This window comes from Rattus norvegicus, chromosome 4, assembly GCF_036323735.1.
Source record: "Rattus norvegicus strain BN/NHsdMcwi chromosome 4, GRCr8, whole genome shotgun sequence".
NCBI lineage: Eukaryota > Metazoa > Chordata > Mammalia > Rodentia > Muridae > Rattus > Rattus norvegicus.
In genome coordinates, this window is record NC_086022.1 from 65,114,923 (window position 1) to 65,187,011 (window position 72,089).

The 72,089-nt window shown below is 40.0% G+C and overlaps 1 protein-coding gene across 1 annotated transcript; it reads right to left on the reverse strand.

Moving 5' to 3' along the window:
- Positions 1–11,467: 11,467 nt before the first annotated feature.
- Positions 11,468–38,881, reverse strand: Mtpn (myotrophin). The gene is made up of 4 exons (NM_024374.4): positions 38,691–38,881; positions 22,584–22,697; positions 21,786–21,869; positions 11,468–12,392 (listed from the first exon to the last, which is right to left on the reverse strand). Exons 1-4 carry the CDS (start codon positions 38,760–38,762, stop codon positions 12,306–12,308), a joined length of 357 nt encoding a protein of 118 aa, NP_077350.1. The 5' UTR covers positions 38,763–38,881; the 3' UTR covers positions 11,468–12,305.
- Between the last annotated feature and the right edge of the window lie 33,208 nt (positions 38,882–72,089).

Consider the following 72,089-nt stretch of genomic DNA (forward strand, 5'->3'; position numbering starts at 1 on the left):
TCTTGCTTTGTTGTGAGACTCACAGATCTTAACCCAGACCAACTGTGTGGCAATAGGTTTAGAACTATTTATTAGAGTCTGGTGGGCTCCCAATTTGACAAGTAACTGAAGACTGTTCCTTGCCCAGGATCTATCACTAGTTGACCAGAGGAAGAGTCCCATGAACACGTCGCTGGCTACGGTTGGTGATTGGTTGTTGACAGGTTCAACCTTACGCTGGCCCTGTATAAGCCACTACAGCTGCTGTGACGTTAACAATGGCTGTATCATGCCCTAAAGACAGCATTTCACAGCCTTTCTCCCGTCTGCTAGTTCTTCTGTTCTTTCATCTTCTGCAGGGCTCTCTGATCCTTAAGGGGGGGGTGGTGTACAAAGGTCCTTTTCAGAACTGCACATTTATTCACCTGTCACTCTCAGCATCACCGAACAGCCCCGAGTTTCTGTATTCACTTGCATGCACTGAAAAGAGAGGCTTCTCTGATTAAGGCTGAATGTTATCTATGGGCACAAACATAATCAGAAAGCAGTTTAGTGCCACGTCAATTTAGCTAATCAACAATAATGAGTTTCCCTCTATGGCCTGCAAATTCCCCAGCTATGGATTTTGACCACATTTACAGTACCAAGTGTGCATCCCCTCCTGTGGAGTGACCTTAAATCCAATCAGAGTGGTTAACCTCATAACACTTGTGTGATGATTGCACCATTGTCTGCCATGGTGAAGGCTGTAGGCTCTCCACGAGCAACATTCCAGCTACCTCAGAGATAGGCTGTTAGGTCTGGAAGATTATGTAGCTCCTTGTTAAAAGTCTTCTTTAGATTATATGATTTAACATTACCCAACAGCGAGTTATCCATGACAGGGGTTCAGAATGGCCACAGCTAGCAGCCATGACCCAGAGGCCAAAAAGGACTTTGGAGAGGAAGCAGGTGGTCATCAGCAGCTGGTTTTTTTTTTAATTACTCATTTTATTTGTTTACATTTCAAATGATATCCGCCTTCCAAGTTACCCTTCTACCCCCCCACATCCCATCTGCCCTCTCTCCCCTCCCCTTTGCCTCTATGAGGGTGCTCCTCCATCCACTCACCCACTCCTGCCTCATCGCTCTAGTATCCCTCTATGATGGGACATCAAGACTCTACAGGACAAAGGGCCTCTCCTCCCATTGATGCCAGATAAGGCCATCCTCTGATACACATGTATCTGGAGTCCACGGATCCCTCCATGTATATTCTTTGGTTGGTGGTTTAGACTCTGGGAGCTCTGGGTGGTCTGGTTAGTTGATATTGTTCTCCCTATGGAGTTGCAATCCCCTTCAGTTCCTTCAATCCTTTCATTGGGGTCCTCAGGCTCAGTCTGATGGTTGGCTGTATCTGCATCTGTATTGGTCCAGTGCTGGTAGAAACTCTCAGAGAACAGCTGTATCAGGCTCCTGACAGCAAGGGCTTCTTGGCATCAGCAAGGTGTCTGCAGATGGGATGGATCCCTAGGTAGAGTGGTCTCTGAATGGCCTTTCCTTCAGTCTGTTCCATTTTTGGACAGGAACATTTCTGGGTTAAAAATTTTGAGATGGGTGAGTGGCCCCATCCCACAACTGGGGGCCATGCCTATCTACATGAGGAGGTCTCTACAGGTTCTATCTCCCTTGTTGCATGTTTCAGCTAAAGTCATCCCTGTTGGGTCCTGGGAGTCTCTCGCTTCCCTGGCATCGGGGACTTTCTAGCTGCTCCAGCTCCTCATCCCCTACTGCTACATTTTTAGTCGATTTCCAGACCCTCTGTCCTTCTCTCCTGTCCCTTCCAATACCTGAATGTCCCCCCACAGGTCCCTCCCTCCTTCTACCTACTGCGATTATGTTCCCCCTTCTATATAGGATTGAAGTATCCACACTTTGGCCTTCCTTCTTCTTAAGCTCTTATATGGTTTGTGGGTTGTATTGTGGGTTTTCTGAATTTTTTGGCTAATATCCACTTATCAGTGAGTACATACCATGTATGGTGTGTGTGTGTTTGTGTTACCTCACTCATTTACCTGTGAATTTCGTTAAGTCGTTGTTTTTATTATCTGAGTAGTACTCCAATTTGTAAATGTACCACATTTTCTGTATCCATTCTTCTGTTGAGGGACATCTGTGTTGTTTCCAGCTTTTGACTATTATAAATAAGGCTGCTATAAATATAGTGGTGCGTGCATCCTTGTTGTAGGTTGGAGCATCTTTTGGATATATGCCCAGGAGTGGTATAGTTGGGTTTTCAGGTAGCACCTCAAGAACCGCCAGATTGATTTCCAAAGTGGTTTAAAGATTACACATTTCCTTAAGGCTGAGCCCATCTTTCATCCCTTCCTTTTACATTCTCAAGCACACTCTTTTGCCTTTTCTTTTGGGATGGTGAAGAGTGTTGAGTATTTTGGATCAGACAGAATATTGGAAAATAAAATCTTGGCTACCCTTGAGAGTTTTGAGCCTCCATAGACCTCAAAAATCACTTAAAAAATGTGCTTCTCTGCAAAACTGATACAGATTTGGCCTACTCCTATGACTTGTGCCATTAATTGATCCCTACTGTACTTCTCCCTTGTTTTAATCATTTATTTGTTCCTTCCTCCCCCATGTGCATCTGTGTATGTACACACCCATGGCAGCACACATGTGGTCAGAGGGTAACTTAAGGATTCAGAACTCTTCTATCCATGGGTCCAGGGGATCAAACTCAGGCTTGGTGCCATGCGCCTTTAACTGCAACACCAACTTACTGGCCTTGATTGACTATACTCTCTTTTGACAATACATATTACACTTTTAAAAAATTTAAACACTTGCTTTAGTGTGTGTGAGTCTTTGTGTATTTCTATGTTAAGTGCATATGTGAGAATGTGCTGAGATCTGAGGATTACTTGTGGGTGTTGGTTCTCTCCTTCAATTAGTTAGGTCCCTGGAATTGAACTGGGACCTTTACTTTAGCCTTGTTGTTATGTTGCCGCCCACTGAGACGTCTTGTCTTCTTTCCTTTTGCTTTTAGCTTCAAGGCTAGACTTTCCTATACTATACCTCTTTCCCCCATCTCCTCTATTCAGTAAGGGTTGTCTCTTCATTGTTAAGGCAAAAGAAATATCCCAGTGGGAGAAAGGCAGGAAGAGGGGTGGGGAAAAACGGTTTTGGAAGTAGTTGGAAGAGCAGCCATCTTCTGGCCTGTTACCTGACTTTGATATATGAGTGGGTGCTAGAATCATGGAGGACAGACTTAACTGATAAGCTAAAGTCCTCTGCCCTGCTAAGAAACTTTGAAAAACAACCTGAATGGCCGTCATATTTGAAGACTTGTCCTGTTTGGTGGTTCTCTGAATCACTAAGCATCTCTGCGAATGGGACAGGGCTCTGTTAGTTGGTTTTTGCAGTAGCAAATCCTGTCTAGAAGGCTGTGAGAATTCTCAGCACAGACAACCTCCTAGGGTAATGAGACCAGCTGACCATCTTTTATTTATGCCTTCAAAGGACTCTGCAAGCCCAGGTAACAATGGGTGGAAGAACAAGCCTGTCATGTATTAATAAACAGGAAGGCTGATCATGGGAGGTGGGTTCTCTTCCGAGAGGGATCACCAAGGACTAATGGGCTCCCTGGAGCTTCAGGCCAGGCTTCTTTCTTCTAATGACTTATTAGTTGAGGTTACCAGGAAAGAAAATTGTATTTCCCCCTCTTTTGCCTGGAGAAACTAAAGTCATTTTATCAGTAAATTCTTTAAAGAAGGCAGGGCTACATCTACCTGGGACGCACCCAGCACACACACTAGGGTCCTGGATTTTTTTTTTTTTTTCGGAGCTGGGGACCGAACCCAGGGCCTTGCGCTTCCTAGGTAAGCTCTCTACCACTGAGCTAAATCCCCAGCCCCGGGTCCTGGATTTTTAAATCAACTATTGGGCACTTATGAAATGCCAGACACCATGCTAGGCCTGGGGCCACAAAAATGGGGACAGTGGTGGTCCCTGAAGTGTGTAGTTCAGTCTGTAGCCCAGGGAGAGTTTGAAGACTACTACTAGATCAACTTGCTTACAAGGACTTTTAGAGAATTTGTGTGCTCCCTGGAGACAAGTCTCCAGGTGGGTTATGGGCAGGCAGAAATCAAACAGCGCAGCAAAGACAGTGGCAGGAGGATGTAATGCAAGATCCTGCGGGGGTTTGATCCCGTGGGAATTCGCCCCCTAGTGCTAAAGGATGGGATGTAGAAGTCAGGGTATTGGCAGGGCTGGGTTCCCTCTGAGACTCCGGCCTAGAATCCTTCCCCTTCTTCCTCACTTCTAGTGGTGGCTGTCAATCCTTCGCTTTGACAGACAGTTGTGTCACTTACGTCTGCCTCCACCTTTACTTGGTTAGAGTGTTTCCATGCCTTCGTGTTGTCTTATAATAAGGACCCCAGCTGTTTACAAATAGAGTAATATTTTGAGGTCCATGAAACAGGGACTTCAATTTTTTTTTTCAGATCCTGTTAGGGGTTGCTAAATTCTGAACCCCAAGATCTGGTCCCCCACTCCCACCCCTCCCCTTGCCCCTTCCAGACAAGTGCATCCTTGTATACACTGGCCTTTATTGTGTAAACTTTGCTATACAATTCAAGGCTATTGGTAAAAAAAAAGGATATAGGCTGCGATTGGGTGATAAAGGCGGGACCTGAGAATTCAGTCAGACATCCTGAAAGGGACAACAGGGATGGGGGGGAGAGAAGATGAAGAGAGGAAGAGTGGAGGAGGCTGCCATGAGACTGGACGGATCATGAGTATGTGGCCAGGAGAGGTGTACCCCGAGGACAGGCTGATGGAGCAGAAACAGTCCAGATGACTCAGACAGCAAGTAATAAAGGGGTATATAGTTTGGATAATAGCATATTACCTAGGTTTCCAATGTAGGCTTTCTGCTGGGAGCTGGGGCAGTATCACATCTTGCACCAGGGGTAGCAATATGAACGAGACAGTGGTAGCTTTTTGAGGGAGTCAAGATGAAACACAGGTTTTAAATTTAGTTGATTACAAGAATAGTGAACATAAGTTAAGCTTAATAAGCAACTTGGAAGACATGGTTAGTGTGGGTGGCTAGGTGCTGAGTGCCCAGACACACACGGCAGTTGGGGTAAGGGCCCAGAACCTGGCCGAGAAGTGATCTGGAGCACTGTCCCTAGAAATGATGTACCTTTGCAGCCAGCCAGATGGCCTAGCATCCTTGTTTCTGGGACACTGTTCCCATTTCCACACTTTTAGATCCCCCACTTAAGGCTTGAAAGCAAAACGCTCTTAGGTTTCTGAGAATCTACAACTGCCTTCTCAAAACCGATCACTGTAAACAGCCTCAACACCATTTCCTGTTCTGTACTCCAAACTTGTGAGATCAAGGTTCTCGGATCTTTCTTCTGGCTCAAGGACATTTATCACTTTTTGATCCCCTTAATATAGCTGAAGCTGGAGTCACTGGGAGTAGGGCTGAGCAGAGAGAATCTTTAACTTTCCGTGGATGCTTTACGGACACCAGAAACTCGGTCACTGCTGCCAGGATTTCCTCTGCGTCCGATAACAGGAAGGGCTGCTCTCAGGTTGTGGGCTGAGTTTGAAGGCACGTGGTCCACAATCCTGTATTTGGAATCTGCTTCCACAGCTCCCTGACGTGATTAGTCCAGAGGCTTATTAAGAAAACCCATATCCTCTTTCATGAGTAGACAATTTCAAAGAGAAAGAGTGGAGCCAAAACATGAATGCAGTTTTTAGAAAAAAATCCTAAGGGTTGATTCACAGCATGATAAAACGTTGATATCAAGAAACACCAGGCAAACCCTTAACCGCATAGCTCTGTGAAGAAAAAAACTAGCAACTACGGTTAGTTTCCTTTTGTTCAATATTATCCTAGCAGGCATGTAAGGATATACCTTTAGTTCACTAATAAAGTGGGCATCTTGAGAGAAGAACATGTACTCCAGATGAGGATTAGATAAAAAACTGTTTAACCAGCTAGACTTCCTCTTAAGTCACGTTAAAGGCAATGTTTTATTTAAAAAGACCTTTCATATCTACTTATTTATATCTTCATGCTTTTCTTTCTTTGAACCGTTGGGTGTTCTGAGAATCGTTTAAATGTTTAAGATAATCTGCTTCCATCAGGACTAGTTGTCCGGGGAGGAATTCCTTGTTTCTCTCTGCAGTACTGAAGTTACACCACCACCCTGTTCTGTTGCCTGCGCTAACTGGCCATATTTCCATTGGGGCTTTTATTGATTATTGTCACTAAGGGAAGTGACATGGGACATTTAAAGTTAGAGAAGATGAGATGAATTTATTGAATTTATTGAAAAGTACAGTCACAGGAGGGAGAGAAAAAAGATGAAAACCAATTCTTCATGCCTTCTTTTGTTTTGGGGAGGACATACTAGAAAACACTGTCTTCTTGGTGTTTCTATTTGGAGAGCAAGGATGGCCCTGTCCGTGAGTCTAAAGGCATATTAGGCCCCTTGAGTGTTACGCTTCTGTCTGACCCCATCAGGACAATGTACCAGTGCTCAGAGCAGAGCTCAGCAGGTGCCTTGCCAGGCTGGGGCTGGTGAGTAGCCACGTGGCCTATGTCCCATTCTTAGTAGACTGATCTGAGTACTACTCTCAAGTGCACTGAAGCCTGAGCAGCAAGTCCGAAGCCAGTGCGCACAGGCGTGGCGGCTTGCTGTGGGGATGAATGCTGAGCACTACCAGATACCAGGAAGAGGACAAGGACATGCAATATGTAATACCTCTTGAGACTTGCCAGTTCAAACACTTGGAAATTCTTTTGAAAATGTCGTTCCCTAGTGACATTCTCAAAACCACCATGTACTAACTAGAACTTGTCTATGTATGATTTTCCTTGGTACAAGATGCTGGTGCTATGACTATGCTAATGTAGAACTGTATAAACAGACTGTCCTGCTGTCCCTGCAGCAGCAGCTGGGCCTGTAGAAGCTCTTAGGGTGGGTGTATGGGCCCACTGTTCTGCTGTGTCAGTGACAGCTGTGCTTTCCCATATCCCACAATGGCAGAGCGGCCTGCATCTGACCCGGTAGTCAGCATTTCCATGAAACAGTGTGACTGTTACCAGTCTATTTCCGTCTCACCCATTTCGGGTTTGCACTAGTTTTATTTAGGGGCTCCTTGGTCAGGAGGTCAGGACCACTGACTGTCAGGTAACCTCACAATTCAAACAGCCTGCCTTTCTCTTCAGCAGTACTCAGTGAATCAAAACTCTCATGTGCACTCAGAACAGGGTTTCTTCTTTATCAGCAACTGTATTTCTATGAAGTAAAAAAAAGCCTGGAAGAAAGCCGAAGTGTGCTGATCTTGCTCTTACCTGGGAAAGATCACTGGGGGTGGTGGTGGTGGTGGGTAGTGATGCCATCAAGTAAGGAGGAAAAGACCATTCTGCAGTGTGGGTGAAGGAAGACATTGCATCCTGGAGCCCTGGCCACAAGGGCTTGCTGAGCTAGTGGCAGTGCACCCACAGTAGAGGACTCCACTGAATACACTGCAGGGCAGAACTCAGCCTCAGAGCTCTCCTGCTGGATACAGGTTTGCCGCTAGAGCAACCCCGCCTGCACCCGAGGACAGGAAGCATGGCGCCGGCTCATGATCCCCAAGCACTCCTGGGTATTCCCTTATGGGGACTGGGAGATTTAAAAAAAGGGAGGGGGAGCTTGGGTAAGGCATAGGTCTCAGGAATTCAGCTGTAGAGATTATAACTCTAGGCTTATGAACTAAAAATATTGTCCAGACAACTAGTATGACATATATTATTACTAAAAGAAAACAAAGAATCCTTCACAGCGGTATATATTCTTAGGTTCATAGTTGACCTTTCAACCAAAGGATAATCCTTAAGCTCATTTTATAATCTTCTTGGGTGTCCAGAACTTCATTTTCCACTGGGCATCTATTCCCTAACCCCAGGGAAACGATGCCTGAAGAATATCCTATTTGATGATTTCTCTCCTTATGATTATTTTCAGGGTTCTTTCTCTTCAGTGAGCACCAAAATCCCCCAGAAGTCCAGCCCCAAAGTTGACTCAATAGCTCTCAGCTAGGATTTCACAAATTTGCATTTATATCATAACCTTTTAAGTTATGGCAACGTGGCTGGCTAGGCACGACATTCAGAGACCATGGATCCTGAAGACAGGTGGAGAAGTCAGAAGTATGCTATACTGTGCAGTGGGAAAGTTCTGAATAGCTGCTCTCTAAAGACAAAAGAAATCACGTGTTACATTCACTCTTCTTTGCAGGTATGCCTTCCACCCACATCTACCAGTTTGCTCTTTCAGTGTTATATAAAGGGGCTCCATTCCCTTTATATATAGTATATCTACTCAGACTAAAGTCTCTTCTTACAGATTTTGATTAAAATGAAAATTTTATCTGAAAAAATTTCTGTGAATACATTTCCCTAAAGCCATATATCAGCTGTTTATACTTTAGTCAACAATAGGGCTTGATATATCTTAGCCCTGACAAGCTTTTGTTTCTTGATTTTGACTAATGAATACCTTTAAAAAGTTTTCTGGTATCCAGAAGACTTCAACAGAATCAAACAAATTTCATCTATAATCAGCTTCAGTTTTGAGATTCAAAGAGATCATTCACCCAGAAAAGCGCACTTTGAAGTGTAGCTCTCCAAGAAACGAGCGGAACCTGAGCAATGAAAGGCCATAAACACAGCCCATGGTCCTATTTTCAACATGGATCAAAACTCTGATGCTCTGTTGGCCACGTCTTGCTCCAGTTAATTAGGAGCTTTCCTGGACCTATCTACAGCAACAATGTGTATCAGAAAACTCACATTGAAGTTAAAAAAAAAAAAAAAAGCCTCTCTCTATGAGCAGCACAATCTATTCCTGTTAGATCTTTAATATTTGGTTTCTTTTTCCACTTCTTTCTTCTAGAAGTAGGATAAAATTGTATTAAAATCTCAAGTTGTCAGGGTTTTCATAGAGTTAAGAAAGTCTGGGAAGGGAGGCAACAGTGACTGGGGATAAATATGTTGCTAACATGTTCTCTATAGCACAATTCAAGTTTATTCCATTTGTTCTTGCAACACGAAACTTAAACACAGTATTAGTTAGCATTCGGATGTACATGAACTAGGATACTTATGAGAAACCCAACCGTGTCAAAGGGAATGACATTGTGGAAACATTAACTCAAATATACCAAAAATGCACAAAGCACTAGTCTTCCTCCATACTGCTTAGAAAGATTGTTTCTCCATTTACAAAATAGAATCAGGACAATTTAAATTTTTAAAATTTTGCATGCAAAACACTGCAATTGCTTATTTATGAAGGAGGGCACTCTTACCAGCTTCTTCTATACACAACCAAGTATACAATATTACATGAAGAAAACAGCAGCTCAGCTGAAGTTAATAAAAATCAAGTACACATATATTGAAGCTCCTTTTACCTGGGGAAAGAAAGAACTGAATAGAAGGCTACTTGTTTGAGCTTTCACATGCTGCAGTTACTGCCTTTCTTCTGCGCCCAGCTGGTTCTGCAAAGGTGAGCTTGTGCACAGAACTACATGGGATGCAAGTGCTGTGTTAGAACTCAAATCTACATATGCTGGCATGAAGCTGGGGTGGGTGAGGTGGGTGGGTAGATCTGTTAGTACACTAACCACCGACAGGCAAATTACCTGTTTTTTACTTGATACAGTGCATATGAAATGATGGATTTAATATAAAACTATAGAACATGCAGGTTTTTTTCTGAGATGTTAAATAGTACTTCAGTGGAAAACAAAACTTAACCCTTTATTAATGCGTGTAGTACCAAAAGCAGACATTTTAGCTTCATTTATTCAAAAATATTAACATTAAGTGTCATGAATTTCTCTGCCAAGTGGTTCAGAAATACATTATAAATAACCTAGGTTTTTTTTTTTTGTTTATTTTTCATTTATTATTTTTTAAAGAAACTGTAAACCATCCTGGTCAGTCTATGCTAGTTATGTTTATATGCTATTTTCTCAAGCAATCACTTCATAGCTATGAGTTTACAAAATGGCCAACAACGGGGGGAAAGGCAAAATAGCCTCTACTGCATTACAAGGAACACCGGGATAACCTGTACAAAGTATCATATGGTTTGGGTACCATAATGACGGTAGAAAGCAGACCCAAGTTCAGGAATGATAAAACAATACACACTCTGCAATAGCCAACTATAACAGAACACTTTGAAAGAAAACTTGAAAACCGTGTCAGGGGTGAGACTCAGGCCTTTACAGTAGTAGCCAAGAGGTGACAGCAAAGCCCTCCAAACACCCTGCTGCACCACCCGGACTCAGAGTCTGACCGCGTGCGTGCCTTCCACTCCCCATCACAATGTCCAACTCTGTAGCTTCTTGGCCTTCCTTTTAGCTAAGATCAGGTGTAGGATGTCCAACTCTAGTAGGCTGCACTAAGACAGCAGAGTTAGCCAAATATATGAAAATATTTAAACTACTGTTTTGTGATTGTTTTCTTGGACATAGAAAAACTACAGGGGCAGGCTAGTTGAAAGTGAAAAAGCCACAGGATAAAAAAGAGTTCATGGGAGAATACACACACACACACACACGCACACACACACACACACACACACACACATGCACACACACACACACACACACACACACACGCACACGCACACGCACACATGCCCCAACCAATTATCAACTGATTATTAGTTATTAGCCAGGCTGACTGTTCTTGGTAATAGTTTAACCCTGCTATATAATGCTACAATGCCTTAAAAAAAAAAATCATTGTTAGGTTTATTATTATTATTATTCCTAATGTGAATATAAGTCCCTATTCCATCACCTGCCCTTTAAAAATTTGAGGTACATTCAATTATTGCATGATTGGCTAAGGAAAAATTCTAGTTGTTTTTGTAAGCCTGTGTAGATGGCAAATTAAAAGCCAAAGACATCTTAATAACTTTAAATGTCGGCCATCAAATTTAAGGTTGTACATTTTAATTTATTTTATTGTTCATGAAAGAAAAATTTAGAGATAAGTCTCTCTTATCTGCAGATCCTAGAACACCGTTTTAGGGCACTGTATTATAAGAACACAGAATGCATTTTGAAGTTGTCACATGTATGCAATGAATGATTGTTAAGATAAAAACACCATGCAGGTGCGGTGGTATTGGCCCAGCTAGAGTCTATTACCAGCTCAGGGAAACCTGGTAACAAGAATGTTTTTGAAGGGATGAGATTCCATCTGTCCAAATAGAGTACATCTCACCCCAGTGATACCTTTGGTGCACTACAAAATCAGCATCCACGGTGGGTCTTAGAGAGGCATTCCAAAGAATATTCTTCATTCTCCAAACACAACTAAGGCTGGTTCACTCAAATAACAAATGAAGAAAATCCATAGGTACTAAGACAACTGTTCTCTCTTTATAGGATACTAACACGCTTATGGCTATGATTTTATTTTTAAATCTCCTTTACTACCAGAAGGAGTCTCAAAGTGTTTCAATGTTATATAAATGTCTGAGTCTAAAGGAGAAAAAAGAAATCAGCCTACTGGAATGGTTCCTCCTTTAGGCTCCTAGAATTTAACATTTTATAAATAAAACTAGTCAGTTTTATCTAAAAGAGACATGAAATTGATGTGAAAGGGGAGAGAAAATCCAAAGTTTAGTCATCCAGCAATTGAGGAGTGCGCTGCTCCTAACCTTATCTAAGCTCTTACATAAAGACTAAAGTCATTCGAGAGAGGTTTTGGTCACTAACTGCAGGCAGCGCTCTTAACCAGCCAGGAGCCCCCAGGAGAGTGCATTCTTAAGGCAGAAGGAAGGCTGGAGCTAATTGCTTATCTCAGCACCCTAAGTTGACAGAACAGCAGCCACTACTGCTCACAGCTAGGGCCACCAAATAGGAAGAGTTGGCCTTGTGTGGCCAGACCTTCAGTACACTAATTAAGAAATCACTAGGGAGCTGAGAAGGTCCAAGGATTCCAGCAGACGGTATTTCTGCTCTCCCTTGGGTATAAGCTGTATATTTTACTGGAAATGAAAAACAGGCTGGTTTGTTCAGGAATCCCAGTAAAAGTCTCATCACATTCCCCACTGCTCCTCCAAAACATGTTTAATTCCCCCCTGGCAGTCTGATTTGTTATGAATTTCTCTCTCCCTTCACCCTCTTAAAGTATTTAGCTGAAGAAGCTGGCAGATAGAAAGTGACAGACAGACAGGCAGCAGTGTGAGGCCACAGGAGAGTCATTCTTCCCAAGTTATCAGTCCATCCATCCATCACTGGAGAAGAGCTTTGATTGCCTGGTTGTCAGTGGCTTCAAGGGCGGTCAGTCCATCTGGGCCTTTCACAGTCTTATCAGCACCCTGAAAAAGAGAGGAGAGAGCTTTCCTTAGCTGAGCTCGCACTAGGGAACAGCGAGTGCCAGAGGTGGCCATGTGGCATAGGCCTTTGTTTACTCTGATCCTGGAGTTCATGGTGGAAGGTCTGAACCAACTCTGGACAGTTGTCCTCTGTCCTTCACACTGAGCTATGACATGTACATGCCCACATTTACATACATACAATAAGATAAAAAAGAACATTTAAATGTAGTATTACTTTTTAGGTGTTAGAAATTGTAAGAAACAAAACAACTGCCTTAATTACTCTTCTATTGCTGAGAAGAAACACCATGACCAAGGCAATTTTTAGAAGAAAGTATTTAATTGGGGGCTTGCTTAAAGTTTTGGAGTTAGTCAATGAACATTTTGGAGGGAAGCAACAACAGCAGGCATGACACTACAGCAGTAGCTAAGAGCTTACATTTGATCCACAATCCAAAGTAGAGAGCAAGGGACTGGGAATAGTGTAGACTTTGGAAATCCCAAAGTCCAATTGCAGTGACATATCTCCTCCAAGGCCACACATCTAATCCTTCTTCCACCAAACAGGGACCAAGCATCAAATATGAGCCTATGGGGGACATTGTCATTTAAACCCCCAACAACTCAGCATCAGCACTGAAAAACAGTGGCTTAGTTTTACTTATATTTTGGAAGGTCAGTTACTTTCTAGTAGATGGACACACACACACACACACACACACACACACACACACACACACACAGAGCATGGGGAAGAGTTATTGGGAACAGTGGGGGTGACCACAGAGAGTTGGAGCTCACTTAACGATGGCTTCACCTAGATCAAACAACTGAAAGATTCCGGCTCCTTAAAGTTCCAGCTATCCAGCTTCCACTTCTCAGGCTCTCAATTCTCTCAACAGACCAACAGCTTTTCAAAAAGTTTATATTAGAGCAAATTTCTATTGTCCCAACATTTAGCTGACAAAATAAAAATACTTTTAATGCTATAGGCTAGATATAACAAATATTAGTATTTTACATGACACTAAAAGTCAATCGTATAAGAACAAAAAACAATGAACCCATTTCAACATGGGTGAGAATATTAAGGAAAGTAGTTTTTGAGACTAATAAAGTTACCGAGAATTTGGGTATATCTGGCCCCATTCCTTTCTTGAGAAAGCAAGTTGTTCTTGTGAATTCATTTTTAGTTATGTGATCATTTCCATAGCTTTAGATAATATATTCCTGTTACTATTTGAGTTACTAGCTTTGATTTCCTGCTACAGATGAATCTTAGCTTACCAACACCCTCTTCCTCAGACTCCTACTTTCATATACTTAGTGCATCATTTTCTTTGCAAATTTAAATAGTTATTTGAATCTAGGCTTCTTCATACATTTTCATGACATATCATTTCCCATAAAGTACTATCATTAGATACTTTCCTGGCTTTGCCTGTCATTCTCCCTGGAGATCTTTTAGCTTGACAAATTTTGTGTACTTTAGGATTAACTATTATATACTTGTCTGTAAAAACCGGATGTGGACTCTCCAAGTTAAAATGTACTGACAATGTTTAACTACTTGAGGCGAGTACTGCTTACTGTGGCACTGAGGAACCACTAACCTTAGCTACGTTTCTATTATTCCAATACTGCTACTCTGTGCAGCCCTTACAAACGGAGGGAGTTGTACACAGTGCAGTGCAGTGATATACCTTGGCTGACAGCCTAAGCCTCTCAGTCTTATTCATTCATCTGCAAAGAAACTCTTAAACCTCTTCATTACTGTTAGGGTAAACTGGTAAAATAGAATGGAGGCAGATTTGTCTCAGAAGGCTATCTAAGGACATAGGTTATTTTGTTTGTTGTCCTCCCATGGGTACTTTTTTGTCCCTTTGATGGAAAGGTGGTATACATCTATCTACCTCCAACTTAAGGGATTAGGCATGATGGCAGCTGGGGCAGGGTGGCTGGTTGGCAGCTGGGGTGGGTAGCTGCACAGCTGGCCTACTTCAGGTGATAATTTGTAAAAGCATACACTGTCTGTGCCCATGTCACTAGCCCAAATTAAAAGGATATTCAGCTGTAGTCTCTGAAAGACAAATGAAATATGAGGACTGGTCGGGTTGCTACAAATAGGGACTAAGATCTGAGATCCTTTTCCTTTAAAAATAAAAAAGAGGAAAAATTAATCCAGCATGCAACTGGCAACTGACCCAAGTTGCTCTAAAATTACTTTGAAATATAGTAGTAATGTTCTCTCAATGCTGAGTTCCCTGGGTAACTTCCTAACTTAATACACCATCCTCAACTCAAGCCAGGATCTCTGCTCTGCTGGTCGCCAGCCCTTCCTTCCCTTTTCTAAGCCCGCCACTCTCTGGCTGTGCTGTGTATTATACCCGTTCTATATGGATCGCAGCGACACTTGCTCAGATGCTTTCCATGATCGATCTCAAGTATCTCCAACCTTTAGTTCCATGCTGGAGAACTTACCTAAACCAAGTCTGTCACCTTTCTCTACAGGCATATTCCTTTTCCGTGTTCTCTCATGGTGAAGAACTCACAAAGAAATGTAAACACACTAAAGCTTTTCTTGTTGACTTTCTACATAAGCACTCCCTACCTCTGCACTGTCTTAACATTTCCCACCCATCCTTGCATCTCCATTGCAATCATTACTTTCAGGATCTGCACTGAGATGCAACCGTTTCCTATCTGGTTTTATTCTTAATCATGCCATCCAGACTACTCATATCCATCTGGGCAATCGTTCTCAAACACAATGCAGACAATCTTCCCTTTCCTAAGAGCCTTCCACTTATGGCAAGAGCCAGAGAGACAGAAAGCAGTGTCTTTCCATAGTCTCTGCTACAGTTCCTGCTCTTGAGTCTGCCCTGACACCTCTCAATGATGTACAATGATCTGGAAGTGTAAACTGTAAAATTTTTCCTTCCCTAGGTTGATTTTGGTCATGGTGTTTATCACAGTAACAGAAAGCAAACTATAATATTACCTGTTGTTCTTGGTACATGTAGCTTCTAAAACCCTATTGTACCTCTTGGTGTCTCCATCTTGTACCTGCAACTTCTTTTGTTTAAGCTTCTGCCATGAATGACAATTCCCTTTTACACTTTTAAGAAGACACTCTAAGTTTCTGAGCTCCTGTTGACTGACTTACAAGTTCTGTTGTGGTACATGGTATTTTAATGCTACCCTTTACTGAACATAGTTCCCTGGACTCCAAGAGAATACTTGACTTCTTTTTTCAGTTCCCTCCTTTCTTACATATTAACTCTTGCCTAAGAAGAATCAATCAAGAATTTCCGTCTTTATCCTTACCCCAAATAACCTACCTTAACATTTTAAGCCTCACTCTCCCTCCCTCCCTATCTGCTTTGGAATTTATCTCCATCAAATCTCACAATATCTCCTAAAATAAGCTGACATCTTGCCTTAAAACTTGCTCCTTCGCCCTGTACATACACTGCAGCAGGAGCCAATCCTATTAGCCTCTGCATTCTCATGGCCTAGCAAAAAGTCCCAACAGGATGATATTGATGATAAATCTTCAAAGAAATATTTAATTATGCTACGTTTATTTTGCTTAAGAAAAACATATATAATACCCTCAAAAAGTTTTCTACTCTAATAATGAAAACTTTTAAAAAACATTATAAAGGCATTTTCCATTTTCTCTTTCTGAAGTACTTGTTACTATCTGAAATGAAGGTTTTAGAAAATGAGGTCTCTGAAATCTGAGGATGCATTTCACTTTGTTCTATATATTCCTGATGTTTAAACTAAAACAGTGCATTTTCTTTTATTTGATATTAAATATTCCACCAACTAGAAAATGCAGAGGAGCAAAAACTAATTTGTTCTTCCCTTTAATGGGCTTCTACTCAGTTGTTATGTCTGTGGAGTCTGTCTGGGAGCTGGCTCTTGCTTCTGCTGTCCGTCACGTATTGTTTATCATATGGTAGCATGTATATTGTGCTGAACACTGCAGGTTGGCTCTCTTGGAGACCAAACTTCTTTATTTCTATTTTTCCTTCACACAGAGGTAAAAAAGAAATGGAATTCCAAGCCTCCCTTCAAGCTAGAGGTAGCCATCTGGTATAATTTCAGTTTCTCTTATGCCTTTCTATTTTTTTTTTTTTCTTCAGTAAAAGCCCAGAAGAACATTCTTAATCCCTTTCCCCATCTTTCTTTTCAAAAACAGATAATCCCTGCAGGTGTAACATTCACTCTAGAACCATAAGGACCACTGGGTTGACAGGGTATGGATGGTGGGCTGATGACTGTGTGTGTGTGTGTGTGTGTGTGTGTGTGTGTGTGTGTGTATGTATGTGTGTGTACATATCACAGAGCTAGTGGCTCAGCCTTGAACTGTAACCACTAGGCATCTTATCTTGAGACAGTGTTGCTTAGAGTCTGTTAACAAGGGTGTGGTGGTGGTGGTGGTGGGCATGGATTTTGTTACAACTGAGCTCCACTCTTTTTATTCCTCACTGGAGGTAACAGACAACTTTATAGACCCAGGCTGCATTCCATTATGACAGAGTCTTTACTGTAGTCATTTTTATAACATGACACCTTGGACAGTACCTCAAATTCACTAATGCTCATGACATATTTGTTTAATGAAAAAAACAGTATGCCTGTCTCATGGTGCAACTACATATTTAGGAACAACTACACCCTCGCACTATAGTACATGTTACTATGCCGTAGGACACTGAAGAGAGAGGGAGAGAGAGATGATTTCTCCTAGTTCACAGTCTAGCTGGCACAGAAAAGGATCACATGTACAAATATATCAGGGAGGCAAATACCATATTAAAAACAGAATGATCACTATACTACATTCTCTGATCCTCAGAGTGTTCAGAGCATGAAGACTATCAACTGGGTTCATGTGTTCATTGATTTACTGGTTTTATGCTATTGATCCAGATCTTCAATGTATGTCTCTGAACTTTAAGGCTAAGAGTCTCCATTTGTACTACCCTCCCTGTAACGATATACTCACTGTGGAATGGAGAAATGACACACATTAATTACAGTACTGGCTGAAAGGTCACTTTGACCTGGTGGGCTAAGTGTTGCTGCTATTGTCTCAGCTGTTCTTTGTCTTCCTACACAATCATCTCTAACAAACTCTAACCCTTTAAAGTTTGGTATGTGCATGCCGAATATGTTTACATGTACTGTGTAGATGCCAGAGGTCCATAAGGACCTCTGCTGTCAATGCTGTATGTTTTCCTTAGCTGTTCTACTTTCTTTTTGGAGACAGGATCTCTCACTAACCCTGGAACTCACCAAATGGCTAGTCTGACTGGCTAACGAGTTCTCCCCAGTGACTGAGATTACACTTGAGCACTGCTATGCCCACCTTTTACGTGGGTACTAGGGATCTGAACTCAGGTTGTCCTTAGCTTTGCACAGCAGGTACTTTACGAATGTCTTCTTCCAGCTCCAACTTCATTTAGCTTTTAAGAGTCAAGAACTTCAAAAGCTTACCAAGTAGCTACTTATGCCTGTAAGACCCCCACCCCCAAGACACCATTCATAAGAGCAATGTTGCACAATCTTATATTTCATTTTATTTATAATCGACAGAGTGACTATCGTCAATTTACAGTTACAGATATAATGATGTGCATTAATTCTGTTACTTCTTGTGAACTGAGATGTTACTGTCTCTAATGTAAACTTTTTTGTTAGGAAGAATAAAAAAATTAGAAGGTTTCACATAACTTTTTTTTTTTTCATGAAAATAGAATGGGATAAGTACAAATGCATCTCTCAGTTGTTTTCTCCAAGGACATTCAGTATTGAGCTCTTTCAGTAGTCTAAGCTCTAGAGAAAATTGTGTTAATCCTTGAAACAAAGTCCTTTCATGTAGTATGCTTCAGGAACCCTCACTCCTGAGAGCAGCAAGTCTTCCCAATTCTGAAAAGTCTATCAATTCCCACTAGTCTTAGTATTTACTGTCAACTCATAGTGCTAGGCACTGCAGCACATAGCTTATATACATGGCATACTGATTAGGCTAACATGTAGTAGAGAGGAGAACTGGAGGCAAACTGGCCTGGTTTAAATGCCTGGCCCTGTGATGGTTAGTCTTGTTTATCAACTTGATAAAGGATGATGGAGCACAGTGGCTCTTGAAAGTTACTAGTACCATATGCTTATACTTCCCAGCCTTCAAAGCCAACAGTCAACTGAATTCCTATTCATTATAAACAAGTTCTGCCATTTTGTTTTAAAACCAGCAGAAAATGAACTAACACACCTTCTTACCAGCTGTGTGAATGTGGGCAAGTTTCCTCACTTCTCTGCCATTTTCTCAACAAAAATATGCGCTCTTTCCATCATTTTTAGTTTGAGGGATGGTTGGAATAAATTAGGTGACCTGATGTATTTTAAACACTCAAAACAGTATTTGCACATTGCGAATGTTATTTAGCTGTGAATTATTTTCTCCTCTTATGGGCTGCATGTGATGAGTACTGGGCCTATGCTACAAAAGACAAGACAAAGAGCTGCTAAGGAATTTTCTTTTCTTTTCTTTTTTTTTTTTTTTCAGAGCTGGGGACCGAACCCAGGGCCACTGAGCTAAAGCCCCAACACCCCCCATAGGAATTTTCTTAAAGCCAATCTACTGAGAAATAGAACTGAGAATAGGTGTTACAACACGCAGTACATGTTACCAGCAGAAACCATCTAGAAGAATGATGTACTCCAGCTTGAAAGAGCTAAATGGATGAAAGTAATACATTTATCATGACACATTTGTGTATGAGATTTATAAAGATATCATAATAGTTCTTTAGTTATTACAGGGTAAATTCTGAAACTAAAGCATGTTACTAGTCTCTTTATGGTGCAACCTCTCCTTAAAATAGGGCAACTGAGAAAGGCATGGTAAGATTGAGAGTCAGTGGTCCTAAAAATTATTTGAAACTAAACATATCTACTGGGTTTGAGTTAGTGAATAATTTGAATAAAAATGGTCCTCCCTTTGGGCTCATCATATATTTGTTTGTGCTATAAGGGTAGATTTCCAGCCCATTCTTATATTGTATATTATCTATTTCTCAGTTCAAGTACCAAAATATACCAGATACTTTCCTGATGATTCAACTATACAGGGACTTGAAATGAACCTAAGTTTCATGCTAAAAAAAACCCCAAAAAACAAAAAACAAAAAAACCAAAAACCTAAAGGAGCACTACTGATTGAGAAAGAGAGAAACTACAGCATTTAAAAAGCTCTTACAATAATAAAAGCAAAGTAATTAATTTTGAGAAAGCAGAACTAAAATTTTCTCAATTGCTTTACAAAAAAATTCTTTTTTAAAAAAATATTTATTCATTTATTTTATGTACAATGAGTGCACGGTCTTCAGATGCACCAGAAGAGGGCATCGGATTCCATTACAGATGGTTTGGAGCCACCACGCGGTTGCTGGGAATTGAACTCAGGATCTCTGGAAGAGCAGCCAGTGCTGTTAACCGCTGAGCCATCTCTCCAGCCCCACAAAAAAATTCTTAAGACAACCAGCTCCACACAATTGTAACTAACCCGCCAATAGAGACTTCTCCAAAGTCATTTGACAATGAAACAAGGAATACAAAAGAATATAAAATAGCTAGTCAAGATAATTCAGTAACTTGGCACATACTTATAAACATTTATTAGGACACCAAGGTGTGGCCTAATAAGTGTGTGAATCAAATTTATCTTTTTTTAAGAATTCCCTGTTGTAGAACATTCTTTATCAGCAGAAACTTACAAACATACATCTGAGTTGAAGAAGTATATTTGAAATGAAAGAATATGGACCAGAGACTGGCTCCTCTCTAGATAACTATATCTTGCTTTGTTTTCCTATAAAGAAAAACAAGTGTATGGGAAAGAAATTCCCATATTCACCTATTCAAGAAATGGCTAAGAGGAAAGAAAGAACATACTGAGTTTAATAAACAATCTTATCTAAAAGGATCCCAGAGGTTTTTCTTTTCAGAGAACAAAACACCCACTTTCTTTAGCTATTTTACTTAGCCAGAAGACCAGAGTAAGCCATGGACAGTCGATGCTGAGGAAGAAAACATGCTTTGTGGTGTCAGTCCAGGACTGAACTTTGCTCAATTGTACAGTTACACAAGCCAGTAATACTTTCCTGAATTTTACCTAAACTGGGTTTAAGTCCCTTCACTATAAACAGTTTAATTACTATTAGAATAAATCTTTCATGAACCTTGATTTGGTATTTGTATCCTTTAGTAGTAAGTCTTTGAAACAGTAAGGAAAAAAACCCCAGGGATGAAACTAGACAATGATAGTGGATGAGCCCACACATTATTATTGATACTAGATTCATTATAATGGCATAAGGAATACCAATTTTATTTATTTTGGTTTTTGAAGGTCTGAGTTATTCATAGCAAAATATGGTTAAATATTAAAGTATTTAATAGACATACAGAGTACAAAAGGATGAAAACCACACAATTACAGATACCTAGTTTTTGTTTGATATGGAACTAATGTTACAAGTCACACTGCAGAGCTCTAAGGAGGTAGTCAGTGTTAAGATAAAAGTACTTTATCATCCCTAATTCTCTGTTATATTAAAACTCTAGCAACAAAAATGTAAAGCTCACCCTCCGCCTAGTTATTAATAAAAATTACTCTTTACTAATAATGTAGATATTTTGTGTCAGGAAATTGGCAAACCTTTATATGCACTTACCAACCTATTTCCTCTTTTTCCTTGCCGCTTTCTTTCGGCAGGCAGTAATATAAGGTCCCATGTATAGTCATGAAATGTAAGCTCGGTAACTTATTCTATAGATATTTCTTCCCTTACAGCATATAACACAGCTAGAGGTTGCTACTAATTAGTTACTCCTAAGCCTGGATCCTATATCACAGTCTATATTAACAGAGATGAGAATATCAGAAAGCTCCTAGACTCATCACCATCTCAATCATGTCAACTAGGTGTATAGAGAACACCTCTGATATCTTTTATAGTGTAGACTACAGAAAATAAAGTGTAAAATCTCAAACCCATGTTACTCAAAGTGGGGTCTATAACCCTGTGTCAGTGTGCAATTGCATTCTTCCACAATGATGGCATTTTTTACATTACTTACTTTAGCTGACTTCTTTGGCCTAGCAAGATTTTCCTATGAAGGAAACTAGTCCAAGCTCCTTAGCCATCACAAACTGGAAGCCGACAGTCTGTAGCCAGTTAGTGTAACTAACACTATTCTAGATCTCAATTTTGTATACTGGCTTTAGCTTTCTATCCCTGCAGCCACATTTAGCTTAAATAGTTACAAAGTAGCGAGGGTTTTAAAATAAGCCATAAAAATGAACATTGACCTTACCTTTGACAGAAGCAATTTCACACAGGAAACATGACCCTCATAGACAGCAGACAGAAGAGGGGTGATATGATGTTTATCTGGAGCCTACAGAATATCAAAGAGATAATTTTACCTACTTTTTCTTTTTTTAAGTCTCTGGTTCCTTAAAAAATGATCAAGAAGCCAAAGTATACAAGCAATGCCTTTTCTCAGGAGTCAGGATGGAGTAGAAATCTGACCTAATCTCAATTCTTTTATCTGTCACTGATGTGACAATTAGTTTCTCTGAAACTATCTTTCCCACTATTGTAGAAATGCCAGTGTGATCCAGAGAGGAAGAAGAGGGGTCAAAATGCCAATGAGGAGTCAGAGAAGAATGCCAAATTGGGCCCAATCACCTGATGTGGTGAAAAGTCATCTCTTTGACTATCATGATTACCAAAACAATGTCCTAAATCCTTAAATTACAGAGGGCTCAGGCAGGAGATGATTGCTCCTGCTTGATAACTTTCTCACACTTGCCCCATAGAGCAGGCCAATGTAGTCTAAGACTTCAGGGTCCTATGATTTAGTACACGACAGCGTCTACTACCTACAGTGTTAACTTGGCAAGCTTTAGAACTTGAAAAGCAACAGCTAAGGGGGAGAGAGCAAATTGTTCATTAGCTTAAAAAAAACGAAATAGTTTGTATAGGACTATAGTATTAAAAGTAACCATTTTACAAGCCTACAGCAAACAATTTCCAAGAGCATAGGACGAATGTTTCCTAGAATGGCATACATTGTATATATTAAGTATAATGTACGTTTGGTACATACATTAATATCTGCTCCTTTCAGCAGCAGAAATTCCAGGATTTCAAGCTGTCCACAATCTGCAGCATAGTGAAGAGGCTTCCTCCCACCCTCTAGTGTCCGGTTGACATCTTCTCCCTTTTAACAAAAAAGACATTTATAGGAAAATGTTGAGGCATCTGATATTTTTTAACTTCTTAAAAACTTCAAAAAGTTTCAAGAAAACTGCATTTTTTGCAAAGTGAAATGAAAACATAAAGAAGTCACATCCTGCACAATAACATATGGCACTCAAGTCATTAGACAAGCTGAAAACAATGCTAAATGCAATGAACTATAATGAACTACTGTTTGTGTTCCAACACTTCTAATAACGACAGTCAGAATACTGTCACCATGTAACCAAACAAGACTATAAGTATAAGTACTGAGATTCTGTAATTTTTTATGACCTGTTTCATTATCAGAAATAATACTTATAAAGAATGAATTCACTTCATTCTTTCAGTATTTACTACAGTGGTGTAGTAAGTAGGCACTGGGTAAACAATGATGAACAAAACCAGGCATGGCTTCCAATGCATGTAGCTTACCATGCAGTGTGTGGAGATGACCTAATTTGAAAATAATAGTTTTTGTAAACAAAAACAAACTCATGGTCACACTGTTACCAGAGACTATGGCTTACCCTTGATAATAGGGGACATAATGTCAAAAAATTAGTGTTCTAGTGACCAACATGAATTTGTGGTATCAAGGTATATATATAATTTATTTCTAATCTTCAAACTACCCTAGGATAAGGGGTTCTTTACACACCAAATGTGAAGCTAAAACAATTATTTTAAAATGTGGTTCAATTAGTAACAAATTATCGATCGAATGCCACTCTTTTTCTAGAGATGCTTCCAATTCAAATTTGTTTCCTTCTGAAGGGAGATTTCAGGTTTTACATAATAACAAAATGCCTAAAGTTAGCTTTCTCAACAAACACACTTTTCACAGTTCAGTCAATTCACCAAACCCAAGTCAGGATAAAGATGTCAAAGCCTTAACATTTCATAGCCATTACAATCTGTGCTTTAAGCCCTCAATTCCCATCCTTTCACTTAGTCCTTTTTGTCCTTCTCAATATATATACTATGGATTCCATCCAAACTCAAGATCTCTCTTAGCATCATCATTTACAGGTATAGTAAGCTTTCCCTCCCGCAAAACCACGGCAGTCATTTAGGTATAGAGTGCTTTTGCCGCTTTTTACATGTATATGCCTTCTTTCTCAATAGGATGAAAATTCTGGGAGCAGAGACCACATTTTTCTTTTTTACCTCTTCCTAGTATGAACTATGAGTTAAAAATATGCATTTTATCAACACTAAACACTAGGCAAGTTACTTGTGTTCTTATGTATGAGTTTTCATAATTTAAGGTGGAGATCTAAGTACCTAGCTTTCACAGCACTTGTTGTGGGGGCGAAACTGGATAAGCCAACCAAAGCGCTTAACTCCACATAAAAATTTCAAATATACTGTTGCTAAAGAAGCCTGAGTTTCATCAGAAATTAATTTCCTCTTCTGAGTTAATGGATGATAAAATAACCTTTGTAAGTTAAGACTACAGTTGGAAGCAGTGACTTCTAACAGGGTGTTCTTAAAGTCAATACAGCCAAACAGTTTTGTGATGAGGACATTCCCTGAAAGATGTGTGATTTAAATGCTTTGTAGTTGGATGATTTTGTTGTTGAGCTCACATCAAAGAATATACTTTAAAAATATAAAAAGTATACTTAAAAATCTGGACAGCTACCAACCTCACTGGTGTTTTGTTACAGAACCACCATGTATATATAATCTGTTTTCCAATGGAGCATGTGACACCTAATGTGACACCTGTTAAAATAGGGACTTAAAATATACACATATAAAGATATGTATATAGTATTTTACCCCTGGAGGAGAATGGGTAGTGTTCCAACCTTTCCATGTTATGAGAGCAGAGACTACTCACTTCCTAAGTGAGTACTCCTCAATGATAAGATAGAATTAAGACTGTCTGTACAGCCAACAATGTTTAAATTCAACTATGATAATAAATAAAGAATATGTTGCATAGTGCTTAATAGAGCAAAACATTTAGTAAAGGTTAAGTATCATTTTTATGGACCACTGGTGTTGGTTTAACCCATCTGTCTGTCTGTCCACCTGCTTTTCTATCCTATCCATTGAGACAGGGCTTCATGTAGTTCCAACTGACCTTGAACTCACTATACAGCTAAGGATGGTGGGACCACAGGTACGTACATACCTGGTTTTATGTGGAAATGAGGACAAAACCTAGGACTTTGTGTATGCAGTGTAAGCACTCTACTAACAAATCTAGGTATTAGTGTATATTTGAACTAAGACTATCCAAAACTGGGTTAAAGCTAGTTTCCACAGAACAGCTTGAAAATACAAACACACGCACACAGCTTAACCTAATACATATTGTTTAGAGACAAATTTAAGTAATAAAGGTGATTTGCTGTCCATCTCACATTTCAGTCTACTTACAAATGCAGAAATACAAGTCAACAAGGGATACTGATAAGATCAATCACTGATAAAAGTTTTTTTTTCCATTATTATCTTTCCCTTTTCATATCAGTATTATATGTATGGACTCTTGTAATGAAATATAGTAAATGACCTTATTAAGTACCCAGTAAGGTGCTTTTGTTAAGAAGATACTCATCTGAATCACAATGTTGTATTCTTATTACAAGACTGCATAGTACCTATGAAATAAAGCAGTGTTTTTAAACTTTCTCCTTTATCCCTTCATACTTGTATTACAATTCTTACTTTAGCTGACAAGTAATATCACTGTATGAGTAAACAAAAAGAAAGTCTCTAGATAGACTCTCTGCAAAGCAACACTGAAAAGACATTTATAGCATTAAATGTATTAGAAAGGTGAAAGGCTTTAAGAAAATGCCTTTTCTACATTCACCAAAATAATTAGAAAAAAAGCAACTTAAAGTAAATACGACAAAAGAATAAAGGTCAGAGTAGAAATCAAATAAATTGAAAACAAGATACCATGGAGAGAAATCAAAAGTTTATTCAGGAAGATCAACACACCTGATCACACACTATGAAACATTAACAAGAAAAGGGTAAAGGCACAAATGCCAGTACCAGACTCTACAGATGATCTCACATGGAAACTTCCTGCCCTGTGATAGACTCACTGCTCAATGTGACCATATACTTAAGGGAAGTCTTCATACCTGTTCTACACAATTCTGGAAAACAGAAGGGATGAGACGACTTACCAACTAATTCTGGCATTAGCCATCAGTCTTCCAAAGCAAGACAAAAATACATTATAAGAAAAGAGCCTGCTTTGAGAATCACACTCTCTGAGAAGTTAGGAACCTTCACTATTTAAATCTTACATTTTCATTATCTGCTTACTTCCTATTTTCTGTGAAGAGAGGGTGGAAAAGAGCTCTGGTCAGAAGCTTCAGGTTTCTAGTTAGGCATGTGTTGCTACCTACCACATGGGTACCAATAAGCTTGTGGGGTCTTAGTTGGAGGCTGCACTGATACTCAAGTCATCCACAGCTACCTTTACATTGGTCTACAACTTCGCTGTTTTCTCACTTCCTAGAGCAGGAAAGGTTTTTCTGCACTCATGGCTATGAAAACGGTTCTGGAAAGACAAAGCCCTACGGATAGCCATATCCTTACTTACCACCTGATATACTGTTCAACAAAACATTTAACACAACACTAAATAAAGTAAGGAGAAAAGGAATTACTTTCAAAGTAAGAATGTTGTTTAAAAATGTAGTTATTCTATATTTTACTTATAAAAGTAGGCAAAGGTTAGAAAAGATGAAACTTGGCATCAGAAAGAGACATACTATCTTACTTGATTTAACTAAACAAATATTTATGGTAAGAAAGGTACAATTTTACCTCCTTAAGATGAAACAAAGTTCCGACTGGGACAAAGAACTAGCTGCCTTCCAGGAAAAGCAAGCATGTAAGAGGAGTGCCATTAGTTTTGTCCTACGAAGAGCATAACTTGTAGGGACTGGGTCAAGAGTGATCAAAAACTTACCTCCCTGGCAGTTTACCTTTCACTGTGCCTTATCTTGTTAGATTTTTTTTTTTTTCCGGAGCTGGGGACCGAACCCAGGGCCTTGCGCTCGCTAGGCAAGTGTTCTATCGCTGAGCTAAATCCCCCACCCCTCTTGTTAGATTTTTAAAGGCTCACAGGGATCACAGACTACAACTTCTACTTCTACATTGTGAGTCATGTTACTTTCAAGCCTCAACCAGAGTTTATTATGGCTTTGATTATGATAGCATATATTTTAAGGCATATTTAACTACAAAACTAAGACTATTAATAAATGATAAAGGAGAATTCAAAGCAAAAAAGCAGAAACATTAACTTTAAACTTTAAAAATGCTTAGTTATGTATCTTTATGTGGACAAGCAAGAAAACTCAGGGAAAAAACACTGTAACGAGAAGTGAGTGAGCACACCGTTCTCCAGCAGATGAAGGCAGAGATGCCATTAAAGGATGGCAATATTTACTAGGTCTACTTTCTCAGTCTTCTTCAATCTCTGCCTCTACTATTTCCCTAACTCATCTTATGAAATATAAACATGACTAGAAATCTGTGGCATGTGTGTGTAAAAACTAGTCTAACACAAATGGAAACATCCTACGGTTTAAAGACTCCACTTGTCTTATGTGGCATACGTTTAAGTGCCACAGATTTTCTCCTAAGTCTCAGATCTTGTATGGATCTTAAACTGCCCTAGGTTAGGTTCATGTGAATAATAGAATCACAGACAGGAACACATTCTAAATTAAATGGCCACCTGATTTCTGCTGATAACTTTCTCTAGGTCATTCTTCAGATGAAAAGAAATAAATAATTCTCTTCCTTTGATTCCCAAATGTGCACATTTTGTGAAACCAAGATCTAAGGGGTAAGTTCATAGTGTACTATCACAAGAGACTAAATTAAAGCTACTAAAAAGCAGGCTATGTGTGACTATTTTGTAGGACAGTGTGTAAGTTAACACTGGACACCTGACTGAGTAGAAACCTAGCAGCAAGTGGATTAAATTTACCGCAGCTGAGCCAATGTTCGTAGTCATTCAGTTAGTGTTAAGTATTTCCTGTCCTATTTAGAATACCTTAACATTGGAGTGTTTAATGTTTTTTTAAACAGATCCTTTTGAGAAGGATATTCTGGCCCATCATTTCCTACCCTTTTCCTGTGTGTGCCTCATTCTCCTACTCCATCTACCTTACTAGCTAAAACTTTTACCTTAGGATATAATTTTGCAAAGAATCATATCACTGTACCAGTGATGTTAGCATGCAGTGCAGAGCAGTTCCAGAATTATAAATTTCAGCATAGCAATGGGATCCAATCTACTTTTGACGGTAAAGCAGTCAAAAGAGGTGAGAAAAGCTTTGATACTTTATGTGGACTTTCTAATATAGAAAAGGTAGCAACAGAAAGTAAAAAAGGTATGATATAGATCTCCTATATTCCTATTCCTTGTTTGGAAGAAGTAAATTGATTTATAAATAAGTGTGAATCTTAACTCATTTAAAGTAACAAATAGTAATTCTTACAACTATAAATTACTTAATAGGCACAAACTCAATTAATAGAATATATAATAATGTAGCCTCTTAAAATACTTCAAATATTTTTAAGGATAGTTTCTTATTACTAGTTATAATCATAACCACAGTGATCACTTTCTATAGTTGAATAACCCATGAAGTCAAGACCCTTATTGTATCTCCTACTTATGCATTTACTTCAACTTAGGGTGGCTTTTGTTAAAAATAACCAATTAGGTTGGGGATTTAGCTCAGTGGTAGAACACTTGCCTAGCAAGTGTAAGGCCCTGGGTTTGGTCCCCAGCTCCAAAAAAAAAGAAGAAGAAGAAGAAGAAAAAAAAACCAATTAAATAATTCAAATTATGAAAGATTCTTAAATTTTTATATAGCCAGTTTATTTGCTAAACTGTTAAAATTTCTTCTTTAGATGGTAGGTCTAAAAGTAATTAGTCAAACATACATTTTGTAAATAAAATAGTAATTTGCTTTTAAAAAAATTTTTTACTTGTGGTATAAAACTAAGAATTCAATAGCCAAGGGGGTGGGAGTCTGCGTGTGCATGCACACGCGCACGCGCGCGCGCGCACACACACACACGTGCGCGCACACACACACACACACACACACACACACACACACACACACACACACACCAAGCAAGCCTTATTAAAGTAAAAGTAAAACACTCAAAATCTCAAAATTCTGTGGTCCTCAGTTTGAAAAAGGAAGTAAAAATGCAGCTTCACTTACAAAAATGAAGGTTCTGCAGCCTGGAAAGTATCTGCTGTTCTGTTTAATGGGTTACAGATCCAAGGTTCTATTTGTAAATAAACCCACAACAAGGGAGGGAAACAAATGGAAAGGAGGAAGAAGACTGCACCCTACCCTCACCATTTGTAGTTCTCAAATGTAGAATACACGGTGGTGGGGAAGAAACAGGAAAGCTCTTTTGGAGTGACTAAATCTGAGCTGAAACCCTCCTGTGAGAGCTAGGGAAAGTTACTCAGTTCCCACTTCTCTGACTATAAGATGAGGGTAAGCCTTACCTACATAGTTAAATGATACGAAAACCTCTATGCACACTGTGTTCACTATTTACATACAACAGGGCACACAAAGAAAATATATTCTTTTCTCATAACTGAAATTCTAATTTGAATCTGCTATTTTACAGTTTTGATTTTTCTATTGGAACCAAATATTAATTTATCATGGATTTTATACATCTATTTTTTAGAGTTGTATTTTATTAATAAAATGTAGAGCTATTACTTAAGTTTTATCTATATTTCATATATTTAAGAAAAACAGTTTATCTAGAACCCATATAATCATTATATTTGCTGTTTTTCTTGCATATGCAAATAAAACCCCCAAAGAAGCATTCACTTTTGTTGTGTTCATGTTTACCTAATACAATGGCTGGCACTGTAGGTGCTCAACTGGCATTTGCTGACTTAATTATGAATGAACCAGTGAAATTGTGCTAACTAGCCTTCTCTTTCACTGGGGGAGTTAGAAACCAAACCAGGTCATGGGACTGGCACCAAAGCTGGGGAGAGAATTCTAGAATACTTTCCTATTTTAACAGCAGAAAAGATTCTCTAGAAATTCTGTTCAGTTTAAAAGCTTATGTTAATCTGTTTGCGCATTTATAAAGATTTCTAATGCTCACTTCATAGAATAAACCCACATCTCTTGCCTAAGGTTCACATTTACTAGAGATTATGCTTTTTAGTTTAGATAATTTTAGTTTAATTTCTATCTCTACCCACACATGGTTTTCTATGCTTCAGTTTTCATTACAGTTCAATATCTTTAACCATAAGGATTTCTGAAATGGATTTTTGAAAACATCCTCAAAGTAAAATTTCTATTTTTATCGTACCTTATTTATTTTAGATGTCAAAATCTTGAAGATAAAGGAGAAATTTAGTCTATATATATGGATTCATTTTTCTGACTTCAGTCTTATGTAAAGGTAAACAATCTATGGCTAATAGGTCAAATCAAGCCTGCTGCCTATTTCTGGTAAGTAAAGTTTTACTGGAACACAAACAGCACATTCGACTGTTTAGTTGTTTACATGCTATCTATGCCGTCACTGCACAACAGCAGGGATAGAGACATCTGGCTGACAAGTCCTACAATATGGACAAACTGGTCGTTTATGAAAATAAAGGCAAGTTTGCCAGCCTCTTGCCTCAGCCCCCTTTAAGCATCCCCTTAGTAAATAATCTACCCAGACAACACAAATAGCAAGCCTTACTGCTGCAATGTGTAGATGCTGCTCTGTTTAGACACATACACTGTCTCTTTAAAAACTGCATGAAACATGTGAGTTGACTTCATCATGATTCTGTTCCAGATGAGAATGCTGAGGCTTGAATGGGTGCATTTTAAAAGATCTATTTGAGCCACCATGTGGTTGCTAGAAATTGAACTCAGGCCCTCTGGAAGAGCAGTCAGTGCTCTTAACCGCTGAGCCACCTCTCCAGCCCAGAACAGGAGCTTTTATGTTACTATTAAAAAAGAAACAAAACAAAACAAAACAAAAAACCCCAAACAAACACTGATGATTCTTATTTTTCATGAAAAATCAAGTGAAAAACTTTACTTCCAAGTTAGGTGGGTGGTTCTGAAAACACTAAATTAAAATTTCAAAATGATGGTTACAAGGCAAAGTCAAAATTTGTCAACTATTGTCACTAAAATCATGGGGAACTGCATAAAGTTTAACGAGTTTAAAACAACCAAGATTTGAAGACTAAGGGCTATTCCTAGGAAAAGAAAGCTATCATTTACATGAAGAAGAGGTACAGATAGTAAATCAACTTTGAGAAAAAAAGGAAGGAAAAAAGGGATAGTTTCTTCAGATACCAATCCAATCCAAATTTAACTAGACTGTATAATAGATAAGAGAAATGTGACAATAACTGGAAATACAAAGATACTTTCCTCCTTTTTTAAATAAAGATAATGTCTATCTTCAGAAAAGTCAGTAAAACAGGAAGAGATAGCAACTAAAAATGAGCAACAGAACTCCATTCAGACTGACTAACAAGTGGAACACACTAAACAAGACATTCATGTATTCTTGGGGCTGTGGAGAAGTGCATAAGATATAAGGCTTACAGTCAAGAAATAAAAATTAAAATCTGTCAGAAGAACAACATGGACAACAGATGGCCACTACTGTGGTTTTTCTAAACTGAGTGTTTCCTTGTGGCTACTACATCTTTTACTGCCCTTCACTGTGCTTAACCTTTATATTCCGCTCTAGCCAGAAGCATCCAATTAGTCATATTTGGGTTTTGAGTTCATTTCCTATGTGGGCAGGAGATCAAGATTCACATCATACAGCAGGGAACTCCAGAAGACTGGACAGGGGCTCCGCTTGCTGGCAAGCCTGGCCCCATTCCTCCCCACGAGACCAATGCTTCACTAGACATGGAAGGGCTCTCTCACATCAAGACTGCCGACTGCTTCTGGTGAAGGAGAGCTGTCTAGTTCTTGGAAGCACTATTTAGATCTATAAATAGTTCTGACTACTCTACATCTACAAATGCACCTTTTGAGTTTCTTTTTTTTAAGCATCCATTAAGGTAAAACTTGAACTCTCATTTTCTCTTCTACTTCCCCTTTCTCTGTCTACTGTCTACTAGGATTTATTTTACAAAATTAGAATTTATATGTAAACTCTGGCTCCCAAAAGTTAAAAAACAACCAAAACAAAAAACCAAAACCAACCAACCAAACAAAAACCCAACTCCATAGTACAAATACAGCAAACAAACAAACAAAAATAAAATAAAAAAAAAACCACACCTCTGTATGAGACAGTACAAGATGTTGAAATGCCACAGTGGTATAACTGTACAAGTCATGAGATTCATTTAACAAAACACATAAATAAAATCTTGAATATAAACAGTGATAGGAGCTTGGTTCTCAATATTGTAGTGTGAGAGTTGATGACATTTTAGCTATGTGTATGGTTGCTACTATAAGGCTAGTTGCTGCCCCTGGGAAGGGATTTAGGTAGTTCTCAGAGAGGACCACTATTAAAGCCTGAGTCTCACCTCTTTCAGCTCTTTAGCCTAAGGTATCTGTTATGTGGCTGGTTTGTCACCCCTCCTCCACTCTCAATCTTGCCATGCACTAAGATGTGGCACGGCCAACAGGGACTAAACTACATCTGAGTCAGTGCCAGCTCCATGCTTTTGAACCTTCAGGACTGTGAACTAACTTACTAATTAAGCTTCATTCTTAATACTAAGTTAGATACTTTATGTAGTTCATTCTAGCAAAGTTAATAAAAAATGATTGAAAAAGCATAACGTTACCAAGCAGAGTAGGACAAAAACAGCCCTAACATTACCATGGGAGTAGCTAGTATAAAGTACTCAGTTAGAAAACACAATAGTTGATGAAAGAACACACTCAATTCAGATTGAGGAAAACTGAATAAAGTCCCAATTCTACTAGCAAGACCCTGGGTAAGGCCTTTAATGTCCAAGTTTTCCTTATGTAAGAGTTGAACTAGATGACACCTTTTGCTTTTGCTCTTATTTTAGAGCAATTTAAAACATGTAGCAAAGTAATGAACTTTATCATGAAATTTTCAGACATATGTTATCAATATGCTGTGTTCTAACTGGTCTTTTCTGCATCCCATTCTGTCACTGGTTCCCCTCCTTTATTCAATCACCTCCTCTGCATTCATGTCGTATGGATCCTATTACCCTATCTTTGCCCCCATTCCCTTCATCTTTTTCTCCCTCTCATGATCTCCCTCCTTTCTTGTTTCATGGCCCACACACAATTTTAAATGTTTTATACCGGGAGAAAATAGTATTTGTCCTTTTAATATTTGCTTACTTCACTTAACATAATGACTTAGTTTCACCTATTTCTTTGCTAAACGTCATGATTTCATCTTTTTATGACTGTATAAATTCTACTCTGAACATGTACATTTTCTCAATCTACTAGTAGATATCTAGGCTGACTCTACTCCCTAGCTATTGTGAACAGTGCAGACATAAACATGAATGTTCAAGTGAACTAGGTGTCTTTTAGGGAGCTTTGTCTATAACCACAATTACAATTATTAACAACAGCTAATAAGCACTGAACATCACCATGTATGCTGGTTGGTTTTATGTCAACACAGGCTAAAGTCATTTGAGATGAGGGAACCTCAATTGAGAAAATGATTCCCTAAGATCAAGTTAAGTTATAGGACATTTTCTTAATTAGTTGATTGATGGGGGAGAACCCAGTCCATTGTGGGTGGTGCCATCCCTGGGTTGGTGGTCCCAGATTTTATAAGAAAGCAGGCTGAGTACACCATAAGAAACAAGCTAGTAAGCAGCACCCCTCCATGGTCTGCCTCTGCCTCAGCTCCTGCCTGCTTCTAGGTCCCTACCCTGTCTGGCTTCCCTTAATGGGCTGTGACTGGGACATGTAAACCTTTTCCTCCTCAGGTTGCCTTTGGTCTTGGTGTTTCAACACAGTAATAATAACCCTAATTAAGACAGCATGTCAGGCACAATATTAAATAATTCAGCAAATTACACTCCTATTTAACTACTCCAAATAAGTAACAGAAAGGCACTAACAACCTATCATAAGACTTGTAGAACACGTAGCTAAAAATCAAGAAATACACCAAGAACAATAGTTACATGACAAGAAAACCTCCCTTAATTTATAGGACACACACAAACCTGTAAATGGGCCAACTACACATTTAAAAAAAAATCAACGAAAGGTAAAAATAAGAAATGGGAATAGGATGTTGTGGGATATACCTTTACTGTAGGGCCAGAAAGACTAAGGCAGGAGGAACCTAAGTTCAAGGCCAGCCTAGGCTACAAAGCAAGTTCCTGGACAGACTGAACTAAAAGAACAAGACCCAAACGCAAAGAGGTGAGTGCAGAGCAGGGAAGAAATAGTAAAACAAGCAGGAAAAGACTATGAATGGCTAATACTACTCTAAAATGTTCAATTATTGAAGTATGAATTAAAGCAACACACAACCAATAGCACACTACCAGCTTTCTAAGAGCAAACACAAAAATGTTTAGTGACACTTAGGGCTGTTTGTGATGTGTGTCCAAGGGAATCTAAATCCATGATACTCTTTAGGCTCAAAATATGGATCTATTCTTAAAAGTTGTTAAAAATACAAACATGATTACTATAATATCATTTAATTGCAAAACTAAACTGAAAATAAAAGGCTTACCATTCATTATACATATTAAACCTATACAATGGAATACCATACATCGTTTCAGAGTAATTAATTTTAATATAAAGCATTTTTTAAGATAAATTAAGAGAGCAAGTACAGAGAGTTTAAAGAACTTTTAAATGGAGGAAATAAATGAGTAAATAAATTTCCAATTATTTTCTGATACTAACTACATGAACCTCTTTGGTCACAGAGACTAGGAGAAGGGGGTGTCATCTTTTAGTTCCAATTGCTGCATATTCAAATCTGTGTCTGAATTCATCTGACTTTGCCCCTTGCTCATGAGTGTATGTTGTACAGTATGCACTTATACCTGTAGCTGAACATGTATGCACACAGGTGCTACTGCATGTGTGTGCATGAGTATGTGAAGGCCAGAAGTTGATGATGGGTGTCTTCCTTGATCATTCTCCACCTTACTCATAGAAGCAGTCTCTTATTTAAACCCAGACTTTGCTGATTCAGCTAATCCAGCTGGCCATATGAACTCCAGGCTTCAGGCTTGGGCATGTTATGCCCACTGGACCATCTCTTTAAGCCCCTAAAATTATTAGGATACTAGGATTATAAAGTAATTTTTGTCTTCTGTATATTTTTGTTGAAGGATCCTTTGTTATTATTTTATCTGAGAAAAAAAAGACAACCTATAATAGAAAGATAAGCATTTATACTGTACTAAATTTTCTGAGTTTACTGATAACACCTCCGTTTCTCACAGGCTGATATAAGCTTTCTTACAGCACACCTGGCAGAAAGAACAACAAAGTGATAAAGGAAAACATCTTGCCAGTTTAAAAACATTTTTAAAAAAGTAAACAAAATGACATAAAACAACAAATGCTGAATCTGAACCACTTTAAAATTGCCTACATTTTTTTTTTAAGGAAAAAGGGAAAAATGATCCCAGTAAGCTTGCAATTTCTAAAGATTAAACTTGAAGCTTTCTTGGATTTGACAGATCCTATCCTTTCACATGGTGCACAAGTGTTGCTTTTCAAGCCTGTTAACGTGTCAAGGCAGATGTAATTAGAATGGGGTTGGAGAGAAACCACAGAGAAAGGGAAGTTAGAGGCCTAATGTATAGTATTTCACGGCCAGTGAAACAGAAGGATATGTAAGCAAGAGTACACCTATTAAAGCGGCTGGAGAGTTTAAGGGCTACCCACCAGCACAACTCACAAGCACTCCCCAGAAGGAACCTTGGATCCTCAAAGGCTGTGGTAGGCTTATCTCTACATAGTCAAGGGACCATTATCATCTTGGCCCAATCTGTAATTTTTATATACACAGAAGCAACATACTCCCTTTGTTATCTGAGATTTTTAGCAATGAGGGCCACCAGTGTGTTGAGTGGTTAATAGCAAGGAATTCAGAAAGTCCTTCATAGCCTGTGAGAATGAGTTCAAGTTCCTGTCCTACTACCCACTTGAGAGCTTCAAGACCTTGGGCAAAATCATTACCTATAAAATGTCTAAAATTAGTCTCATGGGTTGACTTGATAAGAATGAAATAACACCTGAATATTATATTACAATGGCCAAATATATAAAATGTTAAAAACATATTCTTCTTTAAAGCAATTATGAATAGAAATCTCAGTAATTTAGTTGCCCATTTTTTCCCCCTAAGGGGAACAGACTGACACAATATTTCTTTTTTCTGGATTGTTCTTCAGGATCATAATTACAAACATAAATAACAAGATTATGATTTAAAAAAAATTGCCACAAGCCACCAAATAATTATCTTACAGACCTATACTGAATAAGACAATTTGGTGAGAATTTAGGTTTACCAGATTTATTTGCCTTTATGCTAATTATATCTAAACTGTCTTCATAGTTTGGACTAAGTTCTTTCAGCAAGTCTCTTATTTTCTTAATGAGTTGACTCTAAGCCTTAGTAAGTCAAGAAAACAGAAAAAAAAAAAAAACAACCTAACTACTTCAAAGCAGACAGAGACAGCTTTCTTAAAAAAGTATATGCTTTAGATTCAGACAATCTTTGGTTTAAATCCAAGTTGGGCTAGTTGGTAACCTTGTCTAACTATAACTCCTCCAAAACCTAATAGCCAGTGAGTGGCAATTACTTTTCCATAACTAGTGAAGTCTATTAAAATTATGGCTAAGAGAAGTTCTTACTAAGAACATATGCTTTTAATGTATTATGGGTTACACTGGAGATACTACGATTTAAAAGAACATAGCATCTACTATCCAAAGGCTCAGGGCCTACCTAATGAAGGACAGATATGCAGGAAAACCACAGTGTGAAACAGGATAAGAAGCTGCGCTCAAGATCATTTAAGGTGAAGTGTTGTTCTTTTGGGGGTGGGGAAGAGGTGCTATTTAGGCTAAGAGGACGAACATGAGTTCATGAGCTGGGAGGCTAACTGGTGAAGCTGAGTTGGTCATAAAGAATGTAAGTGCACATGGACAAATCTAAAGCAAGAAGTACAAGTCAGGGTCTGGAGTGCAGCTCTCAGACAGAGAGGAAAAGCAATCTCCCAATACAACACAATGTCCCAGTAGACCAAAAGAAAGAGTTGGAGTGATGTCGAGTCACAAGATATATAATCTATCATCAAGTTAGAGAAGGAAGTTTACTGAGAAAAATAATATACTTAAATAAACACTGATCCCTTCAGCGAACTATTGAAGACGATGAGAATGGAGAATGGGCAAACCAAATCAAGAAAATACAGTGGGGGCTAGAACTGCAAGACTGGAGAGCGAAGCAAGGGAGTCTTGACAACCCTCAGATATGTAGGACGATTGCCCGATTTCTAGTTTGGATGAATGGTTGGTTCAGTCATGAAGTTGTAAGCTAACACTGCTACAACACAAACAGTCTCATGCATGTTATTTTTTGGTAACATGTAACTTTTTTGTCACTTAAGTCTTTATTAATGTTTTGTATTCTAAATCCCTTAAGTCTGAGCAGGGGCTGGAAAAACAAGGGCCACTTACTTGGAGAGAATAGTGTGGTGTTCCGCTAGTGGTTGATGTATTTTTCTATAACCCTACATTGAAGAGGTGGTGGTTCAGGTTTCTATCTGCTACTAGCTAAGGCAGTTCAGAAGGCAGCCTGCCTTAAACATCCATTGCAAACAACTAAGCAGAACAAATACATGTGAAAAATCTAAATTATAATTGCATCAGGTGGAGAAAAAACTATCAGCCTTGTACAATCCTGTAGTTACAAACAAACAAACAAACAAAGCTGCTTCTGCTTGCTTTCTAACACAGGCCTGTGAGGCAGGATACTACTGCTCACACCTTTTAAGAATTAAAATCTTGACCGCAGGCTCACACTTTTGGAAGAGGACCAAGATGTTCGCAGTTGTTGCAAAATTCTACTTTTGGAAAATAATTTTTAAAAAAATTATGCTAGTTCTCCTTAAAATTACAAAAAGTGCAATTTTAAGACGCAAAGGCAGGCTAGCTTAGAACTTTCCAAGTACCTCACAAAGTGGATTTATTTCTATTAATTAGGGTTCGGCTTTGAATTTGGGCTTCTTAACAATATATATATACATATATATATATATGTATATATATATTTATACTTTAACCCTAAACATAGCGTGATTAGACTGCAGTACTGTTTACTACACACACATGGACTTCAGATGAAATCATGGAGTACCCAAAGTTAAAAGGCTTTTTGGAAACGAATCAGATTTCCTAACACCCTAGCTGCAACCTTATCAGTCGAAGCAAATGATACACACACGAACATATATTGTGTGATGTAGGAGAGAAAAAGGGCCACACCCAAGTTAAGACTTTCACAGTGAAGTGACACCAAGTTTCAGAAATTTAACTATGGCTATTTTGGGCAGCTAATTTCACGGTTAACGAATCCTCTGAATCCGTTCCACCTCCACCAGGCCGCACGTTCAAGAAATCGTTCCTGTTTCTAACTGCTTAGGTTACTCCTCAGGAACCCGCAAGGCCTAGATGGAGAAATGCCCCATTCAAAGACTCCAGTAACCGGTGTAGCAGAGGGCCGGCCTGTAACGATCGAGAGAGACTACCAAGGCGCCAGTTAACCGAGGGGGTGAGAGAGGCCACAGCCGCCTTAGCAACACAGCGGTTACCCGGCACCGAAGGGCCACACAGATCCAGGCCCTTCGGCATCCAGGAGTCTCCCCCGCCGGCCCTGTTCCTGGTGCCCCGTGGGCTTCACGATCACCCCACCTCAGCGCATCCCCGCTCACCTTAGCCACATAGTCCTTCACCTCATCCAAGTCTCCGTTTTTCAGGGCCCACATGAACTCCTTGTCGCACATCACTGCAGCGGGATGGGCCGGCGGGTCGGGCAGAAGCGGCGATTACGCCCGACGAAGGACACGAGGAAACGACGTGCCTCAGGCAGCCGAGCGGGCGAGACTGTGGGCCGCGGCTAGCGTTCGGGCAGGAGAAAGTACTTTTGCAGCGGTTGGGCCCAGCAGAGCAGGTTCCGCCTAGCTGAAGAGAAGCAGGACGCTTGCACTTCCGGTTCACGCCCCGCTAGGGCCCGCCTCCGACTTCCTCTTCCTCTTCCTCTCACCAGAAAGCTCTGCTCCAGACCCCGCCCCGACGGCTTACCTCAGGAGGGCCACTTGTGCGCACGCGCATTATCCTAGCAAGCCAAGAAGAGTAGAAGCTGGTCCAGTGGGTGGAGCCGAGAAGCTGAGTAAAATATCCCTGGAGGTCAGGAAAATCAGGGGCTAAACCTGTGGAGGTGTTGGTTGAGTGTAGGACATTCCTGCTCCACTACTGAGGGGAAAGTTAGTTTCGAGGACTCACTTTCTAATAATTTTAATAATTTGTAATAATAATGTGTTTAGATTATCTCCGTCTTACTTTTCTGCTTTAAACTAATAATTAAGGAAAACAAACAAAAAACCCAACCCACTCTCAAAACATTTTGATTGAGAATTTCATGTATTCATAGATCATGTTTTGAGGTAATCCGTTCCTGAGTCCCTTCCCAACCACACTGCCACTTTTCCTTCGCAACTTTATGTGACCTCGCTCCTTACATAAAAAAGACTTATTTTTACTTATGTGTATGATTGTTTTGACAAAATATGTACATTTATGTGCACCAATGTGTGTGGTTGCCGGAGGAGGCAAGAGGAAGCATAAAATCTCAGAAAGCTAGTTACAGACAGCAGTAAGCCTTCTTGTGGGCCATGCTAGGAATCAAGCTGGGGAGCCTCTGTTAGAGCAGCTAGTGCTCTTAACTAACCTCTGAGCCATCTCTCCAGCATGTAGGAATATAAATCTACATGCCCAACAAGGACACCTTTCTGGAAGGAAACTTTAGTTAAAAAAATTGTGAGGTGAAGTTTGGTTCCTCACAAACCTATCCCAGGATGTCCGAGTTACAGGACATGGAAAGCTCTTGGTTCATCACTAAGCCAGACTTCTCCTGTGTGACCTATTCTTACTGTCAGCATTTCACCCGAAAGTCTTAAGCTTAGTATATTTAGAATAGGATCGTGTCTTATAGATTCTAAACTTAGCTAAGTTTCCATACTCCATGGTTCTGTAAACAGCTTCACCGAATCACAATGGCTCCAGCTATTCCCAACTCTCCCCTAACCCAACCTTCAAAGGCCCTCAACACTTCTCAAAATTGGTTGGCTTCTTGTAGAGTTCAGTTGATCCCTACAGTCACCCAAGCAGACAGAGCTAGGCTTTTAGCTAATCTCATTTTTATTTTCACCATGTTCCAGGTGATTTTTTTCACTCTTCTGATTTCTTCATTGTTTTAAAGCACAAACAGAGCACCCACTTCCTGTTCTAAGTGTCCAGTAGCTTCCTAGTGTATGTCCTGTTTGTCCATTAGACCAGGGCCCTCTGTGACTCCCCTGGACAATCCTAACCCACGATGCTCCCTTAACCATTGTCTCTCGAATGTCCACATATTTTACCTTCTGTCATTTTCAGAAAAAAACAGCCTAGGGCCTTTATGTATCCTATTTCCTGTTTAGGATTCTATTTTAATTCTTGATGCTGCTTTTTCATCTCTGAGATTTACATGCAGAGGCTTCTAAAACTGCTCATTTCAATCCTGTAGCCTATTTTTTTTTCAGTTTACAGTGTTTAGCCCAAAGATTTTCCATCACTTTTTTAAAATTTACCTATTTTGAAAGATCTTTGTGGTATTCAGTAAATGATTGTTTTTGTCTGTCTGTATGCTCGAGAGAATGGCTCTTCCTGGATTCCTTGTAGTTGACTAATTTCATGTAACTAATTTTGGCCGATGAGTACAAGTGACATGAGTCATCACTAGGCTGGCTAGTTCAAGACTCTTTAGAACCCAGTCTTTCCTCTCTGCTGTAGCAACGGACAGCATTCAAGGCAATGATGACATAGGCAGTCAGGGGTCCTGAAAGAGCTCGCCCCATCCTATGATGAACATGTGGTGTGAATGAGATAGATTGCTGTTTTAACCACCGAGACTTGGATGTTTATTCCTGGAGCAGTGCTGATTCAATCTTGATGAATTAAGAAATAATTTTCAGTTTGGGGAAGGAGTGTATAAAACCAGTGAATGAATCACTTTGACTTAGGGACCAGGTAGAAAAGGAAACGATAGAAGTTGTGAGGGCGGTGATTCTTGTTCATAGGAGCAGAAGCTTGGGAAAGACTCTCTTGAGAACACAGGGAAGTCTAGAGACAGATAATGCAGTCTACATGCTTGTGGCTGTGCGGGAAAGGCTGGGAACGGAAACCCAGTTCTCCATGTTGGTAAATACTGACAAATAAATTACCCAAAACAGTAAAGGAAAAGATCAGCTTGGGGAATAACTGTCCAGTTTGGAAATAAATACGCAAGTGAGCCCAAGAGATGCTGCAGCAGTTACGAGCTACTCTTGGAGCAGGGAGTTCGGTTCCCAGCATCCAACTTGGGCAGCCTAGAACTAACTGCCCGTAACTCCAGCTCCATGGATCTAGTGCCCTCTTCTGTTCATCACTGGCACTGGCACTCATGTGTGCATCCACACACACAGATACAGGCATATGTACACAGTTAAGAATAAAATGTTTGGGAAATGAAATCAACTATAGGGAATCAAAAATGTAGAAATACGAACAACTCCAACAAACAAGTGGTTTTCACTTTCAGTTATTAAAGATATGCAAAAAGGGCAGAGAGAGAGAGAGAGAGAGAGAGAGAGAGAGAGAGAGAGAGATATTTCAGTAATGCAAAATAGCACATGTATTGCCTGCCTAATAGGCTGATAGACATGACCGGGCTGAAGGCACATAGAGCTCACTTGGGTGAACTGTAGAATAGCTGACTGAAGTTCTGAAATTGAGCGTAAAATACCTGTCCATCATAGTTATAGAAAACTGGATAGTCTTGAAATGGCTCAGGGCCTCTTCCTCTGGGTACAGAAAAGGCTTGAGAAAGTTGCTTGTCCTCTAAGGACCACATAGTCTCCAATACTTACTCAAGATGACAAGTTAGATCACGGAAAAGAACCCTCCAGGAAGATGTATCTAAGAACTGCCAAAAGCCATGAACTGGAGGAAGAAGGTGCTGTGGGTCAGAACTGGGGCCTAATCAAAGACCATCCCCTCCTCTCTGGGGCTCCTCACAATGCCTGGGCATGATTGCAAAACTGCCACAGACTATAATTTGTGTCTCTGTCCTATTCTTCCTCTTTCTGAATTCGAGTGGTTATTGTGGTTATCGTGTTCCCACACGTATCTGTGTACTAGGTCCAAGGGCAAGGATACTTTGTTATCTCAGGTCATGTGTCTCCAGATCAACAAAAGGCAAACACATCCTACTGTGAGACTCTGGACTTCAGCTTCATGCTCTATTGGCCTATACTGTTTGTTTTGGTTTTGTAGTCCTCATGATTTGAATCCATGGGCTAAGCAAACACTCTATTACCTAGCTATACTCCCCAGCAAGCCTGGTACTCTAAAACCATAAAACTTCTTGGGTTATTTTCCTTAGAAGAAAATATGCATTTATTTTGCATATAGGAAAAAGTAAACCCCAATATCTAAGGCTCAGAAGGGCAAACAAATTAAGAGTTTTTGCCCATGCTTCCTTCTTTGGGGAGGTTGCTTTGGCACCCAGGCTGAAGTGGAGACTTGCAACTGGTTCTGACAAGTGAAGTGGATGCATAACACCTAACATTTAACAAAACACTCAAGCATTTGATTGCTGTTGTGCGTTCTTTTCTAGTATTCTTTTCCAAATATTGTGACAACTGCCAGCCTCAGTTCTGGAGTAACTGTGTCAACAAGATTCCCTTGTTACTCAGAGCAGACGTGGAAAATCATTGAGGAGTGTTTCATTGAATGCCACCAAAATTCCAGGCATTGTATGCTATAGCGAAATAACATAACTCATCCTGAATTATACAACTATTTCTCATCTATCTCTTGCATCATCATGTAAGATGTCATAAAGTGCTACAGGATAGAAGTTTTTAAAAAATGCATTTATTTATCATGGTTCGGAGGGCCAGAAATCCCAAGATCAGATGGAGGTATGATTGCACTCTGGTAAGGGTCTGTGATGGTTTGAATAGGTTTGGCTCCCATAGTTTCATGTTTGGCCATAGGGAGTGGTACTGTTAGGAGGTATGGCCTTATTGGGGAGGTATAGCCTTGTGAGAAGAAGTGTGTCACTGGGGAGGCAGGGCTTTGAGGTTATATATATGCTCAGGCTCTGCCCAGTATAAAAAGAAAACCCAGTATCCTCCTGGCTGCCTTTGAAACAGATGTAGAATGCTTGATTCCTCCAGCACCATGTCTGCCTGACATCTGCCATGCTTCCTGCCATGATAATGATGGACCACTAAACCTCTGGAACTGTAAGCCAGCCCCAATGAAATGGTTTCCTTTCTAAAAGTTGCCCTGATTATGATCTTCTCCCAGGATTAAAACCCTAACTAAGACAGAAATTGGTACCAGGAGCTGGGGTATTACTGTGATAGACCTGACCATGCTTTTGTTTGGAGGAATGTGAATTTTCTGACTTTGGATTAGAAAGTGGAGTGCTTTAAGTGGAATTTAATGGGCTAGGAGAAGCATGGAGGACTGTGGTGCTGAGGACGATTTGAACTGTGGGGGTCTGGCTCAAGAGATTTCAGAGGGGAAGAATTTTAGCATGTTGCCTAGAGATCATTCTTGTGATATTCTGGTGAAGAATGTGGCTGCTCTTTGACTTTGTCTGAAGAGTCTGCCCAAAGCTAAGCTGAAGAGATTTAGATTAATTACACTGGCAAAGGAAATCTCAAAACAGTCTAGAATAGACTCTGTCCTGTGGTTCGGTCCAGTTTTCAGTTTCACTTCATTGTAGGGGGAAAAGAGCATTACTATCATGTCAAGTATGATATTCCTAGAATTGTAGACTTGTAGTTGACTTCTTCTTTATGCTTCTATAAACTTCCTAATTGTTATAAAACTTATACTTTCATGTCTATGTCGGGTAGAACATGTCTGATTTAGTTGAAAGACTTTGTAATCATTATCATGTTTATAAAGATTGAGTGGAAAGAAGCAGTGAAACAGGCCTAACTCCACTAGACAGCCAATGTAAAACGGATTCAGAACAGATAATCTAAATGTTTTCATTCAGTACACAAAATTATTGTAAGAATCAGGAAGGAAGTGGTGATTGAGAATAGAGTTCTGTGATGGTTTGAATGAGAATGGCCACCTCTTAGTTAGGTTTTCCCTACTCTGATGGAAAACCGTGACCAATGCAACTTGGAGAGAAAATAATATATTTGGTTTAAGCTTCCTCATCACCTTCGTTGATGATTGAAGGAAGGCAGGACTAGAACTCAAAGAAGGCAGGAACCAGGAGACAGAGGATGATGCAGAGGCCATGGAAGAATGCTGTTTATCAGCTTGTTTCCCTGGCTTGCTCAGCAAGCTCTTTTATAGAACCAGGTAATAGCATTGCAAACACATACTTGGCTGATATGCTGTGTAATGTACTTGTTACAGAAGCTTAGATATATTATCCTTAAGGGAGAAGACTATGGACAGGAGGAAGGAAAAGAATAATGATAACAGTTTTCTATTGCCTTAAGGACACTGTCATTAGGACAAAATGGCAACCAACAGATTGGGAAGAGATCTTTACCAATCCTACATCCAATAGAGGGCTAATACCCAATATACAAAGAACTCAAGAAGTTAAACTCCAGAGAGCCAAATAACTCTATTAAAAAATGGGGTACAGAGCTGAACAAAGAATTCTTAGATGAGGAATATAGAATGACTGAGAAGCACATAAAGAAATGTTCAACATCCTTAGTCATCAGGGAAATGCAAATCAAAACAACCCTGAGGTTCCACCTCACACCAGTCAGAATGGCTAAGATAAAAAAAAATTCAGGTGATAACAGATGCTGGTGAGGATGTGGAGAAAGGAACACTCCTCCACTGTTGGTGGGATTGCAAACTGGTACAACCACTCTGGAAGTCAGTCTGGAGGTTCCTCAGAAAATTGGACATTGAGGACCCAGCTATACCTCTCCTGGGCATATACCCAAAAGGTGCTCCAACATACAACAAAGACACATGCTATGGTCATAGCAGCCTTATTTATAATAGCCAGAAGCCGGAATGAACTCAGATGCCCTTCAACAGAGGAATGGATACAGAAAATGTGGTATATCTACACAATGGAGTACTACTCAGCTATCAAAAACAATGACTTCATGAAATTCACAGGCAAGTGGATGGAACTGGAAAATATCATCCTGAGTGAGATAGCCTGATCACAGAAAAACACACATGGTATGCACTCATTGATAAGTCAATATTAGCCCAAAAGCTCGAAATACCCAAGATGCAATCCACAGACCACATGATGCTCAAGAAGAAGGATGATCAAAGTGCGGATGCTTCACTCTTTCTTAAAAGGGGGAACAAAAATATCCCTAGGAAGGGATATGGGATATGGAGGCAAAGTTTAGAGCAGTGACTGAAGGAACGGCCATTCAGAGCCTGATTTATATATATATATATATATATATATATATATATATATATATATATATGGATAGATATATATGGATAGATATAGATATAGATATATAGATATATAGATATCCACCGAAACTAAATAAGATTGATGACCCTAAGAAGTGCATGCTGACAGGAACTGGATATAGATGTCTCCTGAGAGACACAGCCAGAGCATGTCAAATACAGAGGCAAATGCTAGCAGCAACCACTGAACTGAGAATGACACCCCTATTGGAGGAATTAGAGAAAGGATTGAAAGAATTGAAGGGGCTTGCAAACCCATAAGAACAACAATGCCAACCAACCAGAGCTTCCAGGGACTAAACCACTACCCAAAGAGTACACATGGACTGACCCTGGGCTCCAACTGCATATGTATCAGAGGATGGCCTTGTAGGGCACCAGTGGAAGGAGAAGCCCTTGGTCCTACCAAGGTTGGACCCCCAGTGCAAGGGAATGAAGGTGGTAGTAAGGGGGGGTGGATGAGGAGGGGAACAACCTTATAGAAGAAGGGGAGGGAGGGAATAGGGGGGCTTATGGACAAGAAAGCAGGAAAGGGAATAACATTTGAAATGTAAAGAAATATATCCAACAAAAAAAAGAATAAAAAGACAACTAATTTATAGAAATATTTAAAAAATATTCTATTGCCTTAAAAGACTGTTCTTATAGTATTTCACCTGAACACCATGCCTGTAGTGCCTGAGGCAGCCTTTGTTCTTATGTCATCTTGCAGGTATGGAAATGATCCTTCTCTGTGCAAAGCTACAGGTGAAAGTGAATGTTCACCTTGGCTTTCAGACAACTGTAGGAAAACGCGGGCCAGACAAGCACAGTGTAGTGGAAACAGGGATTGAGTTTGCTGAAATCTTAGGTTCTAGCACACATACCAAATGCAAAAGCTTCAGAATTTTCAGAAGCGACCAGAGTGCTCTCTTACCTCCCTCTCCAGGCTGGAGGGTGAGGCCTGGGGTGAGGTGGAACGCTCAGCATCAATGTGTGTCTTAATAGACCTGAGTGTGTGTAGGGGTGTGTGTGTGTGTGTGTGTGTGTGTGTGTGTGTGTGTGTGTGTATGTGTGTGTGTATGTGTGTGTGTGTGTATGTGTGTGTGTGTCTGTGGTATGTGTGTGGTGTGTTTGTGTGTGTGTTTGTGGTATGTGTGTGGTGTGTGTGTGTGTGTATGTGTATGTGTGCGTTCGTGTGTGTGTGTGTGTCAAGAATAGGATCAATTGTGGCCTGAGGAAGTTGAATCTAGAGGCATCATCAGCATTTTTTTTTCTTTCTTTTTTTTTTTAATTAACTTGAGTATTTCTTATATACATTTCAAGTGTTATTCCCTTTCCCGGTTTCCGGGCAAACATCCCCCTCCCCCCTCCCTTTCCTTATGGGTGTTCCCCTCCCAACCCTCCCCCCATTGCCGCCCTCCCCCCATAGTCTAGTTCACTGGGGGTTCAGTCTTAGCAGGACCCAGGGCTTCCCCTTCCACTGGTGCTCTTACTAGGATATTCATTGCTACCTATGGGGTCAGAGTCCAGGGTCAGTCCATGTATAGTCTTTAGGTAGTGGCTTAGTCCCTGGAAGCTCTGGTTGCTTGACATTGTTGTACTTTTGGGGTCTCGAGCCCCTTCAAGCTCTTCCAGTTCCTTCTCTGATTCCTTCAACGGGGGCCTATTCTCAGTTCAGTGGTTTGCTGCTGGCATTCGCCTCTGTATTTGCTGTATTCTGGCTGTGTCTCTCAGGAGCGATCTACATCCGGCTCCTGTAGGCCTGCACTTCTTTGCTTCGTCCATCTTCTCTAATTGGGTGGCTGTATATGTATGGGTCATATGTGGGGCAGGCTCTGAATGGGTGTTCCTTCAGTCTCTGTTTTAATCTTTGCCTCTCCCTTCCCTGCCAAGGGTATTCTTTTTCCTCATTTAAAGAAGGAGTGAAGCATTCACATTTTGATCATCCGTCTTGAGTTTCATTTGTTCTAGGCATCTAGGGTAATTCAAGCATTTGGGCTAATAGCCACTTATCAATGAGTACATACCATGTATGTCTTTCTGTGAATGGGTTAGCTCACTCAGGATGATATTTTCCAGTTCCAACCATTTGCCTACGAATTTCATAAACTCGTTGTTTTTGATAGCTGAGTAATATTCCATTGTGTAGATGTACCACATTTTCTGAATCCATTCCTCTGTTGAAGGGCATCTGGGTTCTTTCCAGCTTCTGGCTATTATAAATAAGGCTGCGATGAACATAGTGGAGCACGTGTCTCTTTTGTATGTTGAAGAATCTTTTGGGTATATGCCCAAGAGAGGTATAGCTGGATCCTCAGGCAGTTCAATGTCCAATTTTCTGAGGAACCTCCAGACTGATTTCCAGAATGGTTGTACCAGTCTGCAATCCCACCAACAATGGAGGAGTGTTCCTCTTTCTCCACATCCTCGCCAGCATCTGCTGTCACCTGAGTTTTTGATCTTAGCCAATCGCACTGGTGTGAGGTGAAATCTCAGGGTTGTTTTGATTTGCATTTCCCTTATGACTAAAGATGTTGAACATTTCTTTAGGCGTTTCTCAGCCATTCGGCATTCCTCAGCTGTGAATTCTTTGTTTAGCTCTGAACCCCATTTTTTAATAGGGTTATTTGTCTCCCTGCGGTCTAACTTCTTGAGTTCTTTGTATATTTTGGATATAAGGCCTCTATCTGTTGTAGGATTGGTAAAGATCTTTTCCCAATCTGTTGGTTGCCGTTTTGTCTTAACCACAGTGTCCTTTGCCTTACAGAAGCTTTGCAGTTTTATGAGATCCCATTTGTAGATTCTTGATCTTAGAGCGTAAGCCATTGGTGTTTTGTTCAGGAAATTTTTTCCAGTGCCCATGTGTTCCAGATGCTTCCCTAGTTTTTCTTCTATTAGTTTGAGTGTGTCTGGTTTGATGTGGAGGTCCTTGATCCACTTGGACTTAAGCTTTGTACAGGGTGATAAGCATGGATCGATCTGCATTCTTCTACATGTTGCCCTCCAGTTGAACCAGCACCATTTGGTGAAAATGCTATCTTTTTTCCATTGGATGGTTTTGGCTCCTTTGTCAAAAATCAAGTGACCATAGGTGTGTGCGTTCATTTCTGGGTCTTCAATTCTATTCCATTGGTCTATCTGTCTGTCTCTGTACCAATACCATGCAGTTTTTATCACTATTGCTCTGTAATACTGCTTGAGTTCAGGGATAGTGATTCCCCCTGAAGTCCTTTTATTGTTGAGGATAGCTTTAGCTATCCTGGGTTTTTTGTTATTCCAGATGAATTTGCAAATTGTTCTGTCTAACTCTTTGAAGAATTGGATTGGTATTTTGATGGGGATTGCATTGAATCTGTAGATTGCTTTTGGTAAAATGGCCATTTTTACTATATTAATCCTGCCAATCCATGAGCATGGGAGATCTTTCCATCTTCTGAGGTCTTCTTCAATTTCTTTCCTCAGTGTCTTGAAGTTCTTATTGTACAGATCTTTTACTTGCTTGGTTAAAGTCACACCGAGGTACTTTATATTATTTGGGTCTATTATGAAGGGTGTCGTTTCCCTAATTTCTTTCTCGGCTTGTTTCTCTTTTGTATAGAGGAAGGCAACTGATTTATTTGAGTTAATTTTATACCCAGCCACTTTGCTGAAGTTGTTTATCAGATTTAGTAGTTCTCTGGTGGAACTTTTGGGATCACTTAACTATACTATCATGTCATCTGCAAATAGTGATATTTTGACCTCTTCTTTTCCGATCTGTATCCCCTTGATCTCCTTTTGTTGTCTGATTGCTCTGGCTAGAACTTCAAGAACTATATTGAATAAGTAGGGAGAGAGTGGGCAGCCTTGTCTAGTCCCTGATTTTAGTGGGATTGCTTCAAGTTTCTCTCCATTTAGTTTAATGTTAGCAACTGGTTTGCTGTATATGGCTTTTACTATGTTTAGGTATGGGCCTTGAATTCCTATTCTTTCCAGGACTTTTATCATGAAGGGGTGTTGAATTTTGTCAAATGCTTTCTCAGCATCTAATGAAATGATCATGTGGTTCTGTTCTTTCAATTTGTTTATATAATGGATCACGTTGATGGTTTTCCGTATATTAAACCATCCCTGCATGCCTGGGATGAAGCCTACTTGATCATGGTGGATGATTGTTTTGATGTGCTCTTGAATTCGGTTTGCCAGAATTTTATTGAGTATTTTTGCGTCGATATTCATAAGGGAAATTGGTCAGAAGTTCTCTTTCTTTTTTGTGTCTTTGTGTGGTTTAGGTATAAGAGTAATTGTGGCTTCGTAGAAGGAATTCGGTAGTGCTCCATCTGTTTCAATTTTGTGGAATAGTTTGGATAATATTGGTATGAGGTCTTCTATGAAGGTTTGATAGAATTCTGCACTAAACCCGTCTGGACCTGGGCTCTTTTTGGTTGGGAGACCTTTAATGACTGCTTCTATTTCCTTAGGAGTTATGGGCTTGTTTAACTGGTTTATCTGTTCCTGATTTAACTTCGATACCTGGTATCTGTCTAGGAAATTGTCCATTTCCTGAAGATTTTCAAGTTTTGTTGAATATAGGTTTTTATAGTAAGATCTGATGATTTTTTGAATTTCCTCTGAATCTGTAGTTATGTCTCCCTTTTTATTTCTGATTTTGTTAATTTGGATGCACTCTCTGTGTCCTCTCGTTAGTCTGGCTAAGGGTTTATCTATCTTGTTGATTTTCTCAAAGAACCAGCTTTTGGTTCTGTTGATTCTTTCTATGGTCCTTTTTGTTTCTACTTGGTTGATTTCAGCTCTGAGTTTGATTATTTCCTGCCTTCTACTCCTCCTGGGTGTATTTGCTTCTTTTTGTTCTAGAGCTTTTAGGTGTGCTGTCAAGCTGCTGACATATGCTCTTTCCTGTTTCTTTCTGCAGGCACTCAGCGCTATGAGTTTTCCTCTTAGCACAGCTTTCATTGTGTCCCATAAGTTTGGGTATGTTGTACCTTCATTTTCATTAAATTCTAAAAAGTTTTTAATTTCTTTCTTTATTTCTTCCTTGAACAGGTTATCATTGAGTAGAGCATTGTTCAATTTCCACGTATATGTGGGCATTCTTCCCTTATTGTTATTGAAGACCAGTTTTAGGCCGTGGTGGTCCGATAGCACGCATGGGATTATTTCTCTCTTTCTGTACCTGTTGAGGCCCGTTTTTTGACCAATTATATGGTCAATTTTGGAGAAAGTGCCATGAGGAGCTGAGAAGAAGGTATATCCTTTTGCTTTAGGATAGAATGTTCTATAAATATCTGTTAAGTCCATTTGGCTCATGACTTCTCTTAGTCTGTCGACATCACTGTTTAATTTCTGTTTCCATGATCTGTCCATTGATGAGAGTGGGGTGTTGAAATCTCCCACTATTATTGTGTGAGGTGCAATGTGTGTTTTGAGCTTTAGTAAGGTTTCTTTTACGTATGTAGGTGCCCTTGTATTTGGGGCATAGATATTTAGGATTGAGAGTTCATCTTGGTGGATTTTTCCTTTGATGAATATGAAGTGTCCTTCCTTATCTTTTTTGATGACTTTTAGTTGGAAATTGATTTTATTTGATATTAGAATGGCTACTCCAGCTTGCTTCTTCTGACCATTTGCTTGGAAAGTTGTTTTCCAGCCTTTCACTCTGAGGTAGTGTCTGTCTTTGTCTCTGAGGAGTGTTTCCTGTAGGCAGCAGAATGCAGGGTCCTCGTTGCGTATCCAGTTTGTTAATCTATGTCTTTTTATTGGGGAGTTGAGGCCATTGATATTGAGAGATATTAAGGAATAGTGATTATTGCTTCCCGTTATATTCATATTTGGATGTAAGGTTATGTTTGTGTGCTTTCATTCTCTTTGTTTTGTTGCCAAGACGATTAGTTTCTTGCTTCTTCTAGGGTATAGCTTGCCTCCTTATGTTGGGCTTTACCATTTATTATCCTTTGTAGTGCTGGATTTGTAGAAAGATATTGTGTAAATTTGGTTTTGTCATGGAATATCTTGGTTTCTCCATCAATGTTAATTGAGAGTTTTGCTGGATACAGTAACCTGGGCTGGCATTTGTGTTCTCTTAGGGTCTGTATGACATCAGTCCAGGATCTTCTGGCCTTCATAGTTTCTGGTGAGAAGTCTGGTGTGATTCTGATAGGTCTGCCTTTATATGTTACTTGACCTTTTTCCCTTACTGCTTTTAATATTCTTTCTTTATTTTGTGCGTTTGGTGTTTTGACAATTATGTGACGGGAGGTGTTTCTTTTCTGGTCCAATCTATTTGGAGTTCTGTAGGCTTCTTGTATGTCTATGGGTATCTCTTTTTTTAGGTTAGGGAAGTTTTCTTCTATGATTTTGTTGAAGATATTTACTCGTCCTTTGAGCTGGGAGTCTTCACTCTCTTCTATACCTATTATCCTTAGGTTTGATCTTCTCATTGAGTCCTGGATTTCCTGTATGTTTTGGACCAGTAGCTTTTTCCGCTTTACATTATCCTTGACAGTTGAGTCAATGATCTCTATGGAATCTTCTGCTCCTGAGATTCTCTCTTCCATCTCTTGTATTCTGTTGGTGAAGCTTGTATCTACAGCTCCTTGTCTCTTCTTTTGGTTTTCTATATCCAGGGCTGTTTCCCTGTGTTCTTTCTTGATTGCTTCTATTTCCATCCTCAATTCCTTCAACTGTTTGATTGTGTTTTCCTGGAATTCTTTCAGGGATTTTTGTGTCTCCTCTCTATGGGCTTCTGCTTGTTTATTTATGTTTTCCTGGAATTCTTTCAGGCATTTTTGCGATTCCTCTCTGTAGGCTTCTACTTGTTCTCTAAGGGAGTTCTTCACGTCTTTCTTGAAGTCCTCCAGCATCATGATCAAAAATGATTTTGAAACTAGATCTTGCTTTTCTGGTGTGTTTGGATATTCCATGTTTGTTTTGATGGGAGAATTGGGCTCCGATGGTGCCATGTAGTCTTGGTTTCTGTTGCTTGGGTTCCTGCGCTTGCCTCTCGCCATCAGATTATCTCTAGTGTTACTTTGTTCTGCTATTTCTGACAGTGGCTAGACTGTCCTATAAGCCTGTGTGTCAGGAGTGCTGTAGACCTGTTTTCCTTTCTTTCAGTCAGTTATGGGGACAGAGTGTTCTGCTTTCGGGCGTGTAGTTTTTCCTCTCTACAGGTCTTCAGCTGTTCCTGTGGGCCTGTGTCTTGAGTTCACCAGGCAGCTTTCTTGCAGCAGAAAATTTGGTCTTACCTGTGGTCCTGAGGCTCAAGTTCGCTCGTGGGGTGCTGCCCACGGGCTCTCTGCAGCAGCAGCAACCAGGAAGACCTGTGCCGCCCCTTCCGGGAGCTTCAGTGCACCAGGGTTCCAGATGGTCTTTGGCTTTTTCCTCTGGCGTCCGAGATGTGTGTGCAGGGAGCAGTCTCTTCTGGTTTCCCAGGCTTGTCTGCCTCTCTGAAGGTTTAGCTCTCCCTCCCACGGGATTTGGGTGCAGAGAACTGTTTATCCGGTCTGTTTCTTTCAGGTCCCGGCGGTGTCTCAGGCCGGTGTCCTGCCGCTCCTGGGCCCTCCCCCACGGGAGCCCAGAGGCCTTATACAGTTTCCTCTTGGGCCAGGGATGTGGGCAGGGGTGAGCAGTGTTGGTGGTCTCTTCCGCTCTGCAGCCTCAGGAGTGCCCACCTGACCAGGCGGTTGGGTCTCTCTCTCACCGGGCCTGGGAGCAGAGAGCTGCTGCGGGCTGGGATCCGCGGGTGTGGGACTTCCGGTAAACACAGAACGTGCCCGGTCCTAGAGGAATTCTGCTTCCGTGTGTCCCAAGCTCACCAGGCAGCTTTCTTGCAGCAGAAAAGTTGGTCTTACCTGTGGTCCCGAGGCTCAGGTTCGCTCGTGGGGTGCTGCCCAGGGGCTCTCTGCAGCGGCAGCCCATCATCAGCATTTTAATGGGGATGAATTATTTTGTTGCGAGGAGCTGCTATAGACATTGCATGGTGTTTAATGACATTGTAGCTCTACTCACTCCTTGTCAAAGGCATTGTCTCTCATCCTCACCAGACATTAGCTCTTGTCCTCCAAGAAGCAGAATTACTGGTGGCTGAGAACCATAATTGAAGGCAAACAGAATTGAATTAAGTAATCAAGACAGTAGGCCTTGAGTTTACCTGCTGATACCTAGATTGTATCTCAATATCCCCTTCAACTATTAAAGTACAGTGCTCAGTAACTATAGGGTATTGGTTTCAAACCTCCTACAGATAACAAAATACAGGCATGCTCCAGTCCTTTATATAAAACTGCCATAACAGTCAGATTTCCCTAGGTGAGTCCCCCCACCCCCTTTTTTGGCATGCCCAAGCTTTTGACATCAAACCATGAGATCATCATCTATGAAGTGCATGCTTGAGAACAATGCACAAGTGAGTTACAAAAATTGCAAGCCCTCCACCAAAATACAAAACAAAACAAAACAAAAAACCCACTCCTGTGATGTTTTAATTAAGTTTACAATTTTTGTGTTGGGCCACACTGATACTTAAACCTTTTTTTTCATGTAACTGTTTCTCAGGTTTCATATGCCTGATAGATTACTTATAATAACTAACACAATGAAAATGTGGTCTAATTAGTTTTAAAAAGCATATTGTTAAGAGAATAGTGCAAAGAAATCTGTGCACATATATTACAGTGTGTGTGTGTGTTTCCATGTGTGTATGCATGCACATGTGTGGAGATCCAAAGTTGGCGTTGGGTTTCTTTCTCCATTGTTCTCTTCTTTGCATATTGAGGCAGTCTCTCTCATTGAACTTGGACTTAATGTTTCAGCCAGAAGATCTACCTAGCTTGTGCTGGAATTACAGACAGGCCATCATGTCTGGCTAGCTTCTGTGTGGTTCTGGAGATCAGAACTCAAGTGGTTTGCACACTGAGCTGTTTCCTTGGCCCCTCAGTATAGTTATTTTATCTAAAAAATATATTTTGATCAAGAATCGGTTGAATCTGAGGATGTAGGACCATTAGATGTGGAGGTTGAATGTATGCTTTTAAGGCAACGAGATCAAATTGCCAAGGATATACTCATTGGGCAGTCAAGGAATATCAGAAAAGAATTGAGAAACATTATGGCCTCAAAGAAACAGGGTTTGGAGGAAAATCCCAGATTGTTAAAATGCTAGCACTGAAATAGTAATAGAAGCAGAAAGTCCTCAAGTTCCCATCCTTCGTAAGCAACGTAGCTGTCCCTAGGCTGTACAATGGTGCTGTGAGTTTTGAAAGACCATTTGTCTTTGACGGTGGCATCTGAAGTAATTTCTGTAGCGTCCTGAGGAGATGTTCCTTGATAAGATGTTCCCGGGTGCCACCCACAAAGATTGGGGCCACCCATTCTGAAGTACGTGTTCTCTCAGGAAAGTGAGACAATTAAACACATTCAGATGATAAGATTTCGAACCTCCTCTGAGAAGGACGAAACTGTATATCTCAAAATAACTAGAACAGGGGATTTGAATCTCTTATTGTAATGAAGTAAATGAAGTAAAAACATTTGGGGTGAAAGAAACACTGATTATATCATTACTCAGTGTAAGCATCACTGAGTGTCCCACAAATATGTATAATTACTATGTAAAGCATAAAAGAGCCTATGGGTAATGCAAAGGCAGGAGGCTTGGAGGAGAAATGGTGTCGCTGTGATTTTCTGGTGAAGGTAATCAGTCCACTAAGCCATATTTTGACCATTCTTTTATTCTAGCTCCATAAGAACCATTTAGACCTAGAAAAGGAATATAGGGATGGATATAAATCTCTGAGAGAACTCTGCAGGGACGCTTAATACTTAGACTTAAAATAAACCATGTTCATCAAGGAGAAATCATTACTGGCCACTGTGGTGAACATTTGCTATTTCATGTTTTGAGATTATGCTTTTGAAATTTTGAAGTTGAAGGAGGCCAGCTTGTCGGCAGCCAAGGAAGACTAAGGTGCCAACGACTTGCTAGTCCAGCTTCTGTTTGACTTGTGGATCATGTGGGTTTGATGGAGTCAGCGATGTGGGCAATGAGAGAAATGCAATGGGAGGCAGTGGCCACTGGCTGCGTGGCACCAGAGTGTTGGTGGAGAATGTTGTAGGTCTGAGGTTCAGAAATGATGGTGACAAGAGTGGGTGCTTCATCCCCCACTGTCCAGCTCTCACAGGAGTTCTGAGACCTCCCTGTTTAAAATACACGTCATTTCAATTTATTTGTATGTTTGTTTATTCTTAAGGCAGCTGGAGTTAGGTTACGTTGCTTCTAACTAAGAACCCAGATGGGTATGACCATGTTTGGAAAAGTTGCTTTAACAGTAACAGAGTCAGAAAGAATTGTTTAAAACACTAAATTCAGCCATAGCAGTTGTAATACTAATAATAGTTAACGATCTTTGAGGGCCTGCTATGTGCCAGGCACGATTCAGTGTTTATCACATACATTAACTCACTAAATGTATAGCTGGGAATAAAAGTGTAGTTGAGTTGAAGCATTTTGACACCAGGGACCATTCTCTTAATAATCGTTAAGTAACGATCTCCCTACTTTGTTAGGAATTGCTCCCTCGCCCCATCTAGTCTTTAGGTTGCATTGGGAAAGATCCTCTGTCTTATCGATTCTGAATGAATGAAAGGATAAAGTGCTACGTGAGCTCCACTGCTCATACAGGATAGACTAGGGTATTCCTTTATTAATCCACTCATTTATTCATTCAGCCCGTGTTCTTTCGAACAGCCTGTGCTGAGCAGATTCCTAACATGGACCCTCCCCTTATGAACATAGCCTCCAGGTAGTCTTGCCTTTGAGTGGTTCTCTCATTCAAGATGGAGCTGGCCCAATGACCTGGGAATCCACATACAAGGTAGCCAGAGTGATGAAATGCACTGCCGTAATTGGTTTACTGTCATCTCTGTCCTGTTAACCAGCCACTTCCTTCCTTTCTCAAACACGCTGACAAAGTAAGCTGTCATGAAATAACCTGCCATGTTGGAGTAGCAAAGAGATGAAGACCGCTCCCAGCCAGCCAGGAATAGGGGACCTCACTGGGACAGCAGTTGAAGATCTTAGCTCTGTCAACAACCATGTGAGGTTGGAAGTATGTCCTTCCTCAGTCAAGCTTTCAGATGGAACCTTGGGTTTGCCCAACACTGTGGGAACTTTCGAGATGTACTGAAATGACACCTACTAAGCTATCTGTGCCTAGAATTTATGACTCACAGAAAGTGCAAGGTAACACTTGTCTTGCTTTAAGTTTTTGAGTTTGTTGTAGTTTGTTAAGAAAAAATGGATAATCTATGTAATTCCCTCAATGTGTGCTTCACATTTTCTAGGTAGACCAGGTCCTTATCTTCATGGGACTTAGGCCATAGTAGAACATGGTAACTCCAAGTAGTAATTTTTGTTCTGGGAAGACTGAACGTGTGATGTGACTGAGCTGTTCTGCTATCACGCACATGTGCTTACTTAAAAATTAATCAGAATAAACTAAGATAAAATTGAAGTTTTTCAGCAAGCATATCTATAGTTTTGAGGTCTCTGGTTTGGCTCATGGCCACTGTGTAGAACAGGGCTGATTCTGGTACATTCCTGTTATCACAGGAAGTCCTATTGGACAGGGCTACTGCTGAGAATGGTGGGAAAATCATGCCAGGTAGTTTTAGGTCACCTTGACACAAGCTAGAGTCATTTTGGAAGAGTGAACTTATATTGAGAAGATGGCTCTATCATACTGGTCCACGAGCAAGCTCCCGGTGTGTTTTATTGATTGATGATTGGTATGGGAGGGCCCAGCTTCCTGTGGGCAGTACCACTCCTGGGTGCTATAGTAAAGCATGCTGAGCAAGTCATGATGGAACAAGACAATGAACCACACCCCTCCATGGCATCTGCATCAGTTTCTGCCTGCAGGTTCCTGCCCTGCTTGAGTTCTTGTTTTGACTTCCCCCATTAATAGACTGCTATCTAGAAGCATATGATGAAATAAACCCTTTACTCCCCAAGTTGCTTTTGATCATGGTGTTTTATCAGAGCAACAAAAACTCCAACTAACAGAAGAGGTTTATTTAAATCGAGAAGCTAGGGAAGACTTCTCTAATAGGGAGGTGTTTTAGAAATAAGATCAAAAAAGAGCAAATACCTGATCTCCGAAGGCCTAGGGATGGGTGTGCTCTGCTGAGGGTGCTAGATGCACGAAGCAGGAAGGTGGCAACTATTACGATGTGTTTAAAGACAGCGTGTGTGGAATGGAGTCATCCAGGGGTAAAGTTGGAAGGGACCCAGGATAAGGAGTTTAGATTATATCTAGCCATCTCAGATAGAGAGCCCTGAGAAATGAAAAGAAAAAACCATTCCATCCAAGTGCAGTTTAACTCACAGGCATCTAGGCCTCTCTAGAGTCCACCGAGTGACTCGTGGGCAGCTACACCACTAGAATGTCTCACCCCAGGCAATTGTTTGCCTCTTATGCAGTGTCAATTGAAAGCTCATGGAGAAGAAGGGCCTCATGATGCGCTTGTGTGCTTGTGTGTGTGTGGGGGAAGGTCTCATAAGCCTTATGAATCCTGTGAGCCGTCCTTCACACTCCATGAGGAAGTTGATAAGCCAGGTCTTGTAAGGATTTCCTGCGGGTCACTCCAGCTTCTCTGCTTCAAGAAAGCAATGGAGCCATGTTCATCTTAGAAGAAACACGTTAGACAATTAGGTAGCCACGAGAGTGGAGTGGAGCTCATTGGAGTCAGAGTTAGGGACCAGACCTGGATTCACTGGCATATAAATACAACATACAGACATGGTACTAGGGATCATCTTCAGAGAAAGAATAGAGATGGGACAGGGTCTCAGGGTTACCCATACTTCAAGAGAAGGAAGAAAATTGAAGACCATCCTGTGTAACCTTCCCCATCTCCCCTTTATTGCAAAACAAAATAGTTAAGACTAATTCCTAAATCAGAGATCCAGGAGATTTTTGTAAAGTAACAGTTCTCTGGCATTCAAAACACAAAACCATGTTCTGGAGGTAGTGATAGGAGGGAGAGGAAACCAGATCACAAGGAATCTCCAAATCATTGACCACGAAGGCCTAGAAAGTTCTCCTTTCCATCTTTATATGTGTCTCTTAGTTCTTGTCTCCTCATGCCCTAGCCAGTGAACTTTTAAGCCCTTGGGCATATTATCCCTTCCCATGTCAAGACCTTTGCAAATACCCTTTTGTCTAGCTCCCCCTTTTTCTCTTTCTTTCATGACCACTCTACCTATAGTCAATCTCTCTTCGTTTTCTATCTCATTAATTAGTATCATTTCTTGTACAGCTGCGTTACAACTGTAAATTACTTCTTGGATGGCTTTACCTGTGTATGGTGGTTTGAACGAGAAATGTCCCCCAATGGTTTAGGTATTTGAACATTTGATCCCCAGTTGGTGTGCTGTTTGGGGAGGTGAGGCAGCCTTGCTGGAGGAAGTACGTGACTAGGGGGTGGGCTTTCAGAGTCTGCAGCCTTCTTCTACTTCCAGTTTGCTTCCTGTCATGTCTTCCCAGCTACCATGGACTGTATCTGGAACCATAGTCCGAATAATTTCTTTCCCTATAAGTTACTTTAGTCATGGGATTTTTTTTAAATCACAACAGAAGAAAAGTAGCTGATACACAATAAACCTTACGAATGAAGAAATAATTTGTCTTCTTTACTTTGTACACCCAATGCTCAGAGATTATCTTTTGCGAAGATATCTTTAGAACCTGGAAGTAAATATTACTAAATGTATGAATGTATTTATTGAGTCCTAAGATTCTATAAGTTGTTCGAAAGGTTTGATCCTATTTAAGCCTCTCAGCGCTACGATACAGATCTTTTGATTTCCTTTTTACTGATGAGCAGGCAAAGACTGGGGGAGGCGGAGTAGCCAGGCAAAGTGGGCACAACTGCATGTAGCAGAGGCTGCGCTGGAAACACCAAAACCCGGATGCAGCTACGTAAAAGAACACACCAAGGGCGGGCGGGCAGGCAGGAGAGAGGGACCTCAAGCAATGGGTGACAAAAGACCCAGGGGGCGGACTGCTAGTTTGGAGCAGCTAGGGCAGAGAGTGACTACCCAGGAGCAGTGTTGTGATGCTATCTTAGAGTGCGAATCATTCAACAGAGTATTCAGAAGCAAGAGAGCAGACAGCAGGAACCAGGTCTTTGCTTGGGACTATGCCACAAAAGACTTCTGGTTTACTGACTGGTCACAGAGCCAGCTCCCTCTTTTAATCTAGGAGAAACGTAACCGCAGGCATTCAGGAACCTCGTGGGCCCAAGATTTTTTTTTTTAAATGAGGATAGCCATTTTTTAGGTATTTGTGTCATATTTGTACATGCTTCACTCTCTTCATACACCAGTGAAATGATCGCCTCATGTAGATGGTAGACCCTGCAGATTCCACGAGGATGTTCTGCGTTCTTTTGCTCAGTGCTCTTCTGTGATGCCTGGCGTCACAGCGCTAGCAGAGACCAGTAAATACGTCATGACTAATAAACCAATGACAGCAGCCGTTATAAACAAGAAACACTGGCAGTATGTACCAGACATTTAAAAAATACTTCATGCATGCTAATTCAACAACTTCTTAAAATGATCCCGTAGAATTGATTGAATGGTTTTATATATTTTACAGATCTAGAAGCACACAGAAGGGTTAAGACACTGAAGGCAACATTGCTATCGAGAGGCTGAGTTGGGAATGGGAAGGAGTAAATGAATAAATGAACACACACGTAGATGTTTGCTTACGTGCATCTCTGCTTTTAGACAAGGAGCATACTAAGTCTGTTCTCATGGCCAGATTTTTCTTTTGGTGATGAAGATGGCTGATATCCTTTCTGCATGGCCTTTCCTGAGTGAAGAGATTGATTTGATCTGCAGATAATTGAATGTATGAGGCAAACAACTGGGATGCAGCCAGGATAGAATTAGACAGATAAGGGGGAAAATACAGCAGATAAAAACATATTTCAGAGTTATGGAGATTTCAAAACTATCGTTCAGCACCAGAATAAAGGAAAAAAAGATGAAGCGTGACACCCACATATGTGGATCACATATGTATAGAGTCAAGAGCCTCAAATGTATACTTAAATAGTACTTCTTAAACATGAGATTTTAAAAAAATATATGAAGATTAAAAAGACACACAGGTGAAAGAATTTAAATTTTAAGTTAGCATCAGTTTGGACACATACATTTTATTTCTTGGTTATAAAAAAAAGAAATCGGAATTAAACCCTATATTAAAAATAATATAATAACAAAGTTGATCTAATTGCAGATAAAATGCAATGCAATGTGACTGATAATCTTATCTCAGTAATAGTCTTTGTCCTCATTGTGGTTTATAGAAAAATGATAGCATTTAAGGTCCAATGCTCCTGAACATTCATTTTTCTTTTTTCTATAACTATGCTTCTATTACCTAATCTATTACTGATCCTGAGAATTTCACCTGACTAAGGCCATTTAAAATAACATAATTTAGCTCTCCACATTACTCCAGAGCCTAAATTGAAAACAAATATTTCTTAAGAAGCAATTACATATATCCGTGCTTATTACCTGCACCGCACATGCTATAGAAGTTGAGTGCTTTATGCTAGCGAGGTTAACCGGAAATTAGTCTTAGCAAACGTCCCTGTTTGCTGTACTTGTTAGAACAAATAAAATAAAACGGTAGGAAAAATATGGTTTAAGCAGTTACAGGTGTATGTTTGACAAACCATAAAAATTTACATCTGAACACCCCTCTACTCTGTTTACATCTGATTATTGCTCAGCCATAGAAAGATGGATTATTAAGATCTTCCACTCAGCTGCAACTCATTACCAAGGCACACAGAGGAGAAAGGTTGTGTTTTGCGAAGACTTTGAAAACATATTCATATTTTATTCTCATGTGACATTTTATTCTTAAAACAACTCATGGAGTTGATAACATCATTCTTACTTTTATTGTAGCGTTGATAAAGTGGCGTTACAGAGATAACATCCACAGTGGTATATATATATATATATATATATATATATATATATATATATATATATATAGCCAGTGACACTGATACAGAATCCAATTTCTGGACTTATCAGCCTGTACACAATGCTATCTCTGTGCAGGGAAGATAATGGATTTGGATCTCAACATTGAGTGTGATGAGATTTTAGGATTTTTGAAAAACGAGTGTCTTAGTTACTTTTCTAAGTAACTAAGAGTTACTTAGATGTCTAAGTAATAAGACATCAGAACCAAAGTAATTTGTAAATGAAAACATTTAATTGGGGCTTACACTTTCTGAGGGTTAGAGTTTATGACCATCATGGTGGGGAGTAGGGCAGCAGGCAGACAGACATGGTGCTGGAACAGTCGCTGTGAGCTCAGATCTTGAGACACAACCATGAGGCAGAGAGAGAGAGAGAGAGAGAGAGAGAGAGAGAGAGAGAGAGAGAGAGAGAGAGAGAGAGAGAGAGTACTGGGAATTGCATAAATCTTTTAAAACCTAAAAACCTGCCACTAGTGTCATATTAGCTGCCATAAAGCCACACCCCCTAATCCTTTTCAAACAGTTTTACCAACTGGGGACCAAGTATTCAAGTATGTGAGAGTGTTGGGGCCACTCTCATTCAAACCACCCAAAGTATTTAGAAACTAGCTATCCATATTTTATTGGGGTCCAAGGAAATTGCTAAATTGTCTATTACAGAGATAAGATTACCAATGATATTGCATGGTATTTTATAGGATTTAATTCCATTCTTTTTTTATAGCCCAGAAATCAAATGTGCATGTCCGGATTGATGCTAACTTAAAATTTAAAGAGGAAGAGTTGCTTCCAGCCTGGGTACTCTCCATCCCTTGCTGTGTAGAGATGCCCTCTTTCTGACAATTAACATACTCTCTCTGAATAAGTACCCCATCTAAACACTGGAGGCAGACCTGGGTTCAGATTCCAGTTCTGTGCTCTCCTGGCTAAGTGGTCTTGAACAAATGAATTCTTTTCCCCAGCACCCAGTTTTCTCATCGACAGAGTAGAGGAGAATCAACTACCCCTTGGAAAAGGTTTGGTGGATGAGAGTGGCAATTACCTCAGTGTCCCACGCCTTCAAAGAAAGTGAATGGAAGATTGTAATGGCTTCTGTATTAAGAAAGAGCTCATTACACTGTGTAAGCCTGGGGTGAAACTGCCATGAGTGTTGGTAATTTGACAAACATTTTTCTGAAAGATGCTAAATGTTCGACTCTGACTGAGGTCCTCCTCTGATGCCCTGATAGTAGGGGAGTATCCAGCTGGTCTCTGCTGAAATGATACAGAAGACCATTAAATATGGGTTGCTAGGGGCTAGTGTTTAATTCTGAACATCTGCCAATCGTGACTTTATGGCTTTTAACCCAGGGCTATTTTGAGTGATGGCTGAGCAGCTCAGGGTGCCTTAAAGGACACAATCCTATCTGGTCAGCCTGACTGAGGATGTTTAATTAGCTAAAATCAGTTTTAGGAACTGAACATTGTTTGGAAATTGTTGCAGAGGGCCTTTAAAAATATTTATTTAAATAAATGTATTCATATCATGTTTAATCAAAGTGATTCGTACTGAGGAGTCCTTGGTTGTTTTCTTGGTATGTTTATTATTTGAATCCAAAGATTTTTTTAGTTATACCTTTCCACCTTGAAGTATATTTCCCTTCTGGTAATGATTAATCTCCAAGAAAGCCCAAACTGCTTAGTATGTATTGATCTACTTGAACCCAATTAACTTGAGCCCAGTTTCCCCTTTGGGGGATGTTGACATTTGAAACTAATGAGTTGATTTCTGTTGCTATAATATAAACAAATGAGTTTTCGTTACCTTCTTAGGTTTGCATCCTTTAAAAAATTCAAAGGTTTTGTGTGTGTGTGTGTGTGTGTGTGTGTGTGTCTGTCTGTCTGTCTGTCTGTCTGTCTGCCTGCCTGCCTGCCTGCCTGCCTGCCTGTCTGCACTCATGGGAAGGTCAGATGTGTGTGTGTGTGTGTGTGTGTGTGTGTGTGCACGCACTCATGCCACAGTATCTGTGTAGAGGTCAGAGGACTTTTGGAGGCAGTGTTCCCCTTGCACCCTTGCACCCTTGCACCCTTGCACCCTGTTAGCTTTGGTCTCTTTGTTTCTGCTGCTGTACTGCCTACAGTCTAGCTGGCTTGTGAAATTCTAGGTGACTGTTTTGTATCCACCTCCCATCTCACTCTAGGACTGCTAAGGGCTCTCACATTCAACCTCAATCCTAGGATTGAACCCAGGCCATCTGGCTTACATGGCTAGCCCTTTTACCTGCTGAGCCATCTCCTCAGTCAGTTTATATTCTATTTTATGGAACTAGCTGTGTTGAAAAGTCTTTACCCAGACTTCGGCATATGTGGCAGCTTTTCTCCAGATTATTCAGATGTAGAATAATACTCTTTCTCATCCACAGGTAAGATTTGCTTTTTGAGAAATGGAAGCAGATGTAGCAGCTTATTACTATAATCCTAGAACTTAGGAGGCTGAGACAGGAAGATTACCACATACCAGGACATCCTAGCATACATAGTGAATTGAATTCAATTCAGCTAGGGTTACAGAGTAAGCCTTGTCTCAAAAGACAAAAATATCAAACAAACAAACAAACAAACAAACAAACAAAACAAAACAAAGAAACAAAAGGCACTAACTGGAGGGGGAGAGGAAAGGAGAGGGAGAGACATGGATAGATTTGATGTTGTAGTTCTGTACATCCTATTGTATCCCATGCTTGCCAGATTAATCTGTGAGAATTCCACTCTTGGCATACATTTAAGGTTGGCGTGGAATTCAGTGGGAGAATCCATGTGTAACATTTGGAGTGTGGGTGACATGTTGAGAATTTGGATTGCTAACGATCCGTCTTCAATAACTACAGGCACAGTTCCCTATAGCCTAAATGATAAAACTGGAGGAAGTGAGAAATGGTCTCTCTGTAGGCCCTATAGGTGACTTCTACAATGATTAGAGCATCCCGTGGAAGGAGCAGGCACCTCGCAGTGTAGACAGTGGTTCACTCTGCCGCTGCTTGGATGATGTTCCTCTAAAGGTACTGCTGATGTGGCCTTCACTTTGGGCAGAAGTTTGGATTGGTGACTTCCCAGGATGCAACTGTAGTTCTAAGATGCTTTGGTTTTCATATCTTTAAGATCCTGAGAAAATGTCTTGTGTACTCACTGTGCGTGATGTGGACGAGTCTTAGAGTCTTCCTGGGCTCTAAGTATCTAGTCTGTGAAATGAGCTCTTGTGTTCTAGGTCTGCAATGCATATGCATCCCTTATATTTGAATGGTACCTGCCCTGAAGGGTAAAGGAGAAAGACTGGAACTTTTATCACCATGTTAACCTCTCAAGTAAATCCAAAAGCTACTGTTTTAGGGGCTTATAATCAGTACCAATCTTCTTCCTGACATTTCAAAGTTAACAAAAGTAGTTAATCCACATCGTAAGATGAATCAAATTTGTAAGTCACAGGGTGCTAATTTTCCTTTGGAAGAAAAAAATATAATCTGAAAAAATTTTCATTTTTTCTGTTATTTCTCATACGATTTCACTAGATGGTGTTTGTAGTCTTTGCAGCTCATACACTGTTCGAACTTCACTTATCTCTTAGAATTGTGGATCCTAGCTGTAGCATCCCAAAACTGTTAGCTCAGGAATCGTCTACCTCCAGATCAGCTTCTTTTCAGAATCCGATATTGGCTAGATCTCAGGAGAGGGCCCTGAAGGAGCTGAAACATTTTTCACTTCTGGTTTCATGAATCAACACATTCTTCAGAGCAAGGCACGCAGGGCCAAATGTAATGCGTGCTCAAAGCTATTTCCAAAGTACTTACTTTCCCAGCAACCCAAATCACCCTCTCCCCAAATGGATGTTCTCATAATAACAGCTTTTACTTTGAAAACAATGATTATTTGTGGTGTAGGTAGCCAAAGCTGAGACACCACGAGAACTCATTTCCATGAGGACGAAGGCCTTCATATTGTTATCTCCAGGAAATAACAGAATTTAGCAGTTGGCCGGAACTCAGTAATATTTTTGTTAGAACAAATGACTTGTGAGCCATAAAATTTCAAACTTTTTTTCTATCTGTACTTCTAATGGTGAGAGAGCCCCCTGCTGGAAAAATGCATCTTAGGTGTGCGGTAGCAATGTACTGCATCCTGCAAATATTCCAGTTAATCACTCATTACTAGATTATGCTGTACCGTATCAGTCAGGTACGATTAAGACTGTTATTAAGGGCTGGGGATTTAGCTCAGTGGTAGAGCGCTTACCTAGGAAGCACAAGGCCCTGGGTTCGGTCCCCAGCTCCGAAAAAAAAGAACCAAAAAAAAAAAAAAAAAGACTGTTATTAAATTATCAGAAAGAGAAGGACTTAGTTTGCTAGTAGTCGGATGTATTAAAGACAAGCAATGGATTCGACCCCCTTAGATAAAACATTCTTAATGATATATGGATATATATAATACAGCTATTATAGATATGTTTAGCTAAATAATACTCTTTATTAATTCTCTTAGATGTTAGTAGATGTGACCATATTTTAATACCAAATTACTAGTATGTCATATGACTAATAAAAGCATACCAGTCAAATGCAATTTACAAATTAATTTGATGCATTTACTGATATATTTACTGTACATATGTACATATGTACATTCATGAAGGAGAATAAACATCTTTTTGATACATTACTAAGTAATTGATAATAATTACTTGGTACCACCTTGTACGGAGTCAGGGTAGAATGTTAGTTTTTATAATTAGTGTTACAGTGATGAAAATCACCATCACCTTTCACTCACCCAGTTTGCCACAAGCACATACATACTCAGCATAGAACTAACCTTAATTCATCAAAATTATCTCTCTCCCTCCCGCTCTCCGTCCCTCGATTCCTCCTTCCATTCCTCCCTCCTTCCCCCCTTCCTCTCTGTCTTCCTTCTTTCTAGACAAAGTTTTAATTCAAAGGCCAGGCTACCCTTGACCCCACAGAGATATCTGTCCCTCAGCCTCCCAAGAGCTGGGATTACAGGTATGGACTATTTATGTCCAGTTTTCACTCCAGTGTTTATAGCCCTGTGTGAACCTATCTTCTTCTGTGCTTCACTCCTGGTAAGGGCATGGAGGTGTGCTATCAATACCTGTGTTTCTTTCTACTGCCCCATTTGATGTCTGGAGGGTTGCTAAAGGAGAGGAGTACTGAGTCAAGGAGATGGGAGAGCCATGCTTCAGGAATGATGGTAGAAGGGTGTCCAGCAGCAGCTCATGTCTCCCAGAAGAATGTGAGCTCATTCGGATGATGCGTTGGCTCTCAGTGCTTGGAGATTGATTGAGGAAGCAAGATTTTGGAGAGATTAGATGGAGGAAGTGCTGTAAGGCAGGAAAGTATCAGAAGTAGGAGTCAGCTGATCGAAGAGCTCCAGAGCCCGTCATGAAGGAGGATCACTTCCCTTTTAAAAACACTAACAGGAAGAGGTCTTCTGCAACTATTAAGGTCAAGGGATAGTCTAGAGGCTTTCAAGCATGGAGTTTCCTATGCATCATGGAAACAACCTTTGCCTTTAGAGTGTAACTAAGTGGTAGAGTAATGTCTGGCATGTGGGAGGCTTTGCATTTAGTCCCAGAACCCAAATCAAACTCTGATGTGTCCTTTTTCAGAACTTCTCATACATATCTGTTTTGGGGCATGTGATGGGTGTTGGGCTGTTTTACTATTTTGATCTATAAAATGATGATTGCACAGAGTTCACCCTAATATTTTTATGAAGTTGAATATTCTCTGTGGCTTCCCAGTACACAGCCAGCACTGGGACTTAACATTCTGGTGAACTGTGGTAACTTTGACCTCAGTTGAGGCACATTAGAACCCCTGGCCCTCCTCTCAGGCTCATCCTCTTTCCTGTCTTCTATTCTTTTTCTCTTTATCATTGTGGTGTATGGACGTATCCCACTCCCCACAAAGCTCCTAGGATGTAAATGTCCCAGTCTTTGGGACCACTTTCCTTTACAAGAGGAACTTAGCTGATGTGGTTAAGGCCTTTGATATGGATAAGGAAGAAACAAGATGTGATTAGAGTTTAAAATGACATTTTGGTCTGTGTGCAAAGGACAGGAGTGAGTGGTGGGTGGTACTACCGGAAATGAAGCAGGAGACTACGAAAGTGGTCTGTGCTGGAGCTGAGGGTGGCTTATTCTAGTATGGAAAAGAATGAAGTGGAGAATTAGTTTAGAGGCACAACCCAAAGTGCTAACCAATGCCTGGGATACAGGATGATGGAAAGGGAAGAGTAAACTTTTGGCTTAAGCAATTGGGTATCGCCATTGAGGAAGAGAAACCATATGAAGTTATAAGCAGAAAGAGAGAATAAGAGTTCTATCTTGGGCTTAATCATTTTGAGATGCTTATGTGACAAGCAATGATGATGCCAATAAGACAACAGAGATGGACTGGAGAGATGGCTCAGTGGTTAAGAGCACCAACTGCACTTCCAGAGGTCCTGAGTTCAATTCCCAGCAACCACATGGTGGCTCATACCCTCTGTAATGGGATCCCATGCTCTCTTCTGGTGTGTCTATGGTGTACTCATATAAATATAATAATAAATAAATATTTAAAAATAAACAACAGAGATAAGGAAGAATCTTGGGGGAAACTTCTGGGCAGCTATTCTAATTTAGGATGATGTAACTAGACTCAAGAAGACTACACACTACAGGGATTTAAGTGAACGGAACTTCTGAGGCATCGTCTACTGTTAAAAAGGAGCAGAATAGATGGGAAAGGATAATTATGGAGAGACAGGATTCAAATAATGGCATGAAAGAAGAAGGAAAGAAAAAGAAAGGAAGAAAGGAGAAGGAAGGAAGGAAGGAAGGAAGGAAGCAAGAGACAAGTTGGGTTGGTAGCTTTTAAGAAGTTCAGTGCCATAAGAACAATGAGGTTATGAGTTTATTTTCTACACCTATAAAATATATACCACATATATAGTCTATGGTGTCATCCAGGTACCAACCAGCAAGATTGCTAGTGGTGGAAAAATTAAAAATTGAAAGGGAGACTATCATGACAACTCCCACCCACCATTTCTTCTTAATTTTGTTCTAGAAGAGTTAGCCAATAAAATTACGCAAAAGGAAAAATTAAATACTTCGCAAGATTCAGCAATTCTTTTTAAAATGTTATTTATACTCTGTAGATTGATTTAAATGAATCCAATATCTTTTGGCTTACTATTTAAGAATAAAATTTTATGGAAGAATTAATTAAAGTATTCTTTCATGGATCTCAGCTGACATGCAACTGCTAATTTTTAGTTAATGAGTCCTGGATATTAAAATTATCTTTCTGTTATGGTAAGTATATGTGAACGTTTATTTAAGAAGTGATCTTAAAATATAGTACCTGTGTGTTTGTTAAATGATTATGAACAGAAAGATTAAACTAGAATTGAACAGAACCTTCCTGAAGCAAAGATCTTTTTCCTTCCATTCCTCCCTCCCTTGTACACTTGGGAGTATAGTTGTGTGTGTGTGTGTGTGTGTGTGTGTGTGTGTGTGTGTGTGTGTGTGTGTGTACTGGTATCTATCTGTATGACTTTTGTTTAGAGGAATGCCATTCACTTTGATAAATTGTTGTGGCAATCACTTACTGAATATTATTATTATTATTTTAGAATATTTCTGGTTGATTTCTATACCCCTGCCAGGCGAGTATGGTTGGTTTGTTTCTCAAATGTAAAATTTTACATTATTTTATCTTTGACTCCCCAATAGTTTTCTACTTATTCCTTATATAGTAAGGAGGAGTTGGTGTCTGGGTACAGTTTGGATTCTGTGATTGTGCAGACGCTATCTGACCTCTCTGAACGTGAGGTCTCCATTGTAATCTGAAGATATTAATATTACTTATTTCATGGGGCTTCTGGAGGCATTCAGTGATGTAATGTGTATAGGATCCAGCAATAGGATTCAGCAAATATCATTATGATTATTCATAGTATTGTCCAGGATTCCCAGGAAATTCTTAGGAGTGAATCTAGTAAAAATCACAGTCTTTGGAAAAACCACTTATGTTTTGCCATGTTCTAATTAATTATAGTTTGTTTTAGTTGTGAATATCTTGATTTAATCTAACATCTCAGACATGCTAAAACATGGAATTGTGAATGTTTTACTATTTCGATCTATAAAATGATGATCACACAGAGTTCACCCTAATAATTTTATGAAGTTGAATGTTCTCTGTGCTTGTTGTGCAGAAAAGCAGGTTGAGTAAGCCACGGAGAGCAAGCCAAGGAGCAGCACTCCTCTGCGGTTCCTGCCTCTGCTCCCGTGTGGGTTTCTGCCCTGATTTTCCCCAAAGACTGACTGTGGTCAGATGTCTAAGGCAAACAAACCCCTTGCTCCCAAGTTCATTTTGGTCATGGTGTTTATCACAGCATCAGAAAGCAAGCCAGATCATTCTTCTGTAATTTTCTTTAATTTCTATTTGTGTTTTTTGTGTGGGTGCTGGAGATCCAAACCCAGTTCTACATGCCTGCATGGCAAACACTTTTAACAACTGAGCTATTTTTCCAGACTACTTTTTGTTTAAATAATTATGTATTGTTACGTTTCCTCTGAATGATGCTTTAATCATTTAATATTTTCATTATAATTTTTATTATTCCAGTTGAAATGTTAGCTTTGATCTCTTGTTCACCATATTGTTCATGATAATTTAAATACTATTGTGGAGCTTTTGTTGATCCTGCTCGAGGCTTAATTTAAAAGGACAATGTGAACTCCATCTATCCCCATTTTAGGACCCCGTTTATCTCCATTTTGAGGACCAGGCCTCAAAAAAAAAAGCCATAAGGCACCAGATTCAGGAATAGACCATAAGTCCCAGAAATTGGATCATAAGACACCAGCGCTAGGAACAGACCATAAAATCCAGAACAAAATCTTAAAACCCTCTCCCAAAGAACAGCCTGGGGATAACCACAAAAATGGGGAAATGTCTTTATTTCAGAACGGGCCATCTGGGCTGGGCAGTCCTATTTCATCACATGATTGAATGCTCGTGACATAGAAATGTAGACCACTGATCACCTGTGACCCCCTAGCAGCCACCAGTGAAATTTTAGATTACCCAATCCTTTCAGAGAGTTCCCCTGTTCCCTAGAAGAAGGCCTGAGTGCCTTTATCTGGGGCGGCCATTTCAAAGAATGGTTGACCCCTGCATAATGGTTGTTTCTGCAGAAAAAACACTCTTTGCTTTTGCATGCGACCTGAGTCCGGAGTCTTCCTTCAGTGACTTTTGAACCCTTACACATTGACACACAGAGACTTCTCTACAGTTTAAAGATGTTTTTCTTTTGCTGGGGCAGTCTCTCAGCTAGTTACTAACTTACCCTGACTTATCCACCATCTCACATCCCATACTTATTGCCTGCTTCTATCTCCATCCATCTCCCTTCTCCTCTTTTCAAATCTTTTTGACAGATTCTACTTTTTCCTGTAACATTTCTCCAGTCTCTGTGTGCCCAGAAGTCCAGCTCCCTCTCCCCCTCCTGTCCCTCTTTCTTACACACACACACACACACACACACACACACACACACACACACACACACACCCTCACACATTGCATTCTGAGCCAATCAGCAGTAAGACAATGTCTTAGCCATTTCTTAGGGTTGTTCTTTGGCATTGATAGTTGTCTGACCTTGACCACCATGCAGCTTGCTTTTTTTTTTTTAAGATTTATTTATTTATTATATATAAGTACACTGTAGCTGTCTTCAGACACACCTGAAAAGGGCATCAGAGCTCATTACAGATGGTTGTGAGCTATTATGTGGTTGCTGAGATTTGAACTCAGCACCTCTGGAAGAGAGGTCAATGCTCTTAATCACTGAGCCATTTATCCAGCCCACAGATTGCTTTTTAATATGATAATATCAGAGAATTGTCTTTTCGGTAGGTGAAGGTCAATCAAGCATTTACATATAGAAAACTGGTGATGGGCCATAGAAATGACAATATCAAAATCCTGCCAGCACTTAGCTCTCTATTGGCACAGAATTAAAATACAGGGACACATCTTCAAACAATTTGAGGGAAGGTCAGTTCAACAAGTCCTTCTGAATTTGCCGAGTACTGTTATTTGTGTCTAGTTTTAATACATGGTGATTTGAGATTGTTAGGTTTTAGACTTACTACCTTTTACATTAGTTGGAATTTTCTTTATGGCCTAATACATTTTCTATTTTAAAAATAAATCCATGGACAGATAAGTAGAAGGCAAAGTTTCTGTTTTTCCATGGGGAGCTTAGTCTACTCAATTTGCCTGATTTGTTAATCCTTTGAGTTAATATAATAAGGGCCCTCCTGTGTGTGTGTGGTGTGTGTGTGTGACTGTGTGTGTGTGTGTGTGTGTGTGTCTGTGTGTGTAACTCCTCTAGATAAATTTGGAATCTTCCTTCCTTCCTTCTCCTTTCTTCCTTTCTTCCTTTCTTCCTTTCTTCCTTTCTTCCTTTCTTCCTTTCCT

Excerpts from the sequence above, each read along its gene's own strand:
- Mtpn (NM_024374.4), bottom strand. The coding sequence starts at position 38,762 with ATGTGCGACAAGGAGTTCATGTGGGCCCTGAAAAACGGAGACTTGGAT. Across the intron at positions 21,870-22,583 it reads TGAAAGGAGCAGATATTAAT|GCTCCAGATAAACATCATAT; the intron begins GTATGTACCAAA and ends GATATTCTGTAG. Across the intron at positions 12,393-21,785 it reads TGAAATTGCTTCTGTCAAAG|GGTGCTGATAAGACTGTGAA; the intron begins GTAAGGTCAATG and ends TCTCTTTTTCAG.